This window comes from Bidens hawaiensis, unplaced genomic scaffold, assembly GCF_021521415.1.
Source record: "Bidens hawaiensis isolate Kalapana, Puna unplaced genomic scaffold, B.hawaiensis_p1.1 tig00013365_1, whole genome shotgun sequence".
NCBI lineage: Eukaryota > Viridiplantae > Streptophyta > Magnoliopsida > Asterales > Asteraceae > Bidens > Bidens hawaiensis.
In genome coordinates this window covers 25,657-97,745 of record NW_027492133.1, presented here as the reverse complement: position 1 = coordinate 97,745, position 72,089 = coordinate 25,657, and the positions used below count along the sequence as shown (strand labels likewise).

Genomic DNA, 72,089 nt, shown 5'->3' with positions numbered 1-72,089 from the left:
TGTGTTTCCTCCTTAATGGTGTTCTTAGGTGAGTCGGGACTGTATCGTCAAAATCAGTATGGACAATTGATATCCTGTTTTAAGAAGACTCACTCGAGTATTGAGGGAAGTTCCAATCGATGTTCAATATCAGTAGCCAGTAGTTTCTTTAGTCTTTATCATTTGTAAAAGTTTTTATTTACAACCTCTATTTTTAATCACCCACGATCTCGAACCTTTCTCTCACACACACAATTCATTAATTCATCGCACACAACCTCTCACTTGCATCACCAAAAACCATGAACCACGTTATTTTTTTGATCGCGGGTAATGTTATGTTGAAATCGACGGTAATGCTTGTTAGAATAAGTGATATTGAATCAGAATATGTCGTGTTTCATTTGTACCTTAAATGCTGCTTCCTAGCGTATTTGGTTGTATAATTACCCCCAAAATAATTTTCACATTTGTTCGTATATGGTGTGAAAATAAGAATTTTACATATGGAATAACATGGCTAGTGATAATGGAAACCATAATTTCTTTGTTGAAATATTTTAGTTTGGAATTAAAATGTGTCACGTAATATTATAGTTGAAAACTTGAAATATGAATCTTGTCTTATTGGTAAAACCAGGCCACACACCTTTTGGAACATGTGATCTACTTATTTCAGAATTAATGATCTTGTAACTAAAGTATAGTTCAATTAGGTCGAAAAATTTGTCATGTTTGTGAGTTGTAACGTTTGTATTTGGAATAGGTTATACCGTTTGTATATATTGTGTGATACATGACTTAATGAGTAATTGAGTATTGTTGGCCATAATGAATCTTATTATGTGTTAATAAGTTATAGCATCTAAGTCATAGCATGTCTTAACATGTTAATATATGCATAGATTAGAAACATAAATAATATGATTTAACATTGGCTTTGAATTACAAAATTATCAAGATGCACGACTCTTAATACTTTTGAAACTCTCAATTTTTCTCTTCTCTAAAATTTAGAAAACCCCTACACAACAACTCATTTATATGTTGAAAATATACAACGATATTTTTTCCCTCTGTTAACCCGAGACTTGATTGCCTTCGTGAATAGAAGGATTCTAGGTCTATGATTAACAAGTTGTATAGTTACACTTATACTCATTTTTGTAAAATCATGCCTAGATGCCTATTAATCGCTAGTCGGTATTCAACCGACTAGTCGCTGATTAGTCGTTATTTGATAAAAATTAGTCAAAATTGCAAATTTTATATTTAAAATTTGGTATGCATGTATATATGTATATTTGAAAATTACATATAACTTCAATTCGACTAATCCCAATTAATCTCGATTCATCTCTAGCAAACTCTACAACACCGATTATACTACTTATGATGTGAGTCATAAAGAAAGTGTTGTAACTAGTTACATAAGATTCCTGCGTATCACAAGTAAAACAAACGTTACAAATGTATTATACATGTTTCGTAATTTTTTATTTAACTTTTACCATGTACTGAACGACTCGTATGAATTTAAGGAAAACCAAACTCCGACGATGTAAATTGAAAATGATTTTAACTTGTTAAACCAATTTTTGAAAATTCTAGATTCTATTCGGCAGTATAGTTAAAACAGACGGGTAACTTTAATCAGATTATTAAATCCGGTTTATATTATTATATTTAATTATTTATTAAGTGACATAATGAACTTTTAATACCTTGATTTCCTTTTTTTCTTTTTTGAATATTATTTTAGAATATTCCTTTGCATGTTATCGTACCCTCATTATTAATACAGTTTATTGTCTAGTTTTGGAATTTTGTTTTTAAAATATATAGAGTTATTACTAATTGTCTAATTCCAACAAACCATTGATCATATTATTAGTAGAAGTTAACCAAAAAGGCCAATTTTAGATGTATGATTGACAAAATAAACTTCAAATGCCCGACAAATATTAAGTTGATAGCAAATTTTTTGTCCCATTACACGTGTATGAAAATAACTTTATTATATTCACTAGTTTATGTTGACACTTGACACAAAACCATTTTTAGACATTGCCTATGGGACCAAAAGACTTATTGGTTGATGCATGTGTGTTCACATGATTTTTTCTTTTCCTGTTTTTTTTCTCTTATCAACTACAAGTCTATAACTTAAAAGGTTGATGAAATCACGGTTTTCTCAAATGTAGGCTACAAGTTTGTCAATAGTCAGCTGTTAGTGGAGGTTTTTCCAAATGGAGATAGAAGAAAAGATATTATTTTCGACTGTCTTCTAAGCCACTAGTTCTTATAGATTGCCAAAGTAGATAGTTACTTATAGTGTTGTAAAAATTTCGATTAGATGCTGATTAATCTCTGATTAATCATTAGTCTCCATTTCACTGATTAATTTTGAGATAATTGGTCAATGGTCAAATCCAACCAAAATCAAGATTAATCGGACTTAATCGGCTTTTCTGATGAGATTTTGGCCAAAATCGGCGGTTTCCGGCAAGATTCCGGCCATAATAAGCAGTTTTTGGTGAAATTACAGTCAAATTAACAGTTTTCAGTGAGATTCCAACCAAAATATGTATAAAACTGAAAATTATACATTAAAGTCTAATTCGATTAATCCTTACTAATCGCTAATCCCCACTCCACCGCCTGATTAATGACAACCGAGTGAATCAAGAATATCTCTTTGTTTGTGTATTCAAAAAAATTGTATGAATGAAATATAAATAATAAAAAGACTCCCTTCTCAAAATATTTTTTTTTACCAAAAAAAGTTGCAATGGCGACGGTGGTGGGGGGTAGGGGTGGTCAACCGATGGTAGTATTGGTAGTGATGGCAATGGTAGGGTGGCGGCGATGGTGGCAATGTTTGCGGTGGTTACGGCGATGATGGTGGCGTCAATGGTGGTGCTGGTGGTAAGATGGTGGTGGCGACGGTGGTGGTCAGGTGGTTGTTAGGTGGTGGTGTTGTTCAGAAAGTATGGTAAATGAGGAATTGAATGGAAAAAAAAGAAAGAAAAAAGAAGGGGATAGGAAATAATAGTTTTGATGGAATGAGATTCCATGTGTCATGGATGATTCCATTCAATTAAGCAACCAAACACCATTTTTTTCAATCCCACGAATGAATCATTTCATTCCCCTATCATTTCTGCATACCAAACGCTACCTTATTGTTTTCTCTTGTAAATTTTGGGGTGTGTTCGTTTTACGGAACGGAAAGGAAATTGGATGGAACTGGAACTGATTTCTATTTCTTAAGGTGTTTGTTTCATTGGAATTGTAATCTTAATTCTATTTTGATGTGTTCAATTGACAAAGAATTGAAATTCAATTCCTTCATATTCCTCTAAATAAAGGCATTCAAAATCCGTTCAAAATGTGGAAAAATTTCAAGTCAATTTGTTGGAGCCTTTGATCGGTCGACTAACATGCTCGCGTAAGGATGTGTTCGCATTCGGGTCGACGCTCGGATACGTAAATCAAATTCCTCCAACAAAGTTCTACAAACTTTTTTTTAGTGAACTGTGAATAAAAGCTTGCCTACCCGGGTTAACTTAATTGCAAAAGTTGACTCATATAATCGTGATCATAGATGGCGCTGGGTAGCCAAAGCCAGCAATCTTCAATTTCAGGAAAATCCACCGTCCAAAAGCCCACTGTGATAAAACCCTTTTGGTATCAAATTCAAACTTAAGACCCCTAAATGCATTCTTAAACTTTTTTATGGAACATACAAATTCCAGTGATCAAAGGGTCAACGAACCTTAAAATCCTCTAGTTTTGCCGCTATTTGGATATTTTTGCTTGTGGCATTCATTCCTAGGGATGAGCTCAGTACTGTACCGGTACCGAAAATCCCGGTCCCGAAAATCGCAAATTTTTGGTACCGGTATCGATACCGAAATGTTCGGTTCGGTACCGATACGGTACCGGGACGATACCGGTATTTAAGGTAAAATTCGGGAAATACCGGTACCGTACCGGTCCCGAAAACTCAAAACCTTGGTACCGATTCGATACCGATACCAATCGATATCATACCGATTTTTGCTCATCCGTATTCATTCCTACACTTTCATTATCAAAATCATTGAGAATCATTAAGTAAAGAGAGTCGACAAAATTAAAATATTAGAGAAAAAAATCTCAAAGAAAAATCCTAGATTTTTTGTTTTTTTTGTATCTTTTCATATGAATACGTTGGATTCCATGCTTGTGTTTATAGTTTATACAAACACCTTTTGTATATGCATCCAATAATGCCTAAAATAGATACTAAGAAATTTTGTATATAATCAATGACGGATCTAGAAGAGAAGTTTAGACTACTTTTATTGGTGACCTCTTAGGAGGTCATGACACTATTTAAGGAATAAATAAAAAGATTAAATCTTTTTCACATCACAACCGGGTTGCAACCCCAACCTAGGTCACAACCCACTTTTTAATTAAATATTCTTTTGTTTTGTTCTTTCAAACAATTTGTTTTTTATATAATTTGAGTTTTATTTAATAATTTATATTATTTGACTTATTTCAAAAATCTAAAAACATAATCTTGTTTAGTTTATTTTTATGAAATTTTGGATATCATCTTTATTAGAAACAGAGCACTTTTAAAAATCAGCCATGAGAATTCTGCACTCGAACCGATTAGAAAAACATACCCGGTAGTCGAACGGTGGGTGCTCGGATCTCCCGCATAGTCGGCATCACAATAGCCATGCAATTCCACCCTTTGCTCCCTCTTGAACTCGACACCCATCCCTACAGTACCTTTAATATACCTTAGCATTCGCCTAGCTGCAAATAAATGGGGTCTTCTTGGGTTTTGCATATACCGACTTAACATACCGACACCGAACGCGATATCGGGTCTTGTTAACGTCAAGTAGATGAGGCTGCCAATTATGCGTCTATACTCGGTTGGGTCTTCGACCTCTCTTCCATCGTCCGGGTACAACTTACAGTTTATATCAATTGGCGTTACGGCCTTTTTTGCCGGTTTTGCCCCTAACATATTGAACTTAGCAAGCATCTCAGTGGTGTATTTTTGTTGATGCAGAAGTATACCACTCTCACCATATTTTAGCTCCAACCCAAGGAAGTGCTGCAGTTGCCCCAAATCCTTCATTCTGAACCTTATATTTAAATTTTCTTTGAGTTGAAATATCTCATCTACCAAGTCTCCTATGATGATTAAATCATCTACGTACACAAGTACAATTGCCACTTTATCTCCTTTAATTTTAACAAACAAACTTGCATCTGCCGTTGTTCCTAAAAACTCATTGTACTAAAGAAACTCGGAGATCTTTCCGTACCAAGCTCTCGGAGATTGTTTTAAACCATATAGAGCTTTCTTTAATTTACACACATACCCGGGTCGAGATCGCTCCTCGAAGCCTGCCGGTTGCTCCATATAAATTGCCCGATCAAGATCGCCATATAAAAACGCATTGTTGACGTCCATTTGCCATAAATCCCAATTTTTACTCGCCGCAATAGCGATAAAAACTCGTACAGTAGTTAACTTTGCAACCGGGCTAAACGTCTCGTCATAATCGAGACCATATTCTTGAGAGAAACCCGAGCTACCAGACGGGCTTTATATCTCTCCACCGACCCGTCTGCACGTTTCTTAACTTTATAAATCCACCGACACGTTATGGGTTTTACTTCTTCAGGTTTAGGAACCAATTCCCAGGTTTGGTTTTCAAGTAAGGCTTCAATTTCGAGTTTCATAGCCTCGACCCACACTGCTTTGTTACATGCATCATTAAACGAACCCGGTTCCATATCGTCTTCAACAACAATTGCCATGTTCGCATACTTTGGATTTTCCCTTCCGTCACGAGATGACCTTCTTAACTCGACTGCTGGGATTTGATGTTGCTGTGCAGGCTGTTCGGCTTGACTACTAGACTGTCCAGTTTCTTCATCTGGATTTAAGTCGTTTCCTGAACCAATCTCGAGAATTACACTTGAGCTTTCAAGTTTTTCCTTTAGACTTTGGTATCCGGCAGTGATTGCTGTTTATTAGACCACCATGACGAGTTCTCGTCGAAAACTACATGTCGTGAAACATAACACTTACCAGTTGTCGGTTCACAACACTTCCAGCCCTTTCGTTGCTCATCGTAACCGACAAATATGCACCTAATCGCCTTTTTGTCTAACTTTTGTCTTAAGTGACTCGGAACAAACACGTAACAAACGCACCCGAACACTTTTAGATGGCTCACGTTTGGTTTCTTATTAAATAATAGCTCGAAGGGCGACTTGTAGCCCAAACCTTGCTGCGGTGTCCGATTAATTACGTACGCTGCTGCATTCATTGACTCGGCCCAGAACCGCTCTGGAATGTTTTTGCTATGAACCCAACATCCAGATACTTCTTGAATGTGATGGTTTTTACGTTCCGACACGCCGTTTTGCTGTGGTGTATTAGAGCAAGTCAACTGTCTCCCGATTTTGCAGGCCTTCAAGTACTCGTTAAACTCTCGACTTGTATATTCTCCACCGTTGTCGGATCGGAGTATCTTGAGAGTATTTCCCGTTACACGTTCGGCTTCAATGTGAAAGTCTTTGAATTTCTCAAATGCTTCACTCTTCTGTTTCATAAATGCTACCCACAAAAACCGTGAATAGTCATCAATGAAGGAGATTACATATTCCATACCACCAACAGATTTTTTCTTCATCGGTCCACACACGTCTGTATGAACCAACTCGAGAGGCTTATGAGTTTTATAACTTGCCTTATCGAATGGTAACTCATGTGCCTTGCCAAATTGACAACCGGGGCACACTTCTTCTCGGTTTACTTTGAGCTTCGGTAAACCCGCAACCAACTGTTTTTCCATCACAAGCTCGAGTTTATCAAACCCCACATGCCCGAGTCTTTGATGCCACAAATCCACAGTTTGGTTGTTCTTCGTCTTCTCGATGTATGCCGCTTCGGCCAATAACACATATACAGTCTCCTTTCTTTTACCTTTCAACATGGGAGTTGAATTTGTCTCAAAGTGTTCATACACTTTTACGTCATCCGGCCCTAACAACACATACCGACCCGACTCGGTAATTTGAGGAATCGAGATCAAATTTTTCTTCATTCCAGGAACATGATAAACATCTTTCAGTATGAGGTCCTCGTTGCTTCCTTTAGCTGGAAATATAACGTCACCTATATTCGAGATATTATGACGTGAATTATCGGCAATCACAACCACTTTATTTCCAGAATACTTAGAAGGGTTAGTTAACTTAGCTTTATCTCCGGTCATATGATTCGAGCAACCGGAGTCAACAATCCATTCGTCTAAGTTGTTGTTGCGATCTTCAACACCAGTTGTTAGTGCTAGAACATCTTGTTCTTGAGCAACATTAGCTGCAACATCCCAACCCTCCTCGACCTCGGCTACGTTACCCTCGTCCTTCGGGTCGTTTGTGCAATGCTTGGCCATATGGCCTTTTTCACCACAGTTATAACACTTAAACGGAAACTGTTTGTTCTTCGGTTTTCCTTTACTCCTGAAGAAACGTGGATCGACTCACTGGTAGACGATCTACTTTCCTTGGGTGTGATTATGCTATTTCACCGATGGTTCTCTTGAATCTGGGTTCTTCCACCTACAAAATGAACAACACCGTCAACTTACCCCTCAGAAAGGGACAGAGGGGTCCTCTTTGGGGTAACCCTCCGGTGTGAGAATAAGTGTTTGTAGGAGAAGATAATAATATCAGAGTAATGAAATGAAGAAACGTATTGCTTAATGTAGCTGAATACTGTGTAATTGGATGTTATTGTGTTACTGGATGATCCCTTCCTTGTGGAGTTGATGTGGTATTTATAGTGCTAGGGTTTCCACTGATTGGGCTCAGCCTTGTTGGCCTCCTCCAATTGATTTGCGCCACGTGTCCTTGGGGACACCTGGTGCTTTTTCATTGGTTATAATCACGTGGTAGCACATGGGTTATGCTGAGTTGTCCACCTTTCATTTGGCAGCTGTCAACATCAGCATATTCTTATTCCTTAAAAAGATACCTTCTGGAAGGTTGTCTGACGTGCACAATCAAGGTTGCCCTAATCCTGATTTGGATAAGGACGAGGTTGATTATGTGCATGTGTGATATGCGCCTATCATGAGGATGCGCGAGGTCTTCTCTTTATTCTCACGCGCAGATGTTTCATGCGCAGATGTGATATGCACAAGCATGTGATATGCGCCACGCGCGGATGCGCCGCGCGCAGGTGTGATACGCGTGAGCATATGTGATGCATGAGCATATGTGATGCCTGAGCATGTGATGCATGAGCATATGTGATACATGAGCATATGTGATGCCTGAGCATGTGATGCATGAGCATATGTGATATGCGTGAGCATATGTTATATGCGCCATGCGCATAGGTTCTGGCTTCGTGCCTTCATAATGTCTTGATTTCAAGACTCTTGTCTATATCTTGTGGGTTGACCCGCCTCGCTCGGTGTTGAGGCGGGTACATACCTCTTCAAGCCCCCCCAGTCTAATGTGTGTCTTGTCTCGCGCGAGCGAGGTAAGATAGATATTAGACTTAATAGTTTGCTCTTTTAATAGGGTTTTGTCTTTTTCTTCTTATTACTCATCGTTGCGCGAAAATCTATCCTTTTGGTTGAAAACGAGTCGTCCCTGTACGCGGTTGGTTATTGCTGACGTGCGTTAGTGATGGAGACGTGTCAGACTTTTTGTGTGCTCGAGGTGCTACAGTTGCCTTTCATGTCCCCTCATATAGTGTCAGGAACACGTGTCGCGCTCGCGTTGGTCCGTACCTGCGAGTGGTGGCGCGTGAACTCTGGCAGCAGCTGTATCGTTTCTTTTCGTGTCCCCTCACACAGTGTCAGGGACACGTGTCGCGCTCGCCTTGGCTTACACCTGCGAGTGGGGGCGCGTGAAGTCCGATCAGTACCAAAATTTCTCTCTCCTGGGCCTATAAAAGCAAACCCTTGAGATTTTTTATTCTTCATCTTCCTTGTTGTTTATTCAGAGCTATTTTCTTTCTTTCATTCTATTCCGATTACCTCTCTTCTGCTTCCGGATCTCTGTTCTTCAGAAGCATCCTCCGTTCGTTTTTACAGTTGTATGTCTGATAGTTCAGACAACACAATCTCCCCCAACAATCGCCGTGTTAAATCGCTAGTAATGTCAACTTTGAAGAAGACCGGCAAGGGGAAGAAAGCTGCTGAGGCCTCATCGGAGGAGGTAGGGAGGACCAAGACAGTGAAGAAGTGGGATGAGATCCCCTGCAAACTGAGGCAGGCCGATTTTGACGGCCTTATCGCCTCTCAGGGTTTTCTCCCTGAGTATGGCTGCGTGTTGCCGGCGGCCGGGCAAACGGCGGCGGACCCGCCCACCGGCTATATATCCCTTTATTGCCATTTTTTCACCCACTGCAACCTTCGTCTCCCGATGAAAAGGTTTGTGGGTGCGGTGCTTAGGTTTTATGGGATTCATATATCCCAAGACCATCCGTTTGGACTTGTGCGCATGACTCACTTTGAGTTCATGTGCAAATCCCAGCGCGAGGAGCCCACCCCTCGTCGCTTTCAATTTTTTTATAAGCCCAAGATCCAAGATTCTTGGTTCTCATTTATTCCTCGCAGTCAGAAGGTCAAGTGCTGCACTGTTTCATTCAAGAGCCTTCATGACTGGTCTGAGAGATTTTTCTACATCAGGGCTGGTGTGATCCCCATCCGCATGACCATGCGCGCGATCTCTTCTGCGCCTGCGGATGTGGGTGTCCTCAAGAACCCAACTGGCGCCTGGGTAAACAAGTTGACTGCCGAACCATCCCCCGCCAAGAACATTTGCGAGGAGGCGCTGGTGGGGGTTGGTATGAGCAGAAGGTGGGCCGACAGCGCGACTGAGCCCGTTATCCAAGTTGACGGCCTGTGTAAGTTAATCTCATTGCATTACTTCTGCGCGAATATAATTCGTTTTGCTGATATCATTTGACTTGTTTTGTGCAGTCAGCAAGGAGTATGTCCACGCCGCCTATGACGAGCATATGGAGGGTGGCTCCGTCACGCTGGGCGCTGGGAAGGTTGGCTTCCCCGATCGCTTCGATGACATGTTCATCCCTGTTGATCTGGGATTTCTGTTTGACAGCGATGCGCCTGGTAAGCCTTTGTACTTATGTTTATGCCTTTATAATACCAAATTTGGCTAACATTTCCGTTGCACGTATTGTAGATGCGCTCGAAAACTACGAGCTGGAGCTCGCGGAAGAGGAGGAGGAGGAGGAGGCGCCCCAACTAAAGCGTAAAGCTAAGGGGAAAACTGGCGCAGGGGCCAGTAAGAAACAGAAGAAAGATGATGCCCCTGTTGTTCAGGATCCTCCTACTCAGGCGAAGGGACCTGAGAAAACCCAGGTGTTTACCACCAAGTTTTCCTTGTCTTCCCTGCCTCAAAAAGTGGGCAGACCTCCTGTCCACCTGAGGTATGGTGCCACTACCTCCTCCCTTCGCGCGACGGAAAAGGGAAGCGGCGTTGCGCCTGCCGTTTCCTCTCCGACAGGTATACTTTGCTTATCCTTTATGGTTCTATGTGCGCGATTCTGATAGAATTACTAATGAATCCTTGCTCACTTAAATGTTTGTAGAGCCGGCGACCTTGGTGGACCAACCTCAAGCGCAACAAGGTGCCGAGCCTGCGCCGGAGGTCGCTTCGAAGTCCCCTGTTTTACCCTCAAAAAAGGGGAGAATGGACTTCATGGCGATGTTTGCCTCGCGAACGGAGTTGCGCCAAGGTATGTATTGCGCTTTTATTTTCTGGCTTTTTTCTTTTAGATCAAGTCATGAACCATTTGTTTTTGTTGATTTTTTCATAGGAGTCATTGCTGGTGTACAAGCTGCTGGCGGCACTCCTAGCGCCGGTGCCAGCGCCGCTGGTTCTGCTCCTGCTCCTGCAAGCGCTGAATCTCCCCTCATCGGGATTACTAAGGCGCAGAAGGCCGTTTTACGCGCCGATATGGCGGCGCCGAGACTGACTTTGGTTCTAGGTCGCAGGAGAAAAGGCCTGTTTCAGAGGAGGATGAGGAGGTTCAAGTTGAAGGCTCCGACGGTGGCCGCGCCAGCCCTGCAGCGTCACGAGGTTTCGTGGCGGAGTCTTCTCGTGGGCCTGGCGCTGACTTTTCTGCTTCATCCCCGCAGGTATAGTTTCGTTTTTGCTCCGCTGCGCGGACTTCCATCTTAGTGTTTTGATGACTTAGATAATCACTTTGTGTTTGCAGGAAGCCGATCACATTTACCGCCCGAGATGGAATATTACTGAGGACAGCTCATTTCAATCCATGGGTGTGTGTGCGGAATTCTGGGCTCATTCTGTGCCTCCAGCTGAAAGGAGGTTTCAGGAGGGCCGCGCTCGCGATGACTTGCTCAACGATCATCTGTTTGCTGGGTCGGCTTTCTTTGCTGCCTCCCAAGAGCTTCGCTATGATTACGTAAAGGTACGTGATGCTCTTGCGGAAGCCAAGCAAGAGACTAAAGTGTCTGCTTGGCATCTTTCTGATGCTCGAGAGAGAGCTGAGAAGCTCCAAGAAGAGCTAAGTGAGAACAGAGCAAGTGCTAACACCGCCTTCGTGAAGCGCGGTCATGAGCTACAGGCTGCGAGGGAGAAGCTACAGGCGGCCGAGGCGGACGCTGCCAAGTACGCGCGTAGAGTGCGCGACTTGGAGCTGGACGCGGAGGCGCGTGACCAAGCTCTTGTCCAGTCTATAACTGACAAATCATCACTGGAGAGTGAGGTTGCCCGCATGAAGAAGGAGCTGGCGGCCGCGCAGGCCGAAAAAGATGAAGCCTTGGCGACGGCAGCGTCTAGCCAGGAAGCACTTGACCTTGCGCGAGCGGAAAAAGAAGAAGCCTTGGCGGCAGCAGCGTCTGACAAAGAGGAGCTGAAACAAACTAAGGAAACTGTTGAGTTGTTAAACTCTCAGATTCCTTCTCTTGAGACGTCTGTTGCTTCCCTCGCGCAGGATCGCCAATGGCTAGTCTCACAGGGTATGACTCGTTGCGCTTACGCGATGAAATACTCAGACGAGTTTCAGGCCCTTGTGATGGATTGCAACGCTGCCGCGCGCCTGGTGGGTCGAGCTGAAGGGTTCAAGGATGGCTATGAATATGGCATGCTGAAGAAGAACCCATCCGACTACCCTTATCAGAGCGACGTTGCCTGCGCGGACATGGCCCAGATGGGGGAAAAGTATTTGAATACTCCCATTCCCATCCTTGCGCAGGTATTTTAACTTTAACGAGATTACCTTTGACTTATTTTCCAAGTCTTTTTTGTACTCATATTTTTCCATATGATTTGCAGATATCCGCGCTTGCTGACCAGCCCGACCTCGGCGCGCTAAAGAAATTACTTGACGAGTGCGAAGGGGCTGGTGGCGGCGATGATGGCGCGGCTAATGCTGCAACTGCTAGCGGCTCTGGCTTGGCCAAAGGATCCGCTCCTGACACTATTGTGATAGAAGACTCCATTCAGGATGAACAACTTGACTATGGTCAGTTTGGAGATGACGAGGAGCAGGCTGCGCCAGATGCTGAGGGCGATGATGAGGATTATGAAGAGGCTGACGTCGACGTGGAGACTTGAGAAGCCCTTCATGTTTTTTATTTTTATTTGTAGTTTGTATCTCATCATCTTGTAAACTTGTAAATTTCAATGCTTTGGAATGAAATTTTGTTTTTCCCTTCTTCGCATCTTGCGCATTTCCCTATTCATCTCTTTATATCGCATGTTTGCTTGTTGAAAATAAGATATGCTTGCACGTTGAAATAAGAACAAGGTTGTAAGGAAATTATTATACTTAATCCTTGTCATATTGTAAGTGGTTTTGCCATATCTTGATTATGTTGACACGTGCCTTGGCGTTTTCATTATTCCTCTTTTGCGCGACGTTATCTCGCATTTGTTATAGGGAACTATGAGTTTTTAGCCTTTACGTGTCAGTATGTGTTACTCAGATATCCATTACAATTTCATACGCGACCTCGACCTGAGACCTTAACAACTATGTTTTGGCATTTGCCTTGCCTTAGTTGTGTTTAGGTATTTTTATGGTCAGGCTGTGCAGCATGTAGGATGGATGTTGTGAGTGGTTTGAGCTAAGGCTCACATTGTTGGGCTAAGGCCCTGAGCTAAGGCTCATATTATTGGGCTAAGGCCCTGACGTTTTAGAGTTAAGACTCGTTAACGCGTTTGAGCTTGAAGCTCGCGCATGTATGTTTTACTTCGTTTTATTTCGTTTTGATGTCAATACAATGTTGTTATATTGCTCAAAATTAATAAAGGGAAGTGTGAAACATGTATGCAAAAGGTAATAGAATCCACATTAAGAGAAGATAGCGCGTATCATTATTCATAATGGCTTAAAAAGCCTTGATTACAAACTTGACAATTTTTACATGAAACATTTTCTAAGCTGTGCCGCGTTCCACGCGCGCGGGATCTTCTTTCCATTCAAATCTTTTAAGGCGTATGCGCCTTTTCCCAATTCTTCCAAGACTTGATAAGGTCCCTCCCAATTGGGGGACATCTTTCCCGGGGGAATCGCGCGGCTAGCTTCATTGTTTCGAATGACAAAATCATTCTTCTTGAAGTGGCATTCTTTCACGCGTTGATTGTAATATTTTTCCAGTTTTTTCTTGTACTTGGCTTCACTGATGATAGCCGCCTCTCTGCGCCCTTCAAGTAAGTTGAGATCCAACCTCCTTTCGCGCTCGTTATCAATCTTGTTCATCATGAGCACTCTATGGGATGGGCATCCAATTTCTGCTGGAATCATTGCCTCCGTTCCATAGGTTAGGCTGAACGGGGATTCGCCATTGCTGGTTTTGCTTAATGTCCTGTGTGCCCACAGGACATTAGGTAGCTCTTCGAACCAAGAATGGGATTCTCCCTCCAACCTTTTCTTCAGCCCATTTAACAAGCTTTGGTTCGCGCGTTCCACTTGTCCATTCCCCTGAGGGTGATAAACTGAAGGGAAATTTGGTTGATGCGCAATTCCTTGAGCCAGCTGGATATCTTCTTGTCAGTGAATTGCTTGCCATTATCGCTCACAATTTCCATGGGCAAGCCAAAACGGCATATGATGTGGCTCCAAATAAACTGCTTCATCGCTTCGGCTGTGATTTTTGCTAGTGGCTTGGCTTCAACCCATTTTGTGAAATAGTCTACTGCCACTACCAAAAATTTTACTCGCCCTTGCGCTTGCGGAAGGGGACCCACAATGTCGATTGCCCATTTGTGGAAAGGCCATGCGGAGGTCACTGGAATCAAGTTGTTCTTTGGCCGCATGGTATTTGGCGCATAGCTCTGACATGCTTTGCATTTTTGGATCTCTTTTAGAGCGTCCAAGTACACGCCTGGCCAATAGTAACCTGCGCTCATTGCCTTGGCAACCACCATGCGCGGGCCAGCATGTATTCCACAGATTCCTTCGTGTATCTCTCTGATCACATAGCTTGCTTCCTCAGCATCTAGGCATTTCATGAGCGGTCCAAGATAAGAGCGTCGATATAATGTACCATCAAGCAGTTCATAGTTCTGCGACTTGTGCCTTATCTTCCTTGCCTGTGCGCGATTGTCTGGTATCTTTTCCTCCTTTAGGAATTCCATTATTGGAGTTATCCATGATGAAGGGGTTGTATGAGTTACCAGGACAGACTTCGCTCCCACCGACGGGTTGCTCATTACTTCTACCCTGACATCTTTGCCAAAGTGGTCGGAACTGGTTGATGCCATCTTGCTCAGCGCGTCAGCAGATTTGTTTTCACTGCGCGGAATATGAATGATTCTGAAGCAGTCAAACTGCTCGATGAGCTTTTTTGCCTGCTCTAGATATAGAGGCATGGTGTTCTCCTTGGCATCATAAAGGCCATTGACCTGTGCTGCTACCACGTATGAATCAACATGGGCCTCTAGCTTTTTAACTCCGAATTTGTGCCCGATGCGCAGGCCAGCCAGCAGGGCTTCATACTCAGCCTCATTGTTGGTGCTCTTGAAGTCCAACCTGATGGCGTAAGTATATTCATGATTCTCTGGATCCACCAGTTTAAGGCCTGCGCCGGACCCCTCGTTGTTTGAAGCTCCGTCAGTGAACAATCTCCAAACATTTTCTTCATCATTGGCTCGCGGAGGGTCTACCTCGCGCTGAGCCTCTTCAATTTTTCCTTCTGGAATTTCCGCGATGAAATCAGCTAAAACTTGCCCCTTTATTGCTGGACGAGGCTTATAGGCGATCGTGTGTTCACCTAATTCCAGGGCCCATTTTGTCAGCCTTCCCGAGAGTGCGGGGCGCCGCAAGACTTGCTGGATGTTGTAACCAGTCAGTACTTCAATGGGATGACCATTGAAATATCTATGAAGCTTGCGCGACGCATGTGTTAGTGACAAAACTAACTTTTCCATGATGGAGTAGCGCGTCTCAGGATCTGTCAGCACCCGACTCACATAGTATATTGGCGTTTGGATTCCCTTGCGATCCACCAACAATACTGCGCCGATGGCGCGCTCTCCTGCTGATAAGTACAATGTCAAAGTTTCACCAGGAAGTGGAGCTGTGAGCGCGGGCAGATTTATCAAACATTCTTTAATCTCACTGAAAGCTTGCTCGGCCTCGGGAGTCCATTTGAACTGGCTTTTCTTTAAGCAGTTTCTCAATGTATTGACAAATGGGGTAGATTTGCTTGCATGGTTCGCTAGGAACCTGTTGATTGATACCAATCTACCATTCAGCTTCTGGACTTCTTTCATGGTGGATGGCGAAGGCATGTCAAGGATGGCCTCCACCTTCTCAGGATTCACCTTGAAACCATCCTTGGTGACCATTACACCTAGAAATTTTCCCTCTTGTACGCCGAAAGTGCATTTGCTCGGATTGAGCTTCATGTTAACTTCCTTTAGGCGCCCAAGGGTTTCCTCGATGTCTTTGAGCATTTGTTTTTCCTCCCTGCTTTTGATCACCAAATCATCCACATAGACTTCTAGGTTTTTTCCAATTTGCTCGCTGAAAACGGCATCCATAAGTCTTTGGTAGGTGGCGCCCGCATTCTTCAAACCAAAGGGCATTTTTGTGTAACAAAAAACACCCTTGTCGGTTCTGAAGGCGGTCTTGTCCTCATCTTGTGGTGCCATTTGAATCTGGTGATAGCCTTTGTAGGCATCCAGGAAACATTTTAGCTTGAATGGCGCCACGGAGTCCACCTTTGCGTCGATGTTTGGGAGGGGGTAACAATCTTTTGGGCACGCTTTGTTGAGGTCCTTGAAGTCAATGCACATCCTCCACGACCCGTTACTTTTCTTTACCATCACAGGATTGGCTACCCACGTCTGGTATCGTATCGGGCGGATGATGTCTGCGCGCAGTAGATCCTCAACCTGCTCATTCATGGCCCTCGCTTTCTCATCCCCCATGACTCTCTTCTTTTGAGCAATTGGCTCTACAGACTTGAACGTGTTGAGAGAATGTTGTGCCAGGTCTCGCGGAACCCCAGTCATATCAGAGTGTTGCCACGCGAAGACCGACATATATGCTGTGAGCAATCTTTTCATTCTCAACCTCGTGTCATCTGATATCGTTGCGCCAATTGTGATTTTCTGCTCCGGGAATTTTGGGTTGAGAATCCATTCCTCTGGCGCGTTGTCTGCCATTGGAAGTTTCATTCTCCCCTCCCGCGGAGTACTTGTCACTGCACACAAATGATCCCGGTATACAAAAGTTACGCCTGTTGGTGTTGGGAACCCCAACGCGCCGTGCGCTGGCGACGGTATGGCGTTGAATTGGGCAATCGTTCCCCTACCCAAGATCATATTGTGGCATGAAGTGGTGGGCAAGACCAAGAAGTTGACAACTTCGGCTCGCTTGTGTTTCTCATCCCCCATGGTTAATTCAAATTGTATTTGACCTAGGGGATGAATGATTTCATTTGAAACACCAGAGATTGGTGCATTCACAATTTCAAGCCTTGCTTGGTCTGCCGGATCCAGTTTTCTGAAACATTGCTCATACATGATGTCTGATTCGCTGCCAGTGTCCACCAGGACTTTTGACACGTCATAATGAGCAATGTGTGTAGTGATAACAAGAGGACTGCTGATAGAAGGGCCTCCCCTGATTCTTGGGAAGATTACTTGTTGCTCGCGCCAATCTCCTTGGATTTGCGCGCTTCTCTTTCTTGATCTTTGCCCTTGATTTCCCCCCTCGGCTACACAGATTCTTTTAAACTTTTTACTGGCAGAGGCTCCTTCCGGTTGTTCATTTTCAGGTCTTGAGTTTTTCACCAGGTGAGCCAGCTTGCCTGATTTCACATCTTTCTCAATTGCATCCTTTAAGTTGTGGCATGCATCAGTGTTGTGTCATGTGGACTTGTGAAACTCACAGTACTTGCCACCGTTTGATGGTCCCTTGTAGTGTAGTGGCTTGGGGCTTTTGAACTGGACATTCTCAGTGCTCAACACTTGTGAAGGTGTTTTAGTGAGGGGAGTCCATATTCTTGGCAGAGGTCTGCTAGGATCTCTGCCGCCTTCCCTCTTATCACCTTCCCCACGATTACGAATGTCTTTTTGGGGCTGAGGTGAGCTTGGTTGCGCCTGTTTTTCTGCGGGAGAAAAACTGGTTGGTTGCAACCTGGACCATACAGTGTTCTGTTTGCCCCTTCTTTCGTTGCTGCGCGGTGTCTCAGCTTGATGCCCTCTTTCTCTTGCCCTATCTTGGGCAATTTGTTTTTCATTTCTCGCGAATACTCGCGATGCTTCCATTAGCTTGGCCCAAGTGGTGGGCATGCCATCTCTGCTTACGAGAGCTCGGCGGAGTTGATCACTGCGCGCGCCTTGTATAAAGGCCACGCGCAATAGTTGCTCAGTGATACCTCCGATTGCCAGAGACTCCTGATTGAAACGAGTGATGTAGTCTTCAATCGTTTCATCATTCCTGCGCACGCAGTGCATGATGTCATCAGGGTCGCGCGTGTGTCTGCGCTGTTGTACGAAGTGAGCTTGGAATTTTTCCAATAGTTCCTCGAACCCATCGATTTGCCCAGTAGGCAAGCTCTCGAACCAGACACGAGCCGCGCCCGTTAGGCATCGAGCAAACATGTGACACCATGTTGGCATCGTCCAGCTTTCTAGGTTTCCCGTGTTGTAAAAACCTTGCAAGAAATCATCTGGATCTGTTGTGCCGTCATATTTGCCCAAACCACTTGGCATCTTGGTTTTGTGCTGAATGTGGGCCTTCGCGATGCGCTCAGTGAATTTTGAATGTTTCACTAAGATGGCTGGCCTGTACGGTGTGGTTACGTCCACTTGCCCTCTCACTGGTGGGCTGTATGGTGCGTGCAGATCCAGATCGGCTCTGGCTCCAGGCGCCATGTTCAATTGCGCGCGGGGCTGTGAGCCTCCTGCATGAGTATCTCGCGTCCTCCTGACGCTGTGCACTTCTTCATCACTAAACTCAGCGTGTTCAGTGTGAACAGAGTGACCCTCTTCCGGCGCGCGCCCCCTTCTTGTTCCATGAACAGTTTGCTTATCAAACGCTTGCCTTTGTGTTTTTTGTTTGACCAGCTCATTGTACTTGTCCATTAGACGTCGTTGCTCGTTTATGAGCCATTCTTTAGGGTCATTTGTTTCATCTTCTGGACCCATTGGTCCTTTTTGTTTCGCGCCGGCAAGATTTTGTAACGTGAGATCGTCTGGAGGAGTTTCAGTCTGGCCATGAGGAGTTGTGATGAAGGGACGGTTACTGGTGGTGCGCGTAGAATCACGCGGCACCCTCAGAAACTGCTGTCCCTCATTAACATCCTCACGTTCAATATCCTCCAGAACTTGATCAACGTTACGAATGCCAGAAACCATGGTGAAAAATTTTTTTTTTTTTATAGATCTGATGAAGATCTTGTTGCCGTTGTAACAGTCGGATGGCGCCAATGAAGAAACGTGGATCGACTCACTGGTAGACGATCTACTTTCCTCGGGTGTGATTATGCTATTTCACCGATGGTTCTCTTGGATCTGGGTTCTTCCACCTACAAAATGAACAGCACCGTCAACTTACCCCTCAGAAAGGGACAGAGGGGTCCTCTTTGGGGTAACCCTCCGGTGTGAGAATAAGTGTTTGTAGGAGAAGATAATAATATCAGAGTAAGGAAATGAAGAAACGTATTGCTTAATGTAGCTGAATACTGTGTAATTGGATGTTATTGTGTTACTGGATGATCCCTTCCTTGTGGAGTTGATGTGGTATTTATAGTGCTAGGGTTTCCACTGATTGGGCTCAGCCTTGTTGGCCTCCTCCAATTGATTTGCGCCACGTGTCCTTGGGGACACCTGGTGCTTTTTCATTGGTTATAATCACGTGGTAGCACATGGGTTATGCTGAGTTGTCCACCTTTCATTTGGCAGCTGTCAACATCAGCATATTCTTATTCCTTAAAAAGATACCTTCTGGAAGGTTGTCTGACGTGCACAATCAAGGTTGCCCTAATCCTGATTTGGATAAGGACGAGGTTGATTATGTGCATGTGTGATATGCGCCTATCCTGAGGATGCGCGAGGTCTTCTCTTTATTCTCACGCGCAGATGTTTCATGCGCAGATGTGATATGCACAAGCATGTGATATGCGCCACGCGCGGATGCGCCGCGCGCAGGTGTGATACGCGTGAGCATATGTGATGCCTGAGCATGTGATGCATGAGCATATGTGATGCATGAGCATATGTGATGCCTGAGCATGTGATGCATGAGCATATGTGATATGCGTGAGCATATGTTATATGCGCCATGCGCATAGGTTCTGGCTTCGTGTCTTCATAATGTCTTGATTTCAAGACTCTTGTCTATATCTTGTGGGTTGACCCGCCTCGCTCGGTGTTGAGGCGGGTACATACCTCTTCAACTCCCACTTGTCTGCTCTTCCTTTCCAGAAACCTTCTTTTGTTTCCAATATGCATGCTTGCTTCGGTCATGCTTTTGGTTAGAAGACTTGCTAAAACATGGTTTCCCTTTGCCTTTCCTACATAAAGGACATCATCTTCCTTTTTGGCGGACACACCAGCCAATTGTTTTGCCATGGCCTCTTGCCCAGCTAGCAGGTTTTCAAATTCAACTATCGATGGTTGAGTCGGCCATCCTTGTATAGCTGTAACAAACGTTCGATACTCCGTTCTCAAACCATGAATAATAATGCGTTTCATTCTTGCCTCCCCTACCCGAGATTGAGCGTCCAACTCACCAATTTCTCGGGTAAGATTCTTCACTTTCCAGAAGTATTGGGAAACGGTAAGTTCTCCTTGAGATATGTTCATTAACTCACTTTCAAGCATCTGAAGACGTGCATCGTTTTTCTTTGAAAAAAGCCCGGAGAACGTATCCCAGACCTGTTTTGGGTGCTGGACACCTTGCAGATGATCGAGTAACTCTTCCTCCACCGTGGTCTTGAGAACGAACATCGCTTTACCGGCCTTAATTCTCCACTTATGAATCGCACCATTAGTATCGATTCTTGGCTCCTGGGTTTCGGCTCCATTAACGACTTCCCACAGGTCTTGCCCCTGAAGGTAAGACATCATACACATAGACCACGTGTTATAGTTGGTGTTATTCAACTTCTTAACACCCCCGACTACTTAGAAATCAGCCATGAGAATTCTTGAAGTTTTCTTTTATCAAGAACTTGTTCTAAACACGATAGAACAGACCACTGCCTGCTTTGTCTTCTGCCTAACTTCTTAACCCGACTCACGAGTTACAGCTTCTTGACGATCGGAACAACAGGCTTCCCAAGATCAATCGATTTTGAGGCTCTGATACCAGTTTGTTAAACCGGGAGCCGCAGAGCAGAAACTACACGCAGAGTTTGATCAACAAGATCGACTCTTTTCTTATTTCATTAACGTAATGATAAACAAGGGAAACACGAGTTTAAATAAGCTAGTTACTTGTCCTACAAGAATTATAAACGAGCTCAAAATCAGAAACAAATAAAAGATAAAAATAAACTAAAACTTGACCATCAAGCTAAAACGAATTTATCTTTTTAGCCCTTGTTTTACGATCTCCTCCAAACCGCCCCTTCGAGATCAACCGTACCTCCCTTATTGTACCGAAACTAACCGGTATTGACAATTTCACACTAACAAAGTTACAAATGTAACTTTAAATCTTGTATTATAACTAAATGAGGTTTTTAGATATTTTTGGTTTTTAATACATATATATATTGTGATAAATTACACGCCCCCTCACGTGAAGGACACGCTGATGGATTTAACGACTAGACTTAACGAGGTTAGTGAATTCGGGTTTAATTGCAAGTGAAATGAAATCACGGAGACGAAAATCGTAAATTTGAAACAATTGGACTAAAACCGCAGATTTAGATAAACCAAATGGACAAAAACCGCAGTTCACTCATTTTATTATAAAAGATGATAAATTACACAATGGTTATAAAATTAAAGGTTATAACTATTGATACGTTATATGTCCATTCCAACATCTTATACGAATCTATTTTCGAATTGTATCCTTTTGTAAAAGCAACTATATGAATAGATTCGCACTACGGGAATAAAAGTGGGTTTTCTTTTCAACAAGTCTTTTGACCGTTTGTAGTTTTCTTATTATAGAAGACACATGATACGTTGACATCTCAAGTGTGTAAATAATAGAGTTTTTATTAAAATGTATGTTTAAGAATATGAAATTACTTGTAAGTTAAGTTGTGTTTTGGGATCTCAAATACATTGTAACCCGAACCGGCCAAATTCAATAATCAAGCCCATGACATGGTGATTGTGTGAGTCATGGGACCGATAAATGGTCATTTATTAATCCTTCGACGGTTATTGTCACGTCCTGGAAATAATGCCTCGAACTAAGGGTCATGTCATCGTTCCATTATCATGAACCCTCGTAATGACACTGTAAATATTCGACAACGATGAGAAGATCATGTTAATGCCTGTCACTCCATGATTACTTAAATTCTTGCAATCCTTAATCTCTCATACATATACTTATTCTTACGTTGAAGGTTGGTCGCATGCATCAATCTCTTCTCATTGTAAATAGGTTAACTTTTGTTTTTGCAACACCTCAACTCGTCTGAGGTGTTCGAAGCTCCATTTACGTGAACCATCTACCCAAAATCGAGTGTATCATGAATTTGTTTCAAAATTGACAAAACCATCCAGATCAATAAAAACATACAATAACTAGTTAGTATTCATGCATGTTAAAATCTATTTTTCCATAAAAATAAAGTTAAAAGCCAAAAAAGAAAAGGTGAGATCCCCACTTTAAAAGCTACTTTGTATTCCAAAACAAAAAATTGTTGACATGCCAAATTAGTAAATTACTAATTACCATATACATCAAATGGGCCCTTATTGGGCTACCTTTTGGGCTACCACCACCACTTTAGTTTTCTATAAATACCAATCAATGCTCATCTCAACAAATATTCATAAATCTCATCTTTGTTCTAGCAATGAAGCCTCAACAACATCTTTCGGTTGATACCGCTACGTTCCACAAGTGCGAAAGAGTGGTGGGGAGAAGCCTCCGACAACTTTTTCAAGCTACCATGGCAGCCGTTGATAACAATAGAACTAAAAGTACAGATTCAGATTCAAGTGTTTTTTATACTGAAGAAGTAATAAGATTGAACGGAAGAGTAAACACAGAGGATCAAATTAAGGCAATCATGTTCTTGGGATCATGGTGCCACACATAGTTACAATTCTCGTTGTATGTTTATCTTTAGTGATGATAAATGTGTATGGCACGTGAATGATCATGATTATTTTATTTAAAAATTATGCGATTAATGGTGAATGCAACTATGTAAGTGGTTGTGGCCATAGGTCATGGGAGTTATTAATGTAATAACAAGTTATTAGTCTATATTTTGATATATGTTGTTAAATGTATATTTGTTTTGAACATTTTCATCCATTATTATTGTTTTATACTAAGATAAAGGGTGAATATAATCATATATACTTTTTTACTCATAGTTCTTGAACCTTTTATTGCATTTTTGAAGTCATTGTATGTACATGGGGAAATAAATCCCAGAAGGGTGTTGTTAAACATGCGTTTAAAAATGAGGGTTAAATATGTAAAAAAAAAAATATTTTTTACGCCTTAATATAACATAGAGTAAAATGTTAAAATCGTCCCTGAGGTTTGATCGTATTTACGAATTTCGTCCACTTTTTTTTTTTAATTTTTTTGTTTTTGCGATAGGACTCTTCAGGTTTCTCATTTGTTGTCAATTTCGTTCAAATTGATAACTTCATTAGTTTTTTAATGTCAAATGAGGGTTAAAACGGTATATTTTATTTTCTTGAAAGTAGATTTTATATCTAAGTTAGCTTAGAACATGGAACACGTCATTATTGGTGTAAACAAAGCCAAACACGAGCTCAACGTCGAGCTCGGCTCGTTTTGACGTTAGCTCGAGCGCTTTTTTAAAGCCAGAGTTTGGCTTGTTTATTATTTATTAATTAATTTATAGGCAAATTAGATTTTAATAATCTCAACTAACTGTTATTGGCCGATGATAATCCCAACTTCGTTTATTGCCACTGGTGGTCCCAAATTTAAAAAAAAAAATTTGGCTCTCAATGGTCCCCCGTTAAAAAAATATTAACGGTGTCAAGTTTTTCTGGAATTTCAAACTGATTTTTAGGGCTTTTGATCAGAATGAGGATACAAGTTGATCGATGTCAAACGTAGCTAGAAACGATGCTCCAAACTTATGTAGTACCTTAAAAGAGCCAAAGCTCAGTAATGTGGTGTGAAATTAATACATAGAAGTCCCAAAGAGGTAAACTTAAAAATACAAAAAACTTGAGCTTGGACTCGATAACTAAACGAACTATATTTCAGCTTGAGCTCGAAAAAACTTGACTCGTTTTGAACTTTTTATCAATCCGAGCACAAATAGCTCGCATGCATCTTACCTCATTTGCACCCCTGCATGTCAATAATTATACACATATTTGATCCAATAAACAACGTATAATTACTTGTAAAAAAACATTCCACCATTTTTCCAATATAAAACCACTTTTAAGTCTAGGGTTGAATTACTATGTTAACATTATAATAGCAAAATATTTTGCTGGTTTAAAAATAATGCATTCATGATGTCACATTCTGTTTATGAAACGTATTGTATCACTTTAATATAAAAGCTAGTACATGAGTAGATCCCACTATGAAATAAAAGTTGGTTTCTTTATTACGCGTTTTTGACCGTCTATAGTTTTCTTAAATAGAGGTCATATCGATGTTACGTTGACGTCTCAAGTGTGTCCATCTTGTTGTGATAGGAACGAACAAAAACAAACAAACTTTAATTAACACTATATGTTTATATATGTTTAAGAATACGAAAATTTTGTGTTTACTAAGTTGTGCTATGTTTATAGCTTATAAAGGCGCAAGACTGATTACTAGGGTCGGTCTACGTTAGTCGTGTGCGTGACACAGGTGCTGTTTGTTTTTTAAGAGGTAAAATGTCTGCAGTCTGCGGATCACATCTGTAGCAGAAGAGGTGGACCAAACCTTTGCAGTCTGCAAGAAGAAGATGTTTGTTTTTTAACACGTCTGCAAACTGTTAAAATAAACAGAAATTTAAATAAACCGAGTTTTTACACAAAATAAACCTAAATTGATAAACACGATATCAATAATCAGTCTACGAACATCAATTAAACCTGATTTTAACAAATTCCGATATTATAATATTTCAATAGTATAATCCAATACACAAATTCAAACCGATTACATCACAAATCATACAAATAAAGGTAAAGCACACAAATCAACAAAATAATAATACACGGACCGGAGTTGTGGATGTGCGGCAGTGGGCGGTGGACATACGACAGGTGAAGGGCGGCAGAGGTATGGGGTTGTCGGTGCGGCAGTGGAGCAACGACGGTGCGGCACGACAGTGGAGGTCGCCGGTGGTGGAGGTCGGGGAGGAGATGAAGGGAGATGGTAGGGGAGGAGATTGAAGGGAAGGAGAATGTAGAATGAAAGGAGGCTAGGGTTTGGAATAAGATAGAAGATGCAGAAGATGTGAAAAGAGGTTGGTCCATGTCTTCTAGGATAAGAGGGCGCGAAGACGTTTTTTAATGAAATGTATTCAGAAAAACAAACAGTCTTCAAGTCTAAAGGTCTGCGCGTGGTCTGCGCGGCGCAGACATAAGAGGCTAGGAAGATCTTCTACCAAAAAACAAACACCACCATAGATAAAAATCAAGTTGAAACCGAAAAATCAAACGAAATAACCGAACATAAAAAAACCGACTGTTTGATTTTATGTTCTCGTAAAAATCGAATCGAACTTATAGATATTTATTTGTTATTTTAATGTTAAAGTAATTTATAATGGTTTATTAATAAAATTTAACCCAAATATTTTAGCCTAAATATAGAATAATCAATTGCTTATTAACTAACAAAAAAAATTTAGGCTTAAATTTATTATCTTTGGCCAACTTTTCTTTTCGGCTAGAAATTTCCAACCTCAAATGACAAAAAAAAAAAAGAAAGAAAAAAAAGACCGAACTCAAACCAAAAACTGGAAAAATCGAAATAGAACGATTTTCAAAAACTCCGAAACCGACATTTGTGCTATAAAAATAATAAAAACATTATATGGCCCTTAAGATTAGGGTCGTAACAAAATCAACTTAGATAGCCAACAACATACAATAACCGTTAACGAATATTTGTGCAAAGGGAATAATGGAGAAGCATGTCAAAATCTACTTTTAAATAAATAAAAATAAAGTTAAAAGCCAAAATAAAAAAAAAGAAAAAAGAGAAAAAGTGAGATCCTCACTTTAGTAGCCCCAAAAAGACAACTACCTAAATGTTGATGTGTATAAGTAGTGGTGTCCAAATCGGGTATTTTGTAGGAACCGGTTTTGGGTATGTTCAACAAAAGTATAAATCCAGGTCGGGTAGGAAACGGTTTAGGGTATTTGACTGGGTTTTCAAGAAATTTTTTCAGGTTTCGGGTATGGTCGGGTAGGGTTTGATCGGGTAAAGGTGGAACCTGTTTTGGCGGGTCCGAGTCGGGTCCGGTTCCGGGTACATGTCTGGGGAGAAACTCAATACCAGGTCGGAACCGGTTCCGAGTCAGATACATTGAGTCAGGTCCGGAACCGGGTATTTGTGCACAAGGGTCTTCTGCGAAAACAATAAACGATCAACCCGATACCAACACGTCTAATGGGCCCTTATTGGGCTAGTTAATGGGCCACAATCAACTTGTTTTCTAGAGAGACCAATCATTAATAGAGGTGTGTAAAAACTGGTACATGGTTAATAACCCGACCCACTTAATCAAAAAACCGGTTTGGACCCGCCCTAAACCGCCAGTTCGTAGTTTCGTTTCCGGAAACCCGTTTGGACCCAACCCGATATGAAAAACATGCTTAAAAACCGGATAACCTACCCTAATCGATTTGATAGGTTCGATCATTTTTTTTCTTCTAAACCAGTTTATAACCTGAACGTGTTTTTTACTAACTGAATTTTACTTTTTTGTTCACCAACCCGGTGCTATTTATAACCCGAATCGGCTTGGCAAAAAGCCTGGTTTTGTGCACCTCTACCAATCAATAAACTTGTTGCGTGCTTCACTCAGTTCATCTCAACAACCATTCATAAATCTTAACTTTGTTTCTAACTTTGAAATTGCACGTAGTATTACGTATCATTGTCTTTATTAAAGGAAAAAAAAATGGTTTTTAGACATGTGCTCGGTGCCAACTTTTGATGTCAAATGTTTTACTTTATCTCACCCTCTCAGACTCCGAGCCCTTCTATGAATAGAAGTATATTTGGTAAGTTTGCTTATTTGTCGTTAAAAGGCTTATTAACATACACACACCCTCCTAGAGTCATATAATGTCTACTTCATAGGACTCAAACCCGTACCACTTTAATGAGATAAACACCTCACGACACTAGGTCAAGAGGCCATCAACGCTTATTTTGAACAATAAAGTTGCAATCCTTTTCTATATGAATTTGTTGTCAAAGAAACAACCTTTAATTTCGAAAACAACTAGATGAGTGGATTCCCATTGCAAGAATAAAAGCTACTTCCTTTTTCATGCGTTTTATAGGGTTTCGGTTTCTTTTCAACGCATATTTGACCGTTTATAGGTTTTCTTAGTATCGAAGGTACATAATAGCATATTGACATATCAGGTGGTCTACTCGAACCTAACGTCTATAGTAACGTATAAAAACTATTAATTTGGTCATGTTTGCATTTTCTAAAAAATCTAGATAAAATAAAATTAACTTTCGAACACAAACCTATATCACACATTAGACAAAGTATACGAACCATCATGTTAGGTGTCAAAAAGAATTAAAAAGGTGGTATTTTTAACAAACCTGCTTTTTGGTTTTCTCATTGATTTGTTTCAGTTTAGTCCGGATCAGAATTCAACTAATTTTATATAAAATCATATCCATAATGGATATGTTTACTAAATTTTTTTAACGGCATTTTTTCTAGAGTCTATATGTGACGGGATTTCAACCATCCTCAGATATTTGATACTTCAGGTCACACTTGAAAACCACCATAGACAGACACCCAAACAACCGGGTAAAACCGCCTAGATCAACCTGACGGCAATTTTTAAAAAAAGCAACCGGACTACCACTAAGCCAGAAGACCTGTGATGTTTAGTAGCTTATGATCATAAGTTTGTCTATTTTCAAGTCAATTAGTGACAAATCCTAACTAAACTTATGGAATGTTTCCAACAAGATTAAATAATGGAGGAAGCATTGTAAATTCAGATGCCCACTTATTTAGTGCATAAAAACATTTTGAAATATATTTTTCCTTTGAACTTTTTGTAAGAAATTATAGTTTTTTACTTTGCATTGCTTTTTGGAAAAGTTGATGCCATTGTCCACAGTTTAACCAAAAAATATATATAAAAAATGGGCCAAAAATCACATGAGTAAAAGATGATCCTTTTAGTTTTAATTGATGAGAACAAATAAAAAAAACCTTAAACAATAGTTGAAGAATCAGAATTAAGAAGGGAAATATCATATCATCACATCATGTCTTTTGTTCTTCTCATAACTATATGTCTATTATATCCGACTATCGAACCGATCGGGTACAATGAATTTGAGTGTACTATTGTACATTCTTAAAAGAATAATATAAATGCTCAAAACATTAATTAGAAAGAATATTACTCAATGCTCAAATCTCTTGTTACTAAAAGAGTTTAAATCATCCCCTATACACATTGCTAATCAACTATACAAAATCTATTTTCTCAAAAATTAAAAAGTTAAATAAAAAAAAAAGAGAACTAAAAAGGCAACAAAAAGAAAAAGTAAAATCCCCACTTTAGAAGGTCCAAAAAAAACAAATACCTAAAATCTTATCTGTATTCCACAAAACATAAGGCATCAACTTTATCCCAAATTCCCAATATTTCTAATGGGTCATTGTTGGGCTCCTTTGTGGGCCACCACCCTACTTTTAAGATTTCTATAAATGCCAATCAATATTCTAATATCTTACTTCACTCTCTTCATCTAACATTCAAAAACTCACCACTCTATTCATATGAAGAAAAACTCACAACTCTATTCATATGAAGCCTCAACCTATCTCTTGTGATACCCCCGCGATTCACGAGTGCAAAAGAATGGTCGAGGGAAGACTTCGACGTGTTTTGAAAGCTACCATGGCAGTCGTTGATGATAATAATAACAAAAATTCAGTTTCAAAATCAAAAGGTTATTACACTGAAAACGTTAGGAGGCCTAATCAAAGAGTAAACAACGAGGATCCAATTAGAACAATCATGTTTCTGGGATCATGGAGCCATACATAATTGTAGTCATGATTGTTTGGCAATATATGTATATGTTGTGTATCATATGACTAATTGATCGACTGATCATAATTATTTGATTTAAAGTCACAAGTGATTTTGGTCATATAATGAAACATTATTAGTTAAATAAAAAGATTACTAATACTATCTATATTTTGTTTGAATCTTTTCATCTAGTGTTATTACTTTTAAGATATGATATGATATCGTTTAAGATCTGGAGGTAGTATACATCTCCCAAAGCATATCATCATGATCAATTTCCCTATTCAAGGTTGAAGGGGAAATTCCTTTGGGGCAACGACGTTGATGGTGAGGTACATAGGTCGTTGACCCTCTTAAGGTGATGGTAGAAACTAAAAGCACAAAAGGATTCAACAAAAGCTTAAGAATAAAGAAGACGTAACTTAAAACCGCTGGGGTTCCAAGCATGATTGTACTCCAAGTTGTATAAGTGATAAATCAATGTTAATGTGCTTTTCAATTAATATAGTATATAATTTTAAATGCAAAGTTGTGAAAATTTTAATATATATTTTACATGTTTGTCATATTTTTATCTAGATGTCACAACTTTAGATGTCATGTTAGCATAAGCTGTCTTTTTAATGATCTTAAAAAAAGTATTTATCTTTCAAATTGAGTAGTCGAGAAAAGTATAAATATAAATATTAAAAGACAATTTCAACTTACTTTTAACTATAAAAACAATTATAACTGCTAATAAGTCGTATTTGTGAGTTGGTAGTTTAATCCAAGTTGAGCTTCAAAATTGACACAAATCCATATACAATGTGAACACGGAAACTGTGTTAACTCATGAACCCAAACTCATCACGAGCTATTGCATGTTGATACGAACACGACTACTTGTATAATTCAAAACTTATACTTTTTATATTAATGCTTTTAAAATTACAAATTCATAAGGAAAAAAGTACCAAGTGTGTGTATATATATATATATATGTGTGTGTATAAGGGAGAGATATTTTGATAACCATGTTGAGTTTTAAGAACTTAAGAACTCAATTCTTGGCCACACATTTAATTAAATGGATTGAAATATGTGGTTGAGATTAAATCTGACCAAAAAGTCAAAGTAGGAGAGAGAATAAATATGTAAGTGATTACACAAACTTTTACGTCCGTTACACATGTGTAAAAAGTCGACTCGGTGCGTAAAAAATTATGTAATTTTTTTACGTATATGTAACCTACATATATTACGCATGTGTAAAAAAAATTTCTAAAAAAAAATCATTATGTTGAGTTCTTTCGAGTTCTTAAAACTCAAAAGGATTCTCATTTAAAACTCAGAAGTATAGTTTGAAAACCCTCTTGAGTTGAGAAAACCCGTGAAAACCTTATGTAACATCGTTTTTTTTTTGTTACATGTAATATATGTTGTTACATTTAATACAAAACATCGAAAATATAAAAAAAAATGTCTTGCTATTTTTTTTACATTTGTTTAGTAATTTTTATATATGTTTTCAGGAGAGAGAAAATGTAAATAAACTTTTACATTTTTTATTAACTTTAATTATGGACCACAAGATTTAATTTTTAATTAAAAATATGTGGTTGAGAATTGGTTTCTAAAGTTTACACAACTCAAGTGAGTTTTTATTTTAACCTAACCATATATATATATATATATGGGAGATTTCAATTAAGAAGTCCTTTGAGTTTTAAGAACTCGAAAGAACTCAGTGTAACGATTTTTTTTCGAATTTTTTTTTACACATGCGTAATATATGTAGGTTACATACACGTAAAAAAATTACAGAATGTTTTACGCACCGAGTCGACTTTTTACATATGTGTAACGGACGTAAAAGTTAGTGTAACCACTTACATATTTATTCTCTCTCATACTTTGACTTTTTTGTCAGATTTAATCTCAATCACATATTCCAATCCATTTAATTAAATGTATGGCCTAGAATTGAGTTCTTAAAACTCAATATGGTTCTCAAAATATCATTTCCCTATATATATATATATATATATATATAGGGGAGGGTTAACGTACAAATGAAATTAACGTGCTAAACATGAGAATCAAGTAGAGTAATTATATATACAAGTAGAGTAATTATGTAATTACACCATAGAGTAATTATGTAATTACTCTATGATGTAATTACATAATTACTCTACTTGTATATATAATTACTCTACTTGATTCTCACGTTTAGCACATTAATTTTATTTGTATTTGATCCAAATCACATATATATATATATATATATATATATATATAATTATTTATAAACTATAAAATGTAATGCTAATTTATTTATATATTTAAAACTTTGATATAAAATGCCCAATTACTTTTGAGTAATGATATGATAATTTATTTTTAAAGTTTATAAAATTAAGCATGTTAAATCTTGTCACTCTATTTAGATAGGGTGATAAGATGGTTATTGTGTAGAATAGGTTAAATCCTAGTAAGATGGGGAAGTTAAGTAAACATGCTCATATATTCCACATGAAACTGATATAATCTCTTTTGAGTAAATTCAAATCCACGAACCTTTTCGTTAGACCGAAACATAACGTATTCGCATGTTAGACTCGTAACCTTTTGGTATAAAATACCCAATCAATATAAGTTATAATATAATACTATATATCATTAAAGTTTATATAAATAAATGTGTTAATCTGGTCAACCCACAAACAACTAAACGTAGAGATACACAAATCAGGTTTTTTTTATCCGGAATCGGCAACAAAAGTCAAAACCGGTTCCGGGTATAGTCGGGTATTTGACTGGGTTTTCCGGGTTTCGAGTAGGGTAGGGTTTTGGCCGAGTATTTTTGGTTCCGGTTCCGGGTACGAGGAGAAATCTAATACCAGGTCCTACCCGCGGGTCAGGTACGGGATAGAAGCGGTTTCGGGTCAGATACACTGGGTCGGGTCCGGAACTAGGTATTTGTGCACCTCTAACTAAACGTGTTTACATGTTCCTCAAACCCACAAACCCGACTGGCCGTTTAGCTTCACACGTTCAAGTTTTGACGTAAACCCATTTAAACTAAAACTTACAAATTTTATATGTTATGTTCGCGTCATGTCAAAAATTCTAATAACAACCCGACCGTGAACCCGAAATCCGCCCCGTCGGCGGCTGTGGAGATAGACGACAAAAGAATATTAGCACTTAAATCTTCAACCATCGTCATCTTCATTCACCCACTTCTCATTGTTTTATTCTTTTAATAATAATAATAATAATAATAATAATAATAATAATAATAATAATATCATCTGCCTTTGATTCCTGCTGTTTGACTACTACTACTACTCAGTAAGCTTCTTTCATTCATGTATCACTTTACTAATTCCCGTTTTAATTGCTTTTGATTATGAATTTTATTTATTTAATCTAATTTCAATTCATCACAAGATGATTTTATAATTTGCAATTGAGATGGGTTTCATGTGATTCTTTATATTCAGATCCTTAAAGATTCATAAAGTTATAATCTTTATCTAATTCTTGATCTGGATTCGGATCGATTCGAATACAGTTTTTTAATATTTGAGTTCCCGTAATCGAATACAAATTTATGATTTTTTATTCGAATTCGAGTTTAAATAATACATTTTTATTATACATACATATTTATAAAAAGAAAACTGTTAATTCATGATATGGATTGAATCGAATTCGAATTGGAAGGTTTTTCTTATTCGAATTCAGTTTTTTAATATTCAAGTTCGGGTCAATTCGATTTCACTAATCGAATACGAAGTTATGGTTTTTTATTCGAATTCGAGTTTAAATGATACACATTATTTTTATTATATATATGCACATATGTATAAACTTTTTTAAAAAATAAGTTACTTTTTCCCTAAAGTTGAATCGAATTTCTCGAACATATTTTGAATTCGAATCGAATTCGAATTCGAATTCAGGTTCAAAATTTCAAAATTCGAATAATTCGATTCGTTGAATACCCCTGGTTAAGCATATTGGTTTTTCAACTAATATGATGTTTCTTAAGGGTGTGTTTGGTATTGCTTATTAAACAGCTTCCGAGTGTTAGAGGATGAAGAAAGCTGTTTAAACTAACTGCTTAGGTTTATATGTTTACCATTTGGTAAGGCTATAAACGAGCCAAGCCATGCCAGTTTGGACTCGGGCTAGGCTCTGCCCGTTTACAAACTGAGCCGAGCTGGCTCGTTTATCTTAACAAGCTGAAATGATGATCTCGGGCTCGGCTAGTAAAAAGATCGAGCAAGCTCGATCATTTTTTCAATTATTTTGTTTTATATTTTTACTCATTGATGTATATAAAGAGAAAAAAATAATCTTTTTAACACAAACATAATGCATATTTAATTAACTTCAAAATTTATACACATATTATAATTTGGGCTATAATTTTTATATATATATATATTTAAAGATTTGGGCTTTAATTTAAACGAGCCAACAAGCAGACCTTACCTTGGTTCGGGCTCAGCTCATTTACAAACAAGCCACGAGGTTTTTAAACTACCCTACCATTAGGTTGAAATAAGCTGGTAAGTTGTTTAAATAAGCAATCTCAAACACCCTCTAAGATATATCAAGCATCAAAATTTATATAACTTATCGTATCTCTCATGTGATCATATCGTACATTGAATTTTTCTGCATGCTTTGCTACCACTGAATGCAATTAAGTTTTCTTGGTTTGTAATATTGAGCCTGTATTTAACAAATATATTTTGTTTTGTCACAGGTTTGAGTAAATCTTGATATCTTGGTTGTTATCCACATGGCACTGCCTGCAGATCACAAAGCACACATCATTGACGGAAAACTAATCGCACAAACAATCCGTTCCGAAATCACCTCTGAAGTCAGTATCTTGGTTGAGAAATATGGCAAGGTATTTTACCTTAACTCCATGTTGACAAAGTCAAAGTCAAAGTCACAAATCATAAATCAGTATTTTTATATATTTGTTTCAGGCACCTGGACTTGCTGTAGTAATCGTCGGAACTAAAAAAGATTCTCAAAGTTATGTTAGCATGAAGAGGAAAGCGTGTGCCGAGGTTGGAATTAAGTCACTTGACATTGACCTTCCGGAAGAAGTACCCGAAGCTGAGTTGATAGCAAAAGTTCACGAATTGAATGCAGATCCCGCTGTACATGGTTAGTGCATCATTATTATTGTTGTTATAATAATAATAATAATAATAATAATAATAATAATAATTATTATTATTATTATTATTATTATTATTATCATGTAACAAACCTAAGCATAGAATTGTTTGAGATACATATGAAAAACTCCTTGAGAATGCACATAAAAGCGCCTTTTTTTATATAACATTTTAAAATGATTTTGATTAATATATGATGTATGCAGGCATATTGGTTCAACTTCCTTTGCCGAAACACATAAATGAAGAAAAAGTATTAACTGAAATCAGCCTTGAAAAGGATGTTGATGGCTTTCATCCTCTCAACATTGGCAAACTCGCTATGAAAGGCCGAGATCCGCTCTTTCTTCCCTGCACCCCAAAGGTAATGCATATATGTGTGTGTGTGTGTGCCGACTTCATCATCTTCGATTACGCACTGAACCTTCGATTGTGCACTGACCGAAGGTGATGAAGTCGACGTTAGGAGTTTGAAAAGACACATTTACCCTCGCATAAATGGCATATGACACCACTTTTTATTTTAACCATTTTTTATATGGCCCGTTAGGGATAAGACATAATCATAAGTAACCGGTCGAAATTTCCACCTCTTGCTTTAACGTGCAAGAAGAAACCAACATACGATTGTTGGGCCCGTTTAGAAGTTATGGTGGGACCGTGCTCCACACAAAGGTAAACCTAGAAGGAAAAATAAGCGAATATAAACTAATTCTATTTTATGTTTTCTTTCAACAGGGATGCATTGAACTTCTGAAACGTACCGGAATTACCATAAAGGGAAAACGAGCGGTGGTTGTTGGTAGAAGTAACATTGTTGGGTTACCGGTTTCATTGCTGCTACTTAAAGAAGATGCCACGGTTACTGTAGTGCACTCACGTACACCGGACCCACAAAGTATTATTTGTGAGGCAGATATTGTTATTGCTGCAGCAGGACAAGCTATGATGGTAAGCATTGCTTGCTGTTCATAAATATTTAAAATTGGCGACGGTTTTGGCCCATTTACGTGTAATGGGACGATTTGGGCTATGATCCATTTTTAACGGGCCAGGTGGGCTAGCTAAAGGATTTAACAAAAAAATGAAACAAGTGAAACGGGCCAAAGTCATCGAAAGTGTAATTAGATGCATAAAACTTTCTAAATTGCTTTATTAAAATAACGTTATATTATTTTTGCAGCAATATAGTTTTTGTAGTCATATTCATTTTCTATCTATTAATCCAAAATAATGTGTTTGCAATATCAATCCATTTTGACATGCATGTAAGTGTTACTTATTTTTTAATGGTGAACATGTTTTGGTTAGGGTTGTAAAGGAGCCGAGCGACTAGTCTCGAGCTCAGCTCATTTCGAGTTCTATTTCTAAACCTCAAGCTTGGGTCATGAATAGCTTTTCAAGCTTGAGCTCAACTCATTTATCGTTTACTAATTTTTTTTACATACATTCATTCATTATTTTATATATATTTTAATTATATTATTATATGTATACCATAATATGCATTATTTAGTTATTTTTATCATAACTTTACATGTAATAATAACAATTATATAAGTATACATTTAATATATTAAATACAAGCTATACAAGGAGTATAATCAAAATGTATTAACAAAAATCATAACGAGGGGGGGGGGTTTCAATTTTTCAATCGAAAACTGGTAAATTTACACTATATATACCAATTTTTAAGATGAAATATGAGTAAATTTACACCACTGCGCAAAAAAAATGGGGGGGGGACCCTGGCCCTAACTAAGCTCGTCCTTGACATTGGGCCCGCCTAGAGGAGCTCAATAGGTGAAACTCGAGCTTGTTGAACTTTGGCTCAATTCGAGCTTTTAGCAAGCTGATCTCAAGTAGCTCACGAGCGACTTGCCTCATACTTGTTTACACCCCTAGTTTTGACCCGTTATCCAAATAGTAATTGATGGTATCAGGTAGTTAAGATCAAAATATTGTTTCCAGATAACATCAATTTTGACCCGTGTTTTAACTAACTTATTTCAACCCAAACCAAACCGTTTTGACACGTTATTCAACGCGTCATCTAGTCATGTCTTTTTTTTTTTTTGTCATAAACTTATAATGTTTTTTTTTACTTGTAATTTGTTGGTGATATTTGTTACAGATAAAAGGTAGTTGGATTAAAGCTGGTGCAGCAGTTATAGATGTTGGAACAAATGCAGTTGATGATGCAAGTAGAAAATCAGGGTACAGGCTGGTGGGTGACGTGGATTTTAATGAAGCATGTAAAGTGGCTGGATGCATTACACCTGTCCCAGGGGGTGTGGGGCCCATGACAGTTGCAATGCTGTTAAAAAACACTGTGGATGGTGCTAAACGTGTCATTGGTCAGTAAAATAATAATATTTATCAACTATCTAACTTTTTTTGAGGTTGCTTGGTTTTGACTTTTTTATTGTATTCTGAATATTGTTTATGTTATCTTTTTTTTTTTAAATAATGGGTTTCATACTTTCATGGATTCAGAGTTTCATACATAACTTGTTAATATATTTTTTTATCAAGTTATTAGGCTATTAGAACTTAAATAACAAATATTTTTATAATATTTAAGAAATTAATGATACAAAGAAGGATTTTTCTAATGTTTTCAAAGAATTTTAAATTTTGATAGTGTGAATATGAACTTTTTATAAAAAAAATAAATCGTTTCTTTGTGACGAAGTTAATATGTTTAATACTGAAATATAAATTCATATGCAAGGCTGGGTTATGAGGCAGGGTTGGGTGGTCGACCGACCCTGACCTGACACCCTAATAAGTTGACACTCCAATAAGCTCGATTGTTAATTTAAATTATAGATACTTTTTTTTTGAAAAAAATATGTTTTCTTAATGTTTAAGCCCAAGTACTCCAACACAAACATATAGAGTTGATGATTTAACACTAAAACATCTTATAGCTATTTGGTTGTTTTACTCGTATGAAGAGACTATAAACGTGTTTCGGATTGTATTGATAATTTTGAATTTCTAAAAGGAAACTGCTTAGAAGGTTGAGGAGTTTTTTTCAACCGAATATGAGATGGCAGCTAGGTGGAGTCGAGAGGGAAGAGAAAGAGTGTTATACGTCTAGAAACTCATACGTGAACGGACAAGAGTTGTGAGGTATAAAGGAGAGGGAAAGCGAGGAGGAGAGGCTGTGATTCGGGGTGGTCTATTTTCCTTCATTGATTGGAGATGCTCTTATCCGTATTGTTCGGATAAACCAGTACGCATGTCTTGGATAACCAAGTCAGATGTCATCTAACACCATACATGTCACCACACTAAGAAAATATTTAGAGAGAAATGTCTTGTCACGTGTCTTGAATTTTCGGGTTTCGTGTTTGCCTTTGAGATTCAACTCATTTGTCATCCCTAGTATTACAAGATGTTCCAAAAGCCGGATCGGATCAACCTGTCAGACTAGTTTTACTATATAACCAGTCTAGTTAAGTATTTTTGGTTATGTGTTGGATCAATTGAACTAACACACCTTATCTATATTTAAAAGTTGGATTTTCTAAAATCTTATATATTTTTTCTTCTAACATCCATTTAACAGTTATTATGTTTTTCTTTAACGACCAACAAACAAAGAATTGTCTAGATATTTTAAGCGTCTCCAAGTTATCTTCGGTTTCAGGGAAACCCACCTAGAGGTGCACAAACCGGTTTCAAAAACTCAAAACCGGTTTGGGTTGAAACCAGTTCGGTTTGGTCAACAAAAGTCAAAACCGGTGTATTATCGGTTTCGGTTCGGGTTTTGACCGGTTTTAGCCAGCTTCGGTTCGGTTAACCGGTTTGGAACTGGTTTTGGTGGAGAAAATAACAAACCGGTTCCAAACCTACGGTTTCAATCGGTGCCAAATCGGTTTCAAACCGGTTCGGTTTCGGTTTGGTTAGCCGGTTTATTTGCTCACCTCTAAACCCATCTGCCCGAAGATAGTTATGTCTAGTTTCGGGGAAAACCCACCCACCCGAAGACCCGCTAACATAAAAAAAACATTACATTTTAGATTTTACCTTAAACAATAATGAAGTTACAAAGACAGGAGTGGATAAACTAACGGTTGTGTTCCATGAAACCTCCACCTCATCAATGGATGCCATAAATCCTATTCTCCGGCACCACCGCCGCCGTCACTGCTACATCTTCACCACCGCAAACCACCCATCATCTTCATCTTCACTACTCCACCGAAAACCCACTTTCAATTCCACCACCAAAAAACACTTCATCTTTTCATCACCAATTTCTTGCTCTTCTTCTTCTTCTTCCACGTCACCATCACCGGAAGTAGGTTCAGAGACAGCAGAATCTTGCGTTAATTTGGGTCTCAGTCTCTTCTCTAAAGGACGGGTACTAATATTAATATTATATTTATAAAATTGAACCCGTTATGTGTAAATTGTAATCATGCTTGAGATCGGCTCATTAAAATCTTGAGTAATTTGAGTTGAGTTCCCGAGCTTCACTTGTTGAGCTAGTGAGCCTAAATGAGCCTAAATGAGCCCGTTATTTATGTAACTTTTATTTAATATATTCAATACATAGTTTTGTGATACTTTTTATTATATATAAGATTATAAACAAATAAGTAGATAATATGTATTATGGTATATAAAAAATATATAATTAAAATATATACAAAAAGTAAGTATAAATATAAGTAAAATGATTAATAAATAATAAATAAGTTGAGCCTCAGCCTTAGTCGAGCAAGAAAAGCTACTCATGAGCCGAGCTCGAGCCTAACAAGCTTGGGCCGGCTCAGCTCATTTACACCCCTAGTATTAATACAATTTTTGTGTTGATAGTTGCGAATGGCTTCTGAATGTCAATTTCTTTAAAAATAATAAGAACTGGATTGGTTGTCCAGGCTCGAGCTCGGCTTTGCAGTGTGAAGCTGAAAGTCCAAAAGAGTTGAAAAGTATAAAAGCACAAGGCTCGATAAGCCTAAGCGATCTTCCCATAAAAGGCTTAAGCTCGGGCTCGAAAACTAAACGAGCTTTAGTTGAGGCTCGATCATCGCTCAGGCTCGACAAAGCTCGTCTCGTTTTGCACCCTATAGAAATGATATCTTAATATTTTCATTATTATATTTAGACACTTTTATACATGGTTAAAACACTTTCATAACAAATTTGTTTTTTTAAATAAATTAAGCAACATGTTCATGATGGATATAAATTTTCAGGTCAAAGACGCGCTCGTGCAGTTTGAAACAGCACTCACCTTGAATCCAAATCCTGTCGAGACTCAAGCTGCTCTTTATAACAAAGCATGTTGTCATGCATATAGGTAATCAAAATCAGATAATCAGCTGATGTTAATATTTATCTCAGTAACGAGTTTTTAATAACCAACTTTTTACCAGCTTCTTCATGTCTGATTATTTTGACCCTAAATAAATAAAAATCGAATCGGTTTATTAAAACACTCATGAGTTAAAACTGACATATGCATTCTTTTTCTGTATAAATAATCTGATTAAATTTTATTTTTTTATTTATTTGGAGGAAGAGGGGAAGGCAAGAAAGCTGCTGACTGTCTTCGAACCGCTCTTAAAGAATATAATTTAAAATTCGGGACGATTTTAAACGACCCCGATTTGGCTTCCTTCAGAATCTTGCCAGAATTTAAAGAACTACAAGAAGAGGTTTTCATCTTTCTTTACCTATAACAGCTCTTAAGGAGTGTTTGGATATGAGTTACAAAATTGATCATTGCACTTTAAGGTTTAAAACATCAAAATTAGATTATCAGATAATGAATTGCTTAAACACACATCCAAACACCCCTTTACATTAAGTTTGATTTTTTTGTTAGAGTTAATTACACCCATGGCCCTTGTAGTTTGGACAAAGTAACAGGTTTGGGTACTGAGTTTGAAAAGTTGCATGTTTGGGATTCAAGGTTTTAATTTTGTAATGAGTTTGGGCACTAACACTACCTTCTGTTTAACTTTTCTGTTAAGTCTAGATAACATGACCAAAATACCCTTGAACATTAAACAACAAAAAACTAAAAAATCTAATTACCCCAAGTATAGGTTGGTAGTTAGATATTTTTTAATTTTTTGTTTTAAATTGTTCAAGGGTATTTTGGTCATTTTATCTAGACTTAACAAAAAGGTTAACAGAAGTTAGTGTTAACACCCAAACTTGTTACAAAATTATAACCACAAACCCCAAGCATGCAACTTTTCAAGGTTAATACCGAAACCTATTGCTATGCCCACACCACAAGGACCATCTGTCATCTGTGTAATTAACTCATTTTCGTACAAAACCGTAATTGGGCGTGTTAACTTTTTATGATTTATTAAGTATGTATGTTAAAGATTTATTAAATTATGTTGCAGGCAAGGTTAGGTGGAGAAGATGTAGGCTATGGTTTCAGAAGAGATCTTAAGTTAATAAGTGAAGTTCAAGCACCGTTTCGTGGGGTCCGAAAATTCTTTTACGTGGCGTTTACAGCAGCTGCTGGAATATCCTTGTTTTTCACTATACCTAGATTGTTTCTTGCTATAAAAGGCGGTGACGGGGCACCCGATATCTTGGCAACTACTCAAAATCTTGCCATTAATGTTGGAGGTAAAACTTTGTACGAGTTTCAAACGGGCCGGGCCGGTTGGGTAACAGATTGAAACGGGTCTTTTTTAGAGCGGGTCAGGTTGGGTTGACTCGAACCACTTTTTCCCATTTTTATATTCTCTCGGTCCTAAAATTAGTGTTTACATGTTTTTCATTTGTCACAAAATAAATGTTTAATTTAAAAACATGAAGTTATATAATTTACTATTTTCTCATTTTATGCTTATTACTTAATTGGCATCTTATTAGATGTATCAAGGGTAAAATTGTCATTTTGTTGATTAAAATCGGCATTGTATGTAGTTAGATAAAATTGTGTTTATTCATGTTTGTGGACAACTATTGTAAGATAGGGGGAGTGTATTATTAGTGTGTTAATGATGATTACGAAAACGGGAAAATTCCATATATACCCTTCTAAGTGTTTTAATCTATTATTTGCAGGCATTGTAGCTTTTGTGGCATTATACATTTGGGATAACAAGAAAGAGGAAGAACAACTTGCTCAAATTTCTAGAAATGAAACATTATCAAGGTTGCCGCTACGCCTATCAACTAATCGGGTGGTTGAACTTGTGCAGTTAAGAGAGACTGCAAGGCCTGTAAGTGTTTAAATTTTATCACCACTGATATCATTTTAAATTCATATTGCGGTTTCAAGAAATATGGGCAATTTTAAATATGATATGTTATATTTATCCCTTACAAAAATGATTCGGGTTATTCAAAATCACATAACCACTTTCAAAGCGCGCATCCAAACACCCCGTAACCTAGGGGTGTGCATGCGATGATTTTGGGCTCAAACCAAACCAAAAATCAAAATTTCGTTTTTGGGCTTTTGAAAACCGTTCGGTTTTGGTTTTACCATTTTGGGCTTGAAAATTTTGGGAAAAAAAGGCCCCAAATAATGAATTTGGGCTTTGGGCTTTATATTTTGGGCCTAATTTTTCTGTTACGTAATGATTAATTGATTATTAAACTTTGGGTTGTTTTGGGCTCAAACTGAACCAAATATTCATTTTAGGGTTTTTGAAACCTTTTGGTTTCGGTTTTTTCAGCTTTTACAGTGGGTCAGTTTGGTTTCGGTTTTTACAACTGGGCTTGAAAATTTGGGCCAAAAAATGCCCAAATTAATGAATCTGGGCTTGAAACTTTGGGCCTAAGTTTTTTGTAAATTAAAGATTTAAGTGATTATTGTACATTTGGATCTAAACTAAACCGAAAAATCGGTTTAAAAAAACATAAAACCAAACCGTCGAATTTTATTGGGTTCAGTTATTTCGGTTTGCCTGCATCCCGTATGGTTGTTGTTGTAGTTATTTCAGTTTTGTTACGTCAGTTATACCGGTTACCAATCAGTTATTTCGTTTACATGCACATCCCTACCCTAAACCATATGCTCAAACAATTACAATCAAAATAAAATGTTGTTACAAATATATTTTTTTATGTGAAGGTTATATTGGCTGGGAAAAAAGAGACGGTTTCGTTGGCCATACAAAAGGCAGAGAGGTTTAGAACAGATCTCTTAGACCGAGGTGTAATATTGGTTCCCGTAATATGGGGCGAAAAAGATTCGATCATTGAGAAAAGAGGTTTCGGTGGTCCAAAAAAAGCAGCTGCATCTCTTCCTTCTGTAGGGGTAATACTGTAATTTACTTGGGGATATAAGTTTGCAACTTGATTAGTGGTGGCACATGAGTCACGGGTCGAAATGGGTTTGGGTCAAAAGTCAAAACGGTTAATTTTTTGTCCGGGTCATAATGGGTCGGGTTGGGACACCTTTGTCCAGTTTCTTGAATTTTTTTTAAATTGGAAAATTTATTGTTAATATAATGTTTTTATGATTAAAATGATTTAGGACGTTGTAGGCATTTGATACATAATAGAGTGAAAATTGGCGACTTTTGGCTTGTTTTATTATTAGCTACTTCGTTTATTATACCTAACGCGTTGTCAAGCAAATACGAACCAAGTTGACGTGTTTTCATATTAATGGGATGTTACTTCTAATCATTGACGGTAATTAATTATGCATTTTTTTGGGTCCTAAATTGATAACATCATCACAGGAGGATTTTGAGACACGGACTCAGTCAGTAACCGCAAAAACAAAGTTGAAGTCAGAGATTCGATTCAAGGCTGAGGTCGTATCTCCCGGGGAGTGGGAAAGGTTAGCAGTGTGATAATCTTGTTTTTAGATGTCAGTTTTAGCACCAAAAAAAACATTTTGTAAAAGGGGTTTCTCTTTGTTTATTTAATGTACAAAATTATAAAATTTTTACTGTTATAAAAGGAAAAAAAATGATATTATGAAATTTCCACGAATATAAATTGTTCCAGTTTTCGAGCTTTTAACGTTAGTTTATTTGACCAAACTGAGAAGGTGGATTAAGGAGCAACAAAAATCGGAAGGCGTTACTCCTGGCGAGGATGTATATATCATACTACGTCTAGATGGTCGTGTTCGAAGATCCGGGAGGGTTAGTTTTCATATTACTATTTTTGATTTATTTTAATGATTTTTATAACCTTAGTAATTGCCTTGTTCTTGCAAACAAACCAACTATTCCTTCAAAAATAATAATAAAAAAACATTATTTTTTTAGGTTAATGTTGGATAAAACCACCATTGTTCATAACTTGTTGAAAGTGTCATTTTTAAAAGTTAAGGGATTAAACCGCTCAAACGTTGAAAGTTTATCCGTTTACCGTATGCAAACATCCAACATAAGCTAATTAGTTTGTTTAAAACTTTTATGTTTTAACGTACAATGACCCAATTTTTTGCCGGTACAACTAAACAAGTTAATCACTTATCGTATTGTCGATTAGTTTGACTTTTTAGGTCAAACGCTGATTTTTCTTTTTAAATGTTCGTGTTTTTTTCGTCAGGGCTTGCCTGACTGGGAGCAAATCGCGAAGGAACTGCCACCAATGGAAGCATTGTTAAGCAAACTAGAAAGATAACACAATCATTCATATGCTTGATTCTCATAAACATTGCACTTTTCACCAACTTCACATTATATTCTCAAAAACACTTTTTATCATAATTTTGGACACGAATCAAATTGTTCGGTTCTTAGGACACGCGCAAACTTGTGCATCAAGCAAGTTGTTACATATTCTCTACTTTAGTATCTTTATGCCCAAGATTATTGCATTCGGTTTCGTGTCGTTTTCTAGAGTTGCTTTGGCATCTTGTTCTTGTAAGTTGTAGAAGGTTTAGTCTTTTGGATTCCTAGTTATCGTTATCGTGTGACAGCTATCGCGAATTTAAGTTTTTATAACAGTTTATAACAATGATTATGAAAACTTTATTTATTAAAAATAAAACACACAAGTTACAATTTGCAAGATCGAAAATTAGGTAACGTGATGTGCGCCTTCGTGTTTACCTTTTGGCTTTTTCACTATCATCACAGTGCAGTGAGCATGATGGGTAACGTAATCGCTTACACTTCCCAAAACCGCCCTATGAAAAGCATTTTAATATCAGTGTTAATAGTTGCATAAAGAGTGATGCTATGCATATACCGCCCCACATATCACACAAACTGTACAGCTTATGCATAACACAGTATTGTATTTTCCACATTAATATATGTCTATAAGGTTATACTAGGTGTACGATACGTGGAAGATGTTACAGGCCACCCCACATATCAAACAGATTGTACAACTTATGTAGAACACACCACTGTCACATCTGTCAGTTTCAGTAAAGATATACATCCCGTATAGCATTTACACATTAATACATGCCTATAAGTTACATGCCACATAAACTGTAATGATGTGTGGGATGCAGATAGTATATCAGTGGTGTTTGCATATGTTATCCTTCCTTTTAGGCTGGGTAGCATATTACAGTTAAAGCAATCGGTACAACTATTTATGTGATTCTCACAATTATTTACTTAAAATTATTATTTTTTTATAAAATTAATAAAAATGTTTTACCTCTTAATTGCTCCATGGCCATGGCTACCAACAGCCAATATAGTTGCATGGTGCCTCTCAACAGCATCACATAAAACATTTCTAGCATCACCTTCAACAATCTCTAGTGTTGCATCAGTCACCTGTTAAATACATCACAATATTTAAGAAATTTATAACCAAATCGAATTCAAAGCCGATCCAGTTTCATCGTAGAAGCGAATATCACTAACCGATTTGGAAATACAAAGCTCCTTCGCCCTTTCCACAACTCGATTAGCGATCTTCTTCAAATCCTCGTCGACATGCGACAAAATATCCACGCCTGTAATTTCACAAAATTAATACAACCGGAAACATGACTGAACACGACACGAAAATAGTCAGGTTTTTGTTTGACATATCTAACATATATTAATTTTTAAAAAACATGTTGTGTTCGGGTTTACATGTTTAACTCTTATAGTTAAACAAGTCGACCCACAAACATGTTTAGTCAAACAGGTCGGCCCACTATCATGCCAACCCGTTTGACATGTTCATATAAATGAGTCAAACTAGTCATGTTCGGGTCACACAATTTTAAGTGTATGTACATGTTACCATAAATAATTTTAATAAGAAAAAAATATTATAGGCCGTGTTTAGGTCGTATATTTCAGCCCGTCAATTCCCGTCAACCTGCCACCCGTTTGATTACTTCACAAAAAAAGGGTCAAACAGGTCATGTTCGGGTTACACAGTTTTAAGCGTGTGCAAGTTATATATCATTGATGTTTTTAATAAGAAAAAAAAAATTACGGGTTGTGTTCAGGTTGAATATTTCAACCCGTTTGACACATTTAGATAGACAGGCTAAACAGGTCATGTTCTGGCAGACGATTATATGAATAAAAATATGGGTTATATTCGGTTTGAACATTTCAACCTGCCAACCCGACACGATTAACACTCCAGAATAATAAGTTTAATTACCGGGAACAGCGAAGCCCATGGAAGAAGCCGGAGTAGGTTTCGAGTGAACGATAATTAAGTTAAACGGAGGATTCGGGGCCGAAGGTACCAGGAAGTGATCCAGTGTCCATTCGAGTGCGTAAAAGCTCTGCTCGCTCTCGTCGACTCCAACAATCATCACGGGTTTAGTGGTTGCTGCCATTGTTTGATGCTCTGTGTAATTGAATAGTGTTTCATGAATCAAAGTTTATATAGAAGAAGTGTGGTGGAGAGAACTGATTCGGACGTGAATTAACGTCGTTAGTTTAAATATATGCAATTACGCATGCAAAAGATACTTTAATTAGTTCTTTCTTTCTTTTTTTCCGTCACGTGACGTCTAATCAACTTTCCAAACTTTTGCAAAAAAAAACCTGTGTAATCAAAACCAGTATTGTAAAAATTACTAGACGCTAGTTAGACGATAGGGCTAGCAATTAATCAGGATTACTAGGGATTAATCGGATTGTAATTTATATGTAAATTTTCAAAAATACATATAAATTCCTAATTTATTATGTAAAATTTTCAATTTTGACCGATTTTGAACAAATGGGGATTAATCGGGCACAAGCTGATAAGGTAAGGACTAGCGATTAATCGGGGATTAATCGACGTCTAGTCGGAATTTTTGCAACATTGGTCAAAACTATACCCAGGACTCCCTAGCAATCATTACCTAGTTATTATCTTTTTAATTCTTTAACATTAATAAAAAATTTGATTGGCCAAACCTTCTCCCCTCTAACGTTACGTACACAACATTCATCTCCCAAACTCAGTCGAAAAAGCCAGGGGGGGGGGATTTTCCAGCGTTTTGGCCTCACAATGTTGCCATTACGGATGGTCTTATGCATGAAACAATATAAGCTTTCTGATTAAAGGATTATTTTTTTTAACGACGAACAAAAAGTATTTTATTATATATTCTCTAGCAAGACGCTAGAAACCAACAAATACAAACACCAAAAACTGAACGAGCACCACATATGTAGCACGCCCAAACCACCGACACAATACAAATTACAATAACACTCATACTACATTTTAAAACTACACCAATCCTTCCATGATGGCCCCAACCTTTTTCGATCCATGTTTTATCCACAGAAAGCTGCCAAACACTTTTATTTCTTCCACCAAGCTATGTAATTGTGTAGGCACCACTTTAAGGACTAACACATTTCACTTCTTCCAGATACACCATATCGTATTCAAACAATTCGCATGGAAAACCTTAGCCTTTTCTTTTGAAAGCGTCGAGAACTTATACAACTCTATCAAATCCCAAGCACTAAACACATATATAGTAGATACCTTACAGGCTTACACCATTGAGCAATCAAGCACGAAACAACCGCTTGATTAAAGGCTTATTACTTAACAATTTAATTTAACTAGATTCATTGTAAGTGATAACTTGGTTAACTTTGATGAAGTGGTCACTTGATAGATTTGTACCAATTGAACTGTCTAGTTGTCGACAGTTATAACTATTAACTAAAACGATATGTTAGTTCGTCTCAAAAAGAAATATTTGGATATGTCCATGCTTCATGCACGAGTTAACAACTCCGTTTTTTACAGAAGATACATTCTAGTTCTTTGCAGAATTAAATTTATATCAAATCATTGATTTTGTCCACTCGAAATTCATTTTTTCTGAAAGTGAGACAACACGATCCAGAAAACTATCCAAAACACAACTAGAAACGCTTGTACACGGTGTCTAACATATATAATTAGAGTAAGAAAAAGAGCGGTGCATACGGTTACATAATCGCCTTATATAATTTAAAGAAAAAGATCCAATTACATAAGTGACTCCCATAATTCCTTAAAAAAATTTCTAGCTTTTTATGTTTACACCATGAGGAACTTATGTTTATTTATCTTTGTAAAGCAGATGAAGATATTGAATGAAATAGGTAAAGAAAAGATGATTAAAAGATGCTAAAAGTGGGATTGCAATTGGGGATTGGGGATATAAAGAAGAGAAGAGTGTGGATGGTTTTGGTTCTTTTTTATCATTTTTTTTATAAAGATGCTAGTCTTTTGAGTTAGTGTCCCACTATAACCCAACTTGCTCAAATCTCCATATTAGGGCTGACATTTAGGGCCTATTTCTTTAGCCCATCTAATAAGATCCAAAACATAAGTCCAAGCCCAGACCCATGAAGAACTAACTATAAACATCAAATGGACATAAGGGAATAAGTGATAAAGATCATGTGTTATGGAGGAGGTGGTGGAAACTGGAAAGGTCAAGATGGATGGGACAAATCGTGATACGTAAGTGATGAGGTGGCGTTGAAGTTTTCACCTTTAACACTCACTAGAGGATGTTATGGGAGGATGAGTGACAAGGGGAAAATAATCGTTACCCAATTATTAATAATTAATTTTAGTTGGTTTATTTAATACTTTATTTTCTAAACAGATTGCGAGTCTTGTGACGATTGTGGGAGCCAACCCATTTCGGGGTGATAACAACTGAAACCGGACGGATACATCTTCACAAGAATGTAGAGAAATGGGAAGAATATTATGGAGCGAAATGTTGAACATTATATATATATATATTTTAATTTAGGTTCAAAGAGCCGTTGGCACGGAACCCAATAAACTCCAACAGATACAACCACGTTTCACGCCCGTCATCCCTCTCGTAGATCACCTTTTTGCGCCCCTTCACGCTACACGCGTAGCTCATGAAGCCCGCCTACGTGGATACTTGAAGCCCATAACACCCAGCATAATACTTATATTTTGTTTCAATATCTTGATTATATATAGGTTATCCATCTTAGAGCATCTATAATAAGAACTCCAAATAATACCCAAAGCATGCTTAATCAGATGCCATATCATTAAAAACACTTAAAACTGTCCAATAAGGAGTCCTAAAAACACCCAAAAGCATTGACATATAATCACCACTTTTAAATTATTTTTTTATTCAAGACCCAACCCCACCACCTGCAAAAGAAAATCATGTTTTGGTTGTTCTTTTGAAAAAAAACATCCTTGAAAATTGCAAGCCAAAAATTACAAGATAAAAATTGGTGACGTGACAAACACCTAAAAACACCCCATAGGACTGGATAAAAAAAAAGTACAAATGCCCTACTCATGTTATAAGATCATCGCATACATGCATACCCAAATAAGTCCTGGTCGAAACTAACCATTTTCGTTACGAAAATATAATAAGAAATTGCTATAAAATCCACCAACTTATGCATACAAAGTTTAGAAACAATCATAATATTATGAAAACTTGGTCTGCAAAAACAAATAGTATCGTAATAATCGACCTTTGCGTTGGCTTTAGCAATTGAAAACGAGATGTTAAGGTTCTCCTAGAATCCGAGTGACTGTCATCTTGAACCTGCATCCAAAAAATCACTAGTTGTTGTTATTATTATTATTATTATTATAAATGGAAAATAAAATGATATTTATATTATTTATTTTTAGCAAGCATTGAACCGCATCATAATATGTTGGAGCATTAACATGAAGACATTATTGGGTATGGATGATAAGGGGTGCAAACGAGCCAAGTCGCTCGTGGGCTGTTCAAGATCGAATCTATAAAAAGCTCGAAACAAGCCGAGTCTTATCGAGCTCGAGACTCAAGTAAAGCTGAGCTTGAGCCTTGTATAGATCGTTTATGTATAGGCTCGTCGAGCCTTAACGAGCATTGTGTGTATTTAAGTTTTAACCACTCGTGGCTTCTATGTATTAATTTCACATTGCACAGCCAAGCTTGAGCTGAGCTTTGGCTCGTTTAAGGTACCGCGTAAGAGCTCGAGCCAAGCTTTGGCCCGTTTAAGGTTTTCCTCAACATATAATTAAAAATGTATTTAAATTAACTATTAACTAATAAATAATAAACAAGCCGAGCTCAAGCTCTCGTACGTCAAAATAACCCGAGCTCAAGCCTATTCGAGCTCGTTTACACACCTAGGTGCAGTTGTGTTGGATTAATATAGAGGTCAACAAAAGTAAGAGAGTAGATAATAAATTAATAATAGGTCAAAATTGCTAACTGATAATCAGGGTTGTTTGTGTGCTGTTTGGTCAATTTCTTGTATGTCATGATCCTTATTAATATTGCCCCATATTTCTACTTCTACTTATGCCTTTAATCCTTTATGATTGTACCTAAACTTTTTATCATTATTTTCTTTTAAACGACAAAGGTCCGGATATTCATGATCGCCCTGATAAATAGATCATTCCTCCGCCTAAAGTACATAACATGGTGATCCGGCCCACCCACCCCAGAGGAAACCCATAACTGGAAGAAACCACAAGCTCAACCTTTAACAATTAAATTGCTCCAGGTAAAACTCGAACGCACGCTTTTAAGAAATTGTTATTACCATTACTAGTTAACTACTAGTGAAGGCAAAAGACCAACGGTTGAATTTATATTTAAATAAAACTTACATTAAATAGAGATATAGTACCTGAAGTGTTTCCAAATTCCAAGCTATTGGTCTGTGCTTTGCAAGTGTTGTACTAAAGCCTTAAGCTCACTATGCTGTAAAATGCACCGTTTACCTTCACTATAAACACTTAAATCTGACTGATCAAGCAGAAGTAGCGTTTCATCAATGCGTCCAACCCTAGTTCATCAATGCGTTTTGAGCTTGGCTCAAAAAGAACAAGTCGTCTAGTACGATAATCTTCAACAATTTCAATTATAGCTTCACCTGTCCTCTTAAATCCTTTCATTCTTACATCCGGTTTAGTAAAACTCAAAGTGACTAGCTTTGTAAACGAATTTGTAACGCCATTCTCCATCTTCCATGCATTGAAAACTAGATTATTGGCCTCTACATGATGTTCAAGCACAACAAGAGACTCTCTTAGCTTAGAAATTGACAAATCCCCAAACAAAAGGCTCGCTAAACCTCCTGGGTGTTTTATTTCTCTAAATTCTTCACTTGTAATATCAAAAGCAATGATAAGATTAGAAGACCTAAATTCACCATACGATCTAACCCTATCAGCAGCAAGCCAATAAATAGACCCATCTACGACCACCTGTGAATCATAAAGTGTATCGGAAAATTCAATCGAATTACGAGGGGGGTTGTTATATGAACTTCTCCGAACACCCGTGCTCAATGCAAAAACCTCAACTTTCCAAGGGACGCAAGCTCCACTTTCCATATGGCTTTGCGGATAAATATGTTTAATCTTGACAATCTTAGGATCATTAGTCTCACGGCAAACCCCAAAACCTATAACGGTCGTATATCTCTTATCTTCCACGTCATTCTCCATAACCGTAACCGCTCTACCAATTGCAACATTCCAAATAACAACCATGCGCTTTCCCGGGAAGGGAAAATCATCAGACCGATGATAAAAACCGTACAAACACAACAAGCCATGAGAGCTGCCGATTACAAAATGATGTCTAAACACGTTAACCAATAGGGGAACGGTCACGGGAACTCTTCGTTGAGGAGAGCTATCATCATCAACGAATGAAAAATGTCGTGGAATAACCGCGTACGAACCCACATAATACATTTCCCGTAGATGTTGCACGTGGCGACAATGACTAGCAATGAAACGAGAGCTATCGATGAGAGACTTCTATGCTTTTGAGACGAACCGGTATTGAATCAATGACTTGACAGGATGTGTTTTGATTATTTCTTCTACGATGTCCAAAGGCAACATTTTTGTGTTATTTTGATTGTGATGACTTAGGGTAATGAGTTTCTATGTAATATGAGTCATGGTCTATTTTTGGTCCGATAAATCTTGGTCGGTTATAAAACATCCTTGTTGGTCGGATGTATGTTCGGTATAGGAGGTAAGAAAATTTCTTTTCCAAAAATTTACATTGCATTGTGTGTGGTGCTAAATTAAAAAGGAATACAATAAAATGTAACTTAGTTTTAGAAGATTTTTACCTTTTATGGATTTAAAAAATAATAATAATAAACGTGATACTCATTACCTTTTTTTTTTTTTTTTCCTTTTTTGGGTAATATACTTTGATTGGTTATAATTACCATACCTTCTCAAGCCCAAAACATAAATCCCAACCCAACTTACCCAAATATCCATCTTTGGGCTAACAACTGAAAACCTCACATAGTGACCATACTCATTAGTTGTTACTAGAGGTAGAGGTGCACAAAAAACCTGAATTCGGAACCGGACCCCAAAAAAATCCGGAGCCGATTATTTTTATACCCGAGTATTAATACCCGAACCCGTATCCGACCCTACCCGTAGGGTAAGGATAGAGTATGCATTTCAGTAACAAAACCCGTACCCGAACCGGACCCGCTTTGTACCCGGTAATACCCGAAAACTAGAATCGGTTTCATACCCGGAACCGGTTTTTTACAATACCTGAAACTGGGTTTTTCAAATACCCGATCTATACCCGAAAAATACCTGAAAAATATTCGATAAATACCCCTAAAAAGGGCAACTCCCTTAAAAATCCAAATGATACCTGGAAAAAAAATCCAAAAATAGGGTTTTTTCAATACCTGGAAATAGGGTATTGAAATACCCAGTTTTGAATACCCAGTTCTATACCCGACCCGAACCCGATACATAGGGTATGGTTTTTAGAGACAATACCTGTTGGTGCACATTTTGTGGCCGTCGCTTGGCGAATAGTTTAGAATGTTTATGTTGTATGCTGTACACCTAGGTAGTGGTTCACGCCGAAAGTGATCCATTTGAAAGAGCATTTTCAAATGGATACTCATTCGATCGAACCAGTTTCTGATTCGATCGAATGAGTCTGCCATTCGATCGAATAGGACTCATTCGATCGAATGAGTCTGCCATTCGATCGAATAGGACTCATTCGATCGAATGAGTCCTGACCGAATGGCAGCGGGTATAAATACCAGCTTTCAGTCGTGAACAGGTAAGAGTTTTGAGGTTTTTCGTGCCCGGGGCCCAGGTGCTGTCCGGATGAGGGGGGAGGCCATGCTCGACCTCCCCCTGCCATAGATCGTGATTTCTCTGTTTAAACAAGCATGTAACCGTTCGCGTTTATCAATAAAGTGTTTGTTTTTATCTTTGATCTGTGGTTGAAACCTTCCGTCCCGAACCTGCTCGGATCGTCTCGGTCCCGGCTGAGCCAACAATTGGTATCAGAGCCACGGTTACCGCTAGAAAGGTCTAACAACCGATCTAGCAAGCCGAGCTCTTGATTTTATGCGTTCTGGACGTTAAAAAGTTGGTGTGTTCTTCGTGTTCTTCGCGTTTTCTGGGCTGGCGGTGAAGGAGTCGAATCAGTACATTCGATCGAACGAGTTCCCCATTCGATCGAATAGGCCTATTCGATTGACTGATTCGATCGAATCAGTCTTCCCGCTCAAAAGTGTCAAATTCAAACGCCAGTTTTCCCGCCCATTCGATTGACTTCATTCGATCGAATCAGATTGTATTCGATCGAACTGGTTTTCCCGCTCAAAGTGTCAAATTCAAATAGCTGATCGAACCAGTTCTTCATCCGATCGAATCTGTGCTTCATTCGACCGAACCAGTTCTCATTCGATCGAACGTGTTCCAGACCAAAAAAAAAAAAAAAAAAAAAAAAAAAAAAAAAAAAAAAAAAAGAGTCTGGAACGCCCGCTTACACGAAAATTTGCCCAAGCCATTTTTATCAGTCGGGAAGTCTTCTGAAAAAGTTTGGCAAAAATAAAATTTTTTCGACAAAATTTCCGGGAAATTTTCGGTTAATTTTCGGGTCAGTGATGAAGATTTTTCTGGACATCCTATACAAGTTGATTACAATCCAGAAAAAGTTTGGTGACAGTGAAATTTTCACTGATATTTGCCGGCAAAGTCAGAGCGTTTAAATGTTTAATGGTTAAAGCGGCAAATTGGGGCGATGAACAAAGCACAATCACCTGAAGGAATTATCGTTTACAAGTTTAATGGATAACCCCTTGTTCATTGAGCTTCTACAGTGGTGATTGTTATAAGAACACAGAAGAACAGAGAAAAGTGATTACTGATGAGGTATGATGTTATTGTGGGGTAGTCAGGAGCATCTGACTATTTATGGGCCAACCAAGTTTAATTTATTGTCCGCATTCTGAAGATTCTGCTTTGTGGAGAGAATCTGAGTTTGAGTTATTGTGGGGTAGTCAGGAGCATCTGACTATTTATGGGCCAATCATGTTAAATATTTATTTTCCGCATGTGAGAATTCCGCTTTGTGGAGGGAATTCTGTTGAAAATTGGTGATTCGCAATCACGAAGTTAATGATGTGTCTTTGTCTCCGATGATGAATCTGCATACAAACTAATCTGTTTAGGGGGAGTAGCTGTGGATTGGAAGCCTCTGTCATTTGTCCAATACATGTTGGTGAAGTAACCGTGTGGGTGAAGATTCGCCGATAGTAAGTCGCGCAGCGGAAGCGTGCATGTATTGTCATGTCTATATATTGGGATACACGTCAACGTCTGAGGGGGAATTTCTACAGTTGGTTGTTTTAAACAGATTATTTAGTCTGAAGATGTCAGCAATGGAGAACACTTTGCATCATTAACCGAGAGTTCAGTCTAAGGGGGAATCTTGCTGCAATGATGGTATTCTTCAACGTGATTATCAAGATAAAGCAGAAGATTTGACTGAAGATTGCAAGAGGTGTCTACAGCAATTCGCAAGCAACGTCCAAGGGGGAATTTGTTGGTGCACATTTTGTGGCCGTCGCTTGGCGAATAGTTTAGAATGTTTATGTTGTATGCTGTACACCTAGGTAGTGGTTCACGCCGAAAGTGATCCATTTGAAAGAGCATTTTCAAATGGATACTCATTCGATCGAACCAGTTTCTGATTCGATCGAATGAGTCTGCCATTCGATCGAATAGGACTCATTCGATCGAATGAGTCTGCCATTCGATCGAATAGGACTCATTCGATCGAATGAGTCCTGACCGAATGGCAGCGGGTATAAATACCAGCTTTCAGTCGTGAACAGGTAAGAGTTTTGAGGTTTTTCGTGCCCGGGGCCCAGGTGCTGTCCGGATGAGGGGGGAGGCCATGCTCGACCTCCCCCTGCCATAGATCGTGATTTCTCTGTTTAAACAAGCATGTAACCGTTCGCGTTTATCAATAAAGTGTTTGTTTTTATCTTTGATCTGTGGTTGAAACCTTCCGTCCCGAACCTGCTCGGATCGTCTCGGTCCCGGCTGAGCCAACAATACCCGGACCCGAACTTGACCCGGGTATTGCCAATACCCGATTTTCCAATACCCAATCATACCCGAACCGGATTCCATACCCGAACCCGGTTATACTCGGTTTCGGGTATAACCGGCTATTGAAAAATTAGGTGTTGGTAATACCCGGGTCGGGTTTGGGTTTGGGTTTGGGTTTTGGTCCGGGTTCGGTCTCTAAAAATCTTACCCTATGCACTGGGTTTGTGTCGAGCATAGAAGCGGGTATTCTAAAATCGAGTATTTGAATACCCTTTTTTCAGGTTTTTTTTTCTAGTATTTTTCGGGTATAAATTGGGTTTTTAAGGGAGCTACACTTTTTTGGGGTATTTTTCTAGTATTTTTCAGTTATTTTTCGGGTAATTTCTAGTATAGATCGGGTATTTGAAAAACCTGGTTTCGGGTACTGGAAAAACCCAGTTCCGAGTATGGAACTGATTCTGGTTTCGGGTATTACCAGGTACGAATCGGCTCCGGTTCCGAGTACGGGTTTTGGTACTAAAATGCATATCCTATCCGCACCATGCGGGTAGGGTCGGGCACGGTTTCTGATAGTAAAAACCCAGATTCTTATTATTTTTTTTCCCAAGTCCTGTTCCAAGTACAGTTTTTTTGTGCACCTCTAGCTATTACTACTTGTTTTGATAGCTTGATTGGTATTTAGTAAGTGAACAAAAGCTCTTCTAGTGTTCTATTGTGTCTATAGGTTACACCAAGTATACTTTGATAATATGTTGCTAGTACAACTTGTGTTGATATAAAGGTTTTTCAAGTTCCCAAGGATGTTGAGTCGGGTAGAAGATTTATGAATACTTCATCTCTTCGGTTATATAGTTATAATTTAACTACTAAAATCAACTAAACTTAAAATCAATCAATGTTTAGTCAAAGTTTTACATCAATTGGCTCGTATCCTTCTTTCGATTAAAAGCTGCAAAACATTAGTTTGAAATTCGGAAGAATATAACGCCGTTAAGTCATTTTTAACGTAGGACCATTGACAACCAACTTTCTTAAATTTAGGACTGTCAGTAACGATAAAACAAATATAGATTAATATCAGCCAATCAGTCAATAAAAATTATTAAAATCTAATAAACCAAAAAGAAAAAGAAACATAACCATCAACACCCCTCAGCAGCCGTAATAAATTTGTTGGTTTCTAGTTTCTACATGTGAGTATGTGACGATGATATTGGACTTTGCCTTTCACAACCATCAATGTGTGTTTGTAAAAGTCAAATGTCCACTAACATTTTTTTAAAACCTAACAAAATTAATTATTATAGCTTTTAACTTTAATCATTAATCACAACGAGCTTTAAAAAGAAAACAGGAATTACTAAATTCTAATTAAAAGTTTTACCGGGAGAAAATAAACTTTGAAAACACCTATAACTATATAAATAATGATAGATTCAATTATATATATTACAATTTTGGGAGTTTTTAGGCTTCTAAAGTTGTACCTCATGCTTTACGGGTTGTACATATTGTTTAATGTTTACGTCTGAATTTAACGAGTTAACACGTTGCAACGCATGTGTGTGATTGAACGTTTTTGTCTATTTTCCCGTTTAACGGCCTCATCGCAACGTGTAGATGCTAAGTTGACTTAGTTATTTTTTTTCTATATTTTATGTTTCGATCTAATTTCTATGTGTAAACACGATGCAATGAGCGTGCGTGGTTCAACGTTTTTAAGTCTACTTTTTTTTTAGTTTTCTTAATTGTTGGCGTTAGTTACTGGCTACGGGAGAGGGGATGACGAACGAAAGAAGTGGTGATAACTTCATGCTTTCGAGTGGAGTGGATAAGTAAATACACAGTTTTACACCTCCGCCGCAACGCGAGGGTGTGTTAATGCTAGTTTTATATATTTGTTGATGAATTATTAATGATTTAGAATAGTACTTTGCGTTAACTAAGGTAGCGTTTGGTATGCATGAATGGCAGGGGAAATGAAATGATTCATTGCGTGAGAATGCGAAAATTGGTGTTTGGTTGCTCAATGAAATGAAATCATTCATTACAAATGGAATCTCATTCCATCAAAACCATTCCTTCCCACCACCCTTCTTTTTTTTCATTCCATTCCTCCTTCACCCTACTTTTTCAACACCACCACCACCACAACTACCATAGGCACCACCACAACCTCCACTGCCGCCGCCACTGCCACCACCCACCGCCATCGCCGCTGCCAACAACGTCTCCGTAACCACCGCAACCATTGTCCCCGCCGTAGCCTGACCATCACCGCCACCACCACCCCCGTACCATTGCCATCACTACTAATGCTATCACCGCTTGACCACTGCCACCCCTACCGCTCGACCGCCGCCACCACCACCATCGCCACCGCCACCACCATTTTCGTCGCCAAAGCAACCACTTTCGCCAGTATAGTTTTTTTTTTGTTTTTTTTTTTGGTAAAAAGTATTTTGAGATAGAAGTATTTTTATTATTTATATTTCATTTCTACAACTTTTTTTGTTACCAAACAACATAAAGTAATAATTCATTGTATTCTTATAGGTTAACCAAACAAGTCAAAGGAATGTAATAATCCATTTCATTCCCTTGTTCAATGTTTGGTTGGAGGTAATGGAATGAAGGGGGAATGGAATGGACAAGGGAATGAAATGGATCATTACCATTCCTTTGTCTTGTTTGGTTAACATGTGAGAATCAAATCAATTATTAATTTTTATTGTTTGGTATCCAAAAAAATTATAGAAACGAAATAGAAATAATAAAAACACTCATATCTCAAAATACTTTTTAACCAAAAAAAAAGACTACAATGGCGACAGTGGTAGCTCCAGTGACGAAAATGGTGGCGGCGGTGGCGATGGTGGCGGCGGCGGTGGTGGTGTCGGCAGTTGGTGGTGGTGCCAAGGGTAGTGGTGGTGGTTGTTAGGTGGTAGTGTTGTTGAGAAAGTATGGTGAAGGAGGAATGGAATGAAAAAAAAGAAGGGGGGTGGGAAGGAATGGTTTTGATGGAATATGATTCCATGTGTAATGGATGATTCTATTCTATTGAGCAACCAAACACCACTTTTTTCATTCCCACGTAATGAATCATTCCATTCCTACTGTCATTCCTGCATACCAAACGATACCTTTTCTTCCATTCTATTCTCCCTTCATTCCATTACCTCAAACCAAACATACCCTAAGTTTTTTCCATTTAAAGTCAGTTAAAACCTTCTTATAAGTATAAAAGTTTTAATATTGTTTCTCTGGTAGAGTGGTAGTCCGTAGCCTGGTATGAACTTTAATATTGTTTCTCTGATAGTCCGTAGCCTGGTATGAACTTCTTTTAAATAATAAATTTAAGTGATCTAAATAGAACAAATATAAAACTTTGGATTGAATTACAAGTTTCAACTTTCATAATTATTTAATTTAGGTAACTAGTTTAAGGGTCAAATTATTCTATACAGGAAGACAAAAATGAGAAGGATTTATAGCAACACAAAATATTCTCAAAAAAAAGGAATGAAAAAATAATAAAAAAATCATAACTCAAATTTTAATACAAAAACAAAAAATGTAAAAACACAAAACTATTTCCACCGTCTTCCTCGTTCTAAAAAAAATGTTGAGTGAAAAAGATCATTGTGTCTTTTTGCTTATTATCGTGTTTGTGTTTATTTTTATCATTGATTGTATATTTTTTTCTTGACATTGTGTGTCTTTTTCTTGATATTTTGTTATCTTGCTTAACATTGTGTCATATTTTTGTTCAGCATTGTGTTATATTTTAGATCTATTGTGTCTTTTTTATTTAACATTGTGTTGTTTGTTCATTTTCGGCATTGTATCTTTTCGCGTTTTTTTTTGGAACGGGAATGACTGGGAAACGTTTTGGTTTTTAGTTTTTTTTTGTTTTTTATTTATATATTGAGTTATGAATTTTTTATTAATTTTTAAAACTTTTTAAGAATTTTTTGTATGGCCACAAATCCTTCTCACGCTTCATATTTTATTCTCCGTTTACATTTTAACTTACCCTCAAAACTTATCTCATTTTAAAGTTTTATATTCACGTGTTTAGTATTTACTTAATGGTAATGTAAAACTCCATCACATCTGAAAAAGAAGATATTTACAATTGGCAGAGAAAATCACTTATTTTTTAACTTTTATTTATTGTTGAAACGAGAAAGCTACGATTGATATTTGTTGAAAATGGCCACCATCAATCAAGTGGGCTGGTGAAATCATTTCCTCGACTTCAACATATCTTACAATCTATCAATATCTATCCATACTAATTAATAAATAAAGGTTTATTTCCGTCACATGTCATCTTTTTAGCCCATCATTCTTCTTAAATTCCCGCCTTCCACCACACTCGTTTTACAAACCCGGTTCATATCCTTACCCGACCCAATTAACTACTTATAACCCAAACAAACACATTGGTGATTTTCTAAAAACCCTATTTCTTACCCCTTTCTTAATTAATAAATAAAGGTTTCTTTGTGCCACATGTCATCTTTTTAGCCCATCACTCTTCTCAAATTCCCGCCTCCCACCACACTCCTTTTACAAACCCGGTTCATATCCTTACCCGATCCAATTAACTACTTATAACCCAAACAAACACATTGGTGATTTTCTAGAAACCCTGTTTCCTACCCCTTTCCTAATGTTTAACATCCCACAAAGCTCCTTCACAAAATCCAATCTCTCTTATCATTGGTTTGACAATTCATTCCCAAATTTCAAAATCACCAGCGATAATACTTCGAACTTCATCTTTAGAAACTTATAAGAAACTTCTAATTTCATCTTAAAATCACTAGCGACCAGAACTAATGGTTTTCTTCAATATCTCTCTTATATGTGAAAAACCCTAAATCATTTTTCTGGAGTTTGGTAATGTTTCTTTAAGAAACTATTAACAATCTTTAATTGCAAGACATAAATCTAAATCATTTTTCTTGTGTTATAAAAATGGTTATGAAAAAACCATAGCACCGTCATGTTCTTGACTGTGTAACAAATATGAAATTATATTTGTGAACTTTTTTTTTTGTCTACGGACCTATATATCTTCTTTTCTTTTGGCCTAATCTTTTCTTTTCTTTTCAAACGCTTTCATTGCAAATATTTTCTGTTCTTTTCATTGCAATTAAGCGTAAACACTTGCATAACTACATGATATTTGTTTTGTAATTTTAAATAAAATGTTCTTTTTCAATTTTGTATACGATTTTGTGTTCATATGATGCATATTCGATGTTATTTTTCGAAATTTTAAATAAAATGTTTTTTTATTCTTAAAATAATAGTCAAGATGATGATTAAGTGATTTTTGAAAGAGGTGAAAACGATAGCAAGGTATCCACCAAACTACTATCTATCTTCTCTGATGATTTTACTTTAATTACTTTTACAGTTTTTTTTTTCACTAACACACCTATCAACAATTATAATAATCGGTTTCACATTTCAAATCAAATATATACCATCTATAAATAGATATTCTAATTTTAGTATCTTATCATTCTACACTTTAGTTATAGTCAATTAATTTAAATATACAATGTAGCTTACTTATTTAAACATACAATACTGTTAGAAGCATCAATGTTGATTTGAAGTGTAACCTTGAAGATGTAGACAACATTGACTACTCATTTGCTCTATCAACTAAACTGCCTAAGATTCACTCAAAGGATGTGTCCGATGCAACTTGGAATAACAAACTATTGATTCCAAAAACAAAGAAGTGTAAGTTTTTTATCGTTACAAACGGTTTCCTTTTTTATTATCCCTTTTCATTGTTTGCTCATATTATGTTTCTTTACAATTTGTTTTGAGATTGTGTTTGTGTTTTCCTTTTATCATATGTCCGACTTTGTGAAGATTGTTTTTTATTGATGATATGGCATTATTGTTTTATAAAATTTTATCTTTTTACGGTTTTATATTATATAAACATTTGATGTTATATGAAATAAAACGCTATGTTTCATATTGTTTGATACTAAGACATCCTTTGAATTTTTAAAATATAATAGCATCAACTTTATGCACTTACTATAGTTGTTATAAATACTATTAGAAAGCATCATATATTTATACACGAAAGAACATATAGTAAAATTATTTTGTCATAATCCGATTATGAAATTTAAACATCATATTATAACTGTTTATAAATTAATTATTTGCTACATGTATGCTATGCAGCACTAAACTTCTAATTGCTATTAATAAAAAATAATATTTCACTGTAAAGTAATATAGTTACTATAAAAAACATCTAATTACTATTAAAAACGAATTGTTTTAGTACAAGACAATTATAAGTTTACTTATATTTTTTTTTATTTTAACTCATGACATGATTAATTTGTATCATATATATTGTATTCGATCATATTATATTTTGCATGTCTTGTGATCAATGTATTAGTAAAAAAAAATTATATTATTTCACTGTAATGTATGTTTCTATTTTTTATATTTAATTCTCAAATTTTCTTATCATGACTTTTTATTATTGATATTTCGAACATTTTAGACTTATAAAATTAAATTTGTTAAACCCGTGTTATACACGGTAACTAACCTAGTAAATAAATTTAACATGAGTTTATATATTGTAGGTCCCGTGGCGGGTGGATCTAACAATAGTCTTGGATCAACCGAGCTTAGTGCTAGCGGAAATCACACTAAGCCACCTAAGCGGTCTCGGATCTTGAGATGTTATTTTCTGGTGGTTTGAAAGAAAGAAAGAGAGAGAGAGCCGAGAGAAAGTGAGAGAGTGTTTTAACAAAAGGTTTTTCTTTTTCAATATCAACAACCAACCTACTTCTCATGGCATGCTTCCTATTTATAGAGAAGCATGCATGAGAAGTAAGTCACATCAAATGCCCAATGTGCTTGTTTACACTTTTTCCCTTGGGCCTATACAATCAAAACAAAACAACTAGAGCCCAAAATACATAAATACATACCCAAAATACATAAATACAATACAAAAGACTAAACTACCAAAATGAGACTAATAATCTCCCTCTAGTCTTTAGTATTGAAACCCGTCGGTGTCGTAGACCAAACATTCGTCCTCGGTTATTGGAAGCTCAACAAGTCTTCGTACGAACTTGTTGAAGGCTTCAACTATCCGGTCTATATTCTGACGTCCCAAGTCCTCGACGGTTCCCAGTAGCTTGTTGTAGAGCTTCTTCACATCCTCAATGTGTAGACCCACAAGCTCATGCTCGTCAAACACTCGAATCTCGTGCATATCACGGCAGTGGATGACGGCCTCACCGGCTTTATTATCAAACTCCTAGTCAATGAAATCTCGGAAAGTGTTGAGAAGATAAGGCTCGCTGTGATAAATCTCGTGACAGTCTTTCGGTGTCCTGTATCTCCACATGATGCGAGGCTCTCCGGTAGCTGGATCTATCTCCTTTGGGTTCTTGTATTTGCGACCCTTATTTGGCTCGAAATCTTTGTAGTCCACCCTTGATTGATGATGGAGATAGTCTGGGACCCAGCTTTCTAACGTACTCCCAACTGCACCATGGCCTAAAGCTTGTCGGAGATAATTGATGTCAAGCTCTGGTAGCGACTTCAGCTCATGGTGGTTGAGATAGATCAGGTCGACGCTATATCGTCTGATGGCCCAGACGCTATTCCTCTTATCATACTTTGCATAAACGATCAGCGAGTCGTCATGATAAGGGTAGTTGAGCAAGCGGGCACACGCACGACTTGACACAATATGCGTCTTTCTCTTCTTCTTAGGTGGTTCTTGTGTCAAGTTGGCTGCCGGAGTTGAGACGATATTTGTTGCAGGTGCATCTGATGCTTGAGCAGGAGGAGTGTCAGGATTGGGCGAGTAGTTGATGTAGTCATCTTCAACCCTCTCCTCTGTATTCAGCTCAATGAGTTGCTCCAAGTTCTTTCCTACTTCAATAAAGTCATCCATAACACCTGCAAAGTCATCAGGAAATAAATCTTTATACATGTCAGTGATCTGCGTATCATGCTCCTTGACTTTGCCGGCCGAGTCGTGAGCAGCAGGGTCTTGAATTTCATATTGAGTGTGTGGAGGTGATTGAGTGTTATCTCCACCTCCACCTCCTGCTGCCTCGGTTCCTTCGTTTCCGCTGTCTCCGCCCTCATCATCACTATCATCATCATCATCATCGAAGCTATCATGAACTTCATCATCGTCATCGTCTTCTTCTTTATCATCATCCTCTTTCTCATCTTCATCATCACTATCATTTCCACCTCCAACATTGCTAGACTGGCCGCCCTGTTGTATCAAATGACCAACAGTCGCCTCACCTTCAGACACTCCCATCCTAACTCCTCGCAAGGCCACACTTAGACCTGCGGTAGGCTGTGAGCCACCAGCCTGAGAAGTCTCACCAGACCTCCTCTAAGCCCCAAAAACTGCGTCCCCCAGCCTATCCTCCAGACCATGAAAATCATCTTCATGAATGCCCATAAGGTCTGAGGCCGCCTGGTACTTGCTTACCATTTCTTCATTTGTTCTGAGTTGAAGCTTGCTTAGACGGTCCAGTTTCTTGATCTTTTCTTGAATTGCCTCCATCTCGTGTAAGGCCCCGTTCCCGGTAACCCTACTTTGGTGTTGGATTTACTCATAAACACAGTTCTAAAATCAGAGTTAATTAAAACTTTCGCGGAATAATTTAAAACTTTATACATCACATTACAAAACATTCATTCTGTCTTAACATACAAATTGTCTTTTCATAAATAATTAATTAAAACAGTCATAACACTTCATCATGGATGCCAGTCTCTTCAGTCCATGCCCCGTGTCCCTCCTTAAGCCAGCTGTCTCAACCTATTTGCCTGCGTGCATACTATAAGTCAGCTACGCTGTGTGAGTTCTAGTTAATCATTTAACATACAATACTTGCATACCCTTACTCATACACATCCGAAGATACGTATTCATACCTTATTTACTCTTGCTTCTTTTATACAAACTTTATATACATGCACACGCGCTTACATACTTTCTTTCATAAGGCCTTGTAATTTACCATAGGCTATTCTATCTCTACCATCACAGATATTATTAGGGTTTGGTCCCTTCTGTCTCAGATATTATCAGGGTCTGGTCCCTTCTGTCTCAGATATTATCAGGGTCTGGTCCCTTCTGTCTCAGATATTATCAGGGTCTGGTCCCTTTGTCTCCAATAACCATACCTGTCACGTCACTCGATCATACAGTCATTTTCATTCATGCATACTGTACATATCTTCTGGTCATGTATATACGTATGTGTACATATTCATTCATATAAACATTCCATAATAACATTCAATACTTAGTCATACATATAACATACACATATCATACACTTACCACTTAAGTTAAGTGTATTAAAAACTATCACAAAGGAGTATGCACACAACCCCAAAAACATAACGGATGAAGGGGCTTGAAACTCACCTGAAGTCGGTTTCTCTAGCCGTTAATAGTAATGCCCTTCTTTAGCTGTGCACGGCTAACTGTATACGCATTACGAGTGCCAAATATCCATTACTACTACTTCTTATATCTAAGTCAATGACACCCTCAACTAACGGGGGTCCGGGGGCAGCGCCCCTGGTAGCGGGGTCTAGGGGCGGCAGCCCCTAGCAAGGTCCAAGGGGCAGCGCCCCTGGCTGAGTTGAGCTGAAACTGTTTCGCTTCGCATGCATGGAATTTCGCATGGAAGAATTTCGCTTCGCATGCATGGAATTTCGCTTCGCATGAAACTGTTTCGCTTCGCATGAAACTGTACGATGCGAAATTACCTTTTTCGCATCGCATGGTCATGCGATGCGAAATAGCCTTTTTCGCTTCGCATGGCTTATGCGATGCGAAATTCTTCTTTTTCTTCGTTTTTACCATTTAATGGCCATTTTACTTCGCGACTCTTCCTTAGGACCCGATTTTACCCTTTGTAGGGGTTTTGGGTTGTACCAACTTTGCATACTTGCGTTTTATAAGGTCCGAACCTCACATTTTTACCATATAACATTCTCGTGGGGTTATAACTTATCAAGTTCATGTTTTTCTTCCATCATATACCCCGATCTATCCTTCTATCGGTTTGCATGTCGATTCTAACCATAAAACTTAACCATTTAAACCAAAACCTAGCTTTTGCTTTGGGTTCGAGTTCAGATCCGGACAATACGTAGATCTGGACGTGATTCTTGTTGTTTGATGATGTCTACACATGAGATTCTTCCTTTTTTTTACACGGATTTGGATCCGGAATGTAGAGAGAAAGTGTGTGTGTTCTTGAGTGTGTGTGTGTAACAAAATGGTGAAAAGAATGGAGAGGTTAGGCTTATATAGGGGGCCATGGGCCCCACAACCCACTCACAATTCCAAATCCAAATATTATCCAAACACTTAACACACGACTAACTTAACGACACACAGTTAAATAACAAAACTTTCCGTCATTTATTATTTAACAAAAAGTTGGATGTTACATCTCGACTCTGAGTGAATCGAGGAAAGCAGATGAAGCGAGCTGATTCTCTAAGATTGTAACTCTTGAATTTGTGGCCTCACTCTCAACATCCCACTTCCGAGTGGCATCCTCGATCTTCTTGTTAAGACTTATCCTGAGAGCACTCGCAGATGGCAAGTTTCTTTCCAGAGTGGCCAATCTGTCTCCAAGTCTTGAATTATCTGCTCTCAGGTTTGCGTTTTCAGAGGCTTCACGATTCATAAGCACTTGCAGATTCTGGATTCGAGTGTGGAAGGTGTTGGTCAATAATCTCGGATTTTCAGCAAGTGCGTTGCTTGCTTCCTTTTGCTCTTCCAACACCCTTATCCTCTCTCGTAGAGCCGCTTTCTCTTCCTCATCCTCCACCGCCTTCTGTTTCATTTCTTTAATAAACTTGAGGAGCACAATCTCTCGCTCCGCGCTCTTAGCATTGGATTCCTCCAGTGCGACGATCCTATCGAGGATAGGATCGGCGTACACTTGAGGAGTGGAAGACTTCCCTCGGGATATGGGTTTGGGTGAGATGATTGTGGAAGGTGGTGTGATGGATACTGTGGGTGGTGTGGTTGTTTGTAAAGGTAGGGTGATGGGTTGGGTAAGGATTGGTGAAGTTGTAGAGGTGGGTGGTGTTGGTTGTGTCATAGATGGTGTGATGGTTTGGGTTGGGGAAGTTATAACGGTTTGGCTTCATAAGCTTGTTGCTTGTATTGGTGAGCTGAAGACTGATGAAGTGAATATGGAGGAGGTTGGTTGGGTAGGTGGTGTTGTGATTTGAGAAGGTTCGGGTTGGGTTTGTTGTTGTGGTGGTGAGGGTGGTATTTGGGGCACGAATGTTGATATGGGTTGGTCTGTTGGTGAAGGTTCGGGTGAGGATTCTGGTGAGTTGTGGAGTAGGGTCTTGGTTTTCTTGGCTTTGGTTTTCTTTCTGGTTTTTGGTTTCTTGTAGGCAGGGATTTGTATTTTGGTTACGTTTAGTGCTTTGAGGGCTTGGGCTAGGGCTTCTTTGGTGATTTTGGGTTGGTCGGATGGTTTGTCTTATGAGGGAATCTTGACAAGAAACTTGGTTGACTTCTAGGAGTCCCCATGTTTCCTCAAACGCTTCAAAGGTGGCTGGTCTTCTTCTTCCTCCTCAAGCTCTATAACCTTGCCCTTCTCAGCCTTCTTTCTCTTTAGATCGTGTTTGCCTTTTGTGCGGTCCTCAGCCGGCTCGTCACTAGAATCGTGTTCACCCTCGTCCTCTGGCTCATCCTCTTCTTCACCTTCAACAGATGCCTCATCCCCAGCAGGCTCAGTTTCCTCAAACGGTCCAAATTTAGGACCCGGTCTTGGTCCTTGATACCGATGCCCTCTTCCTTTGGTGCTGAGCAACACACCAAAGATTGATGTCTTGATTTCATGCACATGATATGGCTCAGGATATGACTTCTTGCCCTTAGCCTTCTTTGACCCCGGCCTTGGAATATCTGGGATCAGATCATCCAGGAGCATCTGTACGAACCTCGGGTACATAAGCCATGTGGCTCCACTCCTGATATTCCCCAACATGCATAGGAATATCCTTCGAGAGTAATTAAACTTCTCTCGAGTCGTCAGTGCAAACATAATACGGACCCAGTCAATACTCATGCTATTAAGCCCTCCTCTTATGTTTGCAAAGCAGTGAGTCACGATGTGAAACAGAAATCTCCAGTATGGTTGGAGGTGCTTCTTCTCCAAACTCTTCTATTCTGTATCGTATCCCATACTCATCACAAAATCTTCCAACTTCTTTCTGTCTCCCTTCTCATATGTATAATCAGGCTCATCTTCAATCTTTAACGCCCGTCTAATGTCTGATTCAGTAATAGTTAACTCCTTTCCGGCAACCTTTGTAGTAAAGGACAGAGAATCATCAGCAATCTTGGCAAAGGCCCAAAAGTCCAAAAGCCACTTGTAATAAATAGCTGGGTTGGCTGTAATAGCATGTACAAGGGGTTATTGATTGAGCCCCTTGACCATTGAGGAGAATACTTTATCCTTCTTGGCTCTTGGTAACTCGAGAGCACAAAACAGATTGTGACCCTGAAATTAAACCATGTGATCATGAGAATCATCATCAAGACTCAAACAAAACAAATAAGTTATATAAATATGTAAGTTTTAAATATGTACATTTTAGTTTTAATAAGTTAAAAAGTTAATTAATAAGTTGCTAATCCAATTTGTACAAAGATTAAGTTTAAAACAGTCCAAAATATCAAACAGTCCTTTAGTTCATAAACAGTCCAGTCGCTTTAGTCCAAAATTTCTGAAGTGTGACTTTTTCGCATTGGATGCAATTTCGCTTTGCATGGTCATGCGAAGCGAACCAAGAGCCATTTTGCTTGGGGTCCAGTTTCGCCTCGCATGGTCATGCAAAGCGAAACAGGAGTCATTTCGCTTCGCATGGGCATGCGAAGCGAAACAAAGATCATTTTGCTTCGCATTGGCAAGGGAAGCGAAACAAAGACCATTTCGCTTCGCATGGGCAAGCGAAGCGAAAAACCTTTGATGCGAAAAAGTTCAACTTGTCATTTTTGTTTTTCTTTCCATCCATTGATGACGCCCAGACCCGAATTGGGTTTCTGGAAAGTTTGGACCAGAAACCCTTCAGTTTGCTTGGTCAATTGAGCCCTTGAACACCTGAACGAACCCTATAATTACAAACTGAACACAAACTAAGTCTAAAACTAACAAATAATGATGATAATCACAGATCTAAGGTCCTAATATCATAATCTAAGCATGATAGCCACACTAATTATGAAGTTCTATCCTAGATCTAGCCGACGGTTCATATGAGCCGTCGTCTTGATCCATGAGAACCCAGAAACAAGTATGTATCGATGAAAGGTGATGTTTATGAAGTTATACCGAGGGAGGATAGTCAGGATTCAGAGGCATTTTGATAATAAAGGCCGGATCGTTGAAGAAATGAAGAGAATTTAGGGTTTGAAGGTTTGAAGATGAGAGAGAAGAGAGAGAGTAAAAAGTAAAAATGTTTGGTGAATAGTGAAAGATATTTTGGTTTCCCATATATATAGGGTCAGACTATCTCGCGCTAAGGTCAAAACATTGCGAGTATTCACCGAAAATACACTCTCAGTCCTCGGTCTATAAAAATATTAGCATTTTCAAACCCGAAAAACATTTACCCATCGAATTCGAGCACTTGTTTTCTTTTTATGATTTTCTTTTGTCGGTCCGTTACTTGTTAAACTTTGCACTAATGATCTCTTGAACATAAGCATAAAAATAAAATAAAAATAAAAACAAAAGTTTTAAAAAATAAAAATGAAAATAAAATTAAAAATAAAACTGAAAATATTATACTGTACAGGTACTTAATACTTTAGAAAACAAAACAAAAACAAAATGAACTAAAATAAAAGAAAATTTTAAAACATTTTGTAGTTAAAAATAATATTTAATTAATCTGCATAGATCTTTCCTTTAGTTAATTTACAAAGAACGATCGCGACATGGTATCATATTGATTTGCAAAGCCCTAGATCGCGTTTCCATTTTGAAATTATTATGACACAAGTTCATCATTGACTGTAGATATCGTCCTTCTTTTTAACTTGACAAGTGTTTTGATGCTAGAGTGATACATTTGAGGTTCGATTAGGCACGGTGCTTATGTGGTCCCCACTTAATCAGACATGTTACTGATTCCATCAAATCTCAGGCTTACTTTGTGTTAACATATCACCTCAATTTGACTTAAAACTTTCTTAGTTGATCACAGTACTCTTATTAACATACTTGACTTATTGTACACTGTACACATGACACTTTGTGCTTTGCACACTTGACTCGATCTAGTAAGATTAAAATAAAGCATAAGTTCAGGCCATAACAATCAGGTCGGATAATACCATATAATCGCGCAGAGAAAGTCCAAGGTTTGAACAAAAGAAAGAAAATAAAACAAAGCAGAAGACTCGGGGCCTTAACAATCAGATCTTGTATGACTACAAATGTAGAAAGTCCAAGGCTTGAGTCGAAAATAAATGAAGAAATAAAGCATAAGTTAAAATTCCTAGGACTGACTCCTTATCTGACTCCTTTTCTTTTGATTTTCTGACTCTTTTGTTTTATTTTTCTTGCTTTTCTTGACTTTTTACTTGACTCTTTTCTTAACTCAATGAAAATTAAAATTGACACTGACTTTCAAAAGACTACTGTGATTAGGTAAAGAGAGGCTTGGGTATGACATGTATAGTTACATTTTTGCCTTCATGAATATGACTTCATGGAATCATGCAACCGATTCTTAAACGTATAACCACTGGCAACGGCATTAGTTTAAGTTTATATCACCCGACACTTACTTGTTTGTCAAGCCTACCTACACATCTATGAATGATCTTGTAGCCTCTTGTTCTGCTCTTTTAACGCGCTAGAATCATTACATACCAACGTACTATCACTTTCCAATGGGTCAGATCAAATTCTTAATTTGAAAATTTTAAAATAACCGACTCCCTCTATGAAGGAGCTCTCTCTAAGCGGGACAACACTTTTAAAGTTTTCTTAAGATTTTCTTAAATGGGAGTAAGGATGAAATTAATATTATATATAAAAGTTAAAATCTTTTTGTTAAGTCAAGTGACTTAATTTTTGTTTTACTAGAAGTAAATTTAAAATCTTTTTGGTGAATTAAAGTTAACTCATTTTCTCCTTCTAAAATTGTGACATATTTGAAAAATATTTACAGTTTTTAAAACCTAAGAGATAATATTTACTCAAAAGAAATCATGCCCAATGACTCAACGAGAAACAAAAATCGGGCACGACTGAAAGCTTTTGTAAAGATATCTGCAAAGTTATAGTCAGTATGGACCCTTTTTATGTCGACAAGCTTACGATCATAACAATCACGAATAAAATGTATTCAGATGTCAATGTGCTTAGTCTTTGAGTGCTGGACCAGGTTTTTAACAATAGCAACGACCGCCTCATTATCACATTTGATCGTGGATCCATAGAAATTCAAACCGTAATCCAGCAGCTGATGCTGGATCCAAATCACTTGAGAGCAGCAGCTGGATGCAGCAATGTACTCGACTTCTGCTGTGGAGGTGGACATGATGACTTGTTTCTTGCACTGCCATGAGATCAACCGATCTCCCAGGAATTAACATCCACCCGATATAGATTTTCTGTCCAAGTTGCATCCCCCATAATCACTGTCGGTGTAAGCATGAAGTTCCAAGGGAGATTCCTTTGGATACCAAAGACCCAAACGTGGTCTACCCTTCAAGTATCTGAAAATACGCTTGACAGCCGTCATGTGGGATTCTCTCGGGTCAGACTGATATCTGGCACACTGACAAACAGGGAATATGATGTCCGGTCTGCTTGCAGTGAGATATATCAGGGAACCAATCATTGACATGTAAAGGTGTTGATCGACTGGTTTTCCCGATGGATCAGGAGCTAGAACAGGTCGCGTGGCGATTGGTGTCATGAAAGATGATGAGTCCTTGAAACTAAATTTCTGAACAATGTCTTGAACGTACTTTTCTTGGTGAATCAAAGTCTCGTCCTTCTTTTGCTCAACTTTTAAGCCCAGGAAGAAAGTCATCTCCCCTAAGGAACTCGTCTCAAATCGTAGTTGCATAACCTCAGAGAACTCCTTGCACAGATCCTCATTCGTGGACCCAAAGATGATGTCATCGATATAAACTTGTACCAAAATCAAATCACTGTTGACCTTCTTGACAAAGAGAGTTTGATCGATGATTTCTCTCTTGTAACCATTCTTCACTAAATGATCAGCCAGTGTGGCATACCATGCACGAGGTGCTTGGTGAAGACCATAAAGTGCTTTGTCAAGGCGGTAAACATGATCAGGATGAGTTGGATCTTCAAAGCCTGGAGGTTGACTGACATAGATTTCTTCTTTTACTTTCCCGTACAAAAAAGCAGTCTTCACGTCAATTTGATACACTTTGAAGTTTATGTACGAGGCGAATGCCAGAAAGATGCGAATTGCTTCTAGTCTGGCTACTGGTGCATAGACTTCATCGTAATCAAGACCTTCACGTTGCCAAAAACCTTGTACAACAAGCCAGGCTTTATTTCTAATGATCACACCCTTGTCATCGTTTTTATTTCGGAACACCCATTTCGTTCCGATCAACCTTTTATTTTCTGGTTTCTTCGCTAGCCTCCAAACATTTAGCTTCTTGAACTGTAACAGCTCTTCTTGCATGGCTTCTACCCAGGAGTTGTCTTTCAGTGCGACTTTGTTGTCCTTGGGTTCCACTTGTGAAATAAAGCAAGCAAAAAGACATCTGTTAATGTTACCGGAAGTACTGCATGTTTGGATGCCAGCGGACGGATCTCTGATGATGTTCTCAGTCGGATGTCGATGATGAATCGATAACTGTGGAATTTGCTCGACATGCTTGACTGGTGTTGCCTCGAGTTGAATGGTCAGGCTCTCTATGGGATGGAAGACAGTGGTCGCCGGGACAGAAGCACTTGGTTGAGGATCAGTTTCATCTTCATCTTGATTGACCAAGTGTTCTAGAGCAATGGGACCTTCCCATAGGTTGTCATAAAATGGGACAACAACGGCTGAAACAGAAGTTGTGTTGGTGTTATCAGAAGTCTCATT

General features: G+C 38.1%; 4 protein-coding genes across 4 annotated transcripts; 2 read left to right on the top strand and 2 right to left on the bottom strand.

Moving 5' to 3' along the window:
• Positions 1-32,195: 32,195 nt before the first annotated feature.
• Positions 32,196-36,510, top strand: LOC143543940 (bifunctional protein FolD 2-like). The gene is made up of 6 exons (XM_077036145.1): positions 32,196-32,277; positions 33,704-33,853; positions 33,936-34,119; positions 34,340-34,497; positions 34,872-35,084; positions 36,271-36,510. The coding sequence occupies exons 2-6, from the start codon at positions 33,740-33,742 to the stop codon at positions 36,499-36,501; spliced, it is 900 nt and encodes a 299-aa protein (XP_076892260.1). The 5' UTR covers positions 32,196-32,277; positions 33,704-33,739; the 3' UTR covers positions 36,502-36,510.
• A 1,740-nt stretch (positions 36,511-38,250) lies between these two features.
• LOC143543939 (protein LOW PSII ACCUMULATION 1, chloroplastic) lies at positions 38,251-43,756 on the top strand. The gene is made up of 9 exons (XM_077036144.1): positions 38,251-38,511; positions 39,350-39,453; positions 39,676-39,811; positions 40,517-40,748; positions 41,193-41,350; positions 42,208-42,393; positions 42,824-42,924; positions 43,138-43,234; positions 43,647-43,756. The coding sequence occupies exons 1-9, from the start codon at positions 38,251-38,253 to the stop codon at positions 43,719-43,721; spliced, it is 1,350 nt and encodes a 449-aa protein (XP_076892259.1). The 3' UTR covers positions 43,722-43,756.
• Positions 43,757-44,120: 364 nt separating this feature from the next.
• LOC143543945 (universal stress protein PHOS34-like) lies at positions 44,121-45,863 on the bottom strand. The gene is made up of 4 exons (XM_077036150.1): positions 45,672-45,863; positions 44,930-45,021; positions 44,718-44,839; positions 44,121-44,229 (listed from the first exon to the last, which is right to left on the bottom strand). The coding sequence occupies exons 1-4, from the start codon at positions 45,850-45,852 to the stop codon at positions 44,121-44,123; spliced, it is 504 nt and encodes a 167-aa protein (XP_076892265.1). The 5' UTR covers positions 45,853-45,863.
• A 4,413-nt stretch (positions 45,864-50,276) lies between these two features.
• LOC143543944 (F-box/kelch-repeat protein At3g06240-like) lies at positions 50,277-51,242 on the bottom strand. Its single transcript, XM_077036149.1, has one exon. It carries the CDS (start codon positions 51,240-51,242, stop codon positions 50,277-50,279), a length of 966 nt encoding a protein of 321 aa, XP_076892264.1.
• Positions 51,243-72,089: the final 20,847 nt, after the last annotated feature.

Bases quoted from the DNA above. Each gene is read 5' to 3' on its own strand.
- LOC143543945 (XM_077036150.1), bottom strand. From the start codon at position 45,852: ATGGCAGCAACCACTAAACCCGTGATGATTGTTGGAGTCGACGAGAGC. The intron at 45,022-45,671 runs GTAATTAAACTT...GTGAAATTACAG, and splicing joins CATGGGCTTCGCTGTTCCCG to GCGTGGATATTTTGTCGCAT. The intron at 44,230-44,717 runs GTAAAACATTTT...TGCTTTTCATAG, and splicing joins GGCCATGGAGCAATTAAGAG to GGCGGTTTTGGGAAGTGTAA.
- LOC143543939 (XM_077036144.1), top strand. From the start codon at position 38,251: ATGGATGCCATAAATCCTATTCTCCGGCACCACCGCCGCCGTCACTGC. The intron at 38,512-39,349 runs GTACTAATATTA...ATAAATTTTCAG, and splicing joins GTCTCTTCTCTAAAGGACGG to GTCAAAGACGCGCTCGTGCA. The intron at 41,351-42,207 runs GTAAGTGTTTAA...TTTTATGTGAAG, and splicing joins TAAGAGAGACTGCAAGGCCT to GTTATATTGGCTGGGAAAAA.
- LOC143543940 (XM_077036145.1), top strand. From the start codon at position 33,740: ATGGCACTGCCTGCAGATCACAAAGCACACATCATTGACGGAAAACTA. The intron at 33,854-33,935 runs GTATTTTACCTT...TATTTGTTTCAG, and splicing joins TGGTTGAGAAATATGGCAAG to GCACCTGGACTTGCTGTAGT. The intron at 34,120-34,339 runs GTTAGTGCATCA...TGATGTATGCAG, and splicing joins TGCAGATCCCGCTGTACATG to GCATATTGGTTCAACTTCCT.
- LOC143543944 (XM_077036149.1), bottom strand. From the start codon at position 51,242: ATGTATTATGTGGGTTCGTACGCGGTTATTCCACGACATTTTTCATTC.